Genomic DNA, 72,089 nt, shown 5'->3' with positions numbered 1-72,089 from the left:
CTTTCTTCCCTATTTTTTATGCTGCTTCTCCCATTGTGTCTCTGTCCAGTTCATTTATCTTTTTTCCTCCTAGTTTATGTCCCAGTAAATTTCATGGTTTTCTTTCTTGGTTCCTTTTTCCTCATTAAAAAAAAAAAAAAAAAAAAAGGTGCCCTTTATTTAAATCCAAACAACCAGAATGCAATTTAAAACATATGCCTTAATTCTGTTTTATGGTATTTGCATCTCTGTCTGTGATTGTTGTCTATACCAATAGATGGAGCACATCTCCTATTTTAAACAGCACCCTACATGGTAGGGTGGGGTGTTTCCCTCTCCTCTGTCATTTTTGCTGCAGCAAAATTGTAGCTGAAAGCCAGTATAATACAAAGCAAAACTCTTAATCTTGGCTAGACTGGAGCGAATACTTTTCTGACTCATGTCAGCAGTGCTGGGCTTAACAGCAGCTGGTCTAGATAGGCGGTAGCTGAAAAATAATGAGGGCTTGTGCATGTGTGTGTGTGACTGTTGTGTTTTTTCTTCGGAAGAGTTAGCATGTTAGTGCCAAGGGTACCCTTTCTTTCCCTTCTCTCCCTTCTTTTCCTCCCGATTCTTCTTTTCAGACATGCAGACTTCACCTCTCTGCTGTTTGTCCTGAGCATCAAGGTTCCCAGTACATAGCAACACACACTTGTCTAAAGACCTAAAGGTAAAATTATTGCTTGTTAGAGCTGGAAGGAAACTTAAACATCACTTAATACTGAAAGCAATAGAGCCCAGGTTAACAAAGGATTCATGTTGGGATTTGAGGCAGCCTTTGTCTTTGAGCAGACTGTTGTCATTGTCCTTGTTATTGTTGTTGAGCTGGCATCCCTTAATGGTGGCCTCATGGCAGGGAGAATTTCCTGACCTGCCTGTTTTGACTAAAGTTACCAAACAATGCTGTCAGACAGCTGATTGGATCTTTTTCATCAAACCAACCAGCTGTTTTAACTTTGTGGTACTTTGGGAGAAGATGCAAGTGGCAGCTTTTGAATGAATTCATTCTGCACATTGCCTGCTGCAGTCTTACGTGCATTTGAGTACTTTTTTATATATTTGCAGTTTCTCAAAGGCTTGGCAGAATCAGTTGGGGTCCTTGAGAAAACCCACAAATTCCTGGGTCCTGTTCCTGTTCTGTAACATTAGCATCTTTTAGTCTAGGTCTTGGGGATTTGCATTTTTAACCAGTTTCCCAGGTGAGTCTCGACCTGACCTTTGAGAACATAAGACTTGAGATGTTGATGATCATGGCTTCTTTAATTTATGTCAGCTGTTTTGACTGGGCTTTCTTCACTTCCCACCCTCATTCTGGGTAAAGCACAGCTTAGGGGCCATGTTCCTTGCAGAACTTGGGGCTGGGAACCAATAAAGCCAAATTATTATATATTTTTCTGAGCCTGGCGTTTTCTTTTGTAAGAATAGGTAAAACAAACAAATGAACAAAAGCTCATTTGAACTAATTTCTCTTTGGGGGAAGCTAACCACTTGCTTCTACAATGATCAAATGAATGTCATCCGTCCTGAAACTTTGTTAGAACTGTGGGCTGGCAGATAAGAGGTAGAGTAAGATACCACAAACAACCTCTCATTGCATGTATTTGAAGATCCTCATATTTATGATCAGAGACTTTGTATCAAAAAGCCAAAATACTGGCTTGAATAGAAGGTTAATGTAGAAATGTAAAGATTTGCCTGATTCCAAGATGTTTTCCAAGTTTCTTGAGTTCCCCCAGCTGCATCTTAAGGGTTTGTGGCAGAGGCTTCTGCATGCCACCTGATATCAGTTCTCCCGTTTTCCTCAGTAACAGAGCCCTCATTGTATTCAGGGTGTTCGAATACTGCCCCAGAACCAACGAAAGGCCACATTTCCCAGCCTCCTTTGCCGATAGCTGTGGCCATATAACTAAGTTTGGGACAGTGCAGTGTAAACAGAAATGGGGCCTAGGATTTCTGCTTAAAGGTCGCTGACTTATTAGGGAGGCATCGCCTTTTCTGTTTTTCCCCTTGTTCCTTCCTGCTGCCTTGAATGTGAAGTGTGAAAGCTCGAGCTTGAGTGGTCACCTTGGACTAGGAGGTAACCTTGAAAATGCCAACCAGTGCTGAGGATGGCAAACCTGAAGGACAGAGCCCTGGTATCTGATGGCTTTGTGGTGCCACCACGCCAGCCCTGGACAGACCACCTTCAGACTTCTCCTATAAATAAATGAATAAATAAATAAACAAACAAACAAATAAATAAATCTGGTATGTGTTGCCACTAATACTATTTTGAGTTTTACCCTTTATATGCATGCAGTTGAAACTAGTCCTGACTGATATACATCATAACCTCCTTCTACTACAGGGGTTCTTGAACTTCAGCCTGTACCAGAATCACCTGGAAGACTTTTTTTTTTTTAATATGTTTTATTGATTATGCTGTCAGAGTTCTCTCAATTTTTTTTCCTTTTCTTCCCCTCTGTCCAGTGACCGCTCTCCCTCCAGTTATCCCCCGCTTAGTCCATGCCCATTGTTGTGCATATAGTTCTTCTCAACCTCTTCGTGTCTACTCCACTCCCTCCTACTATGCTTCTTAATTCCTGTACCATCTCCCTCCCTTTTCCCCCTTCCCCTCCCTGCTGACCTCCCCCCAATATGTTCCCCATACCTATAGTTCTTTTTCCACTCTCATTGCCTATTTAGTTTGCCTTCATTTCAATTCCCTAGCTTCTGTTGTTGGTTCTTGTGTTGCAGTTTTCATTCTAATGTTCATAGTTTTGATCCTCTTTCTCCTAATTAACACAGACTACTGGGCCTCATCCTCAGAGTTTCTGAGTCAGTAACTCTGGAGTGGGGTCCGAGAATTGCCGTTTCTAACAACCTGCCATATGATACTACTGTAATGCTACTGGCCCCAGGACTACACTTGGAGAACCACCTTTTTATCAAGATCATCTTACATTTTAAGGTAGGCCCCTGCTCTAATCGTTGAGGATTGGCTGATTTCACATCCCTTAGTTGATAAACTGAAAGAGCTTTCTCCCCACCCCAATAAAAGGAATACACATGCCATGGTCTGTTGGCTCAGAGCCAAGTCACTTTTAGATTACTTGCTGCAGGAACACTGTTATATCTGGGTTATCCATGACTGCTTCATTCCCACCCCCTCTCCACCTCTTAACTAAGTTCGGGATGGAGGACAAAGCATTCCATTCTCCTCATTATTTCATATTAGCTTCAGGTGTACAACCCAGTGATTAGACAATCATCTACTTTGCAAAGTGATCCCCCCAAGAGAGACCCTTTTCTTTTTATCTTCTGGGAAGCAAAACCTATGTAGGTGGAAAGGAGAAATATGTTTATTCTCATGTGCTAAAATACTGGCTGGAAATTGGGACTTTGGTGGTGGTTTCTACCTCAGGTGACTGCTGACTTGCCTTTTGGTATCGGTGCTTGCTAGGTGCTCGCGGCTCCTGTTTTATAAGTTTTTGCTGGGTGGATTTCCAGCCACTGCCTTATTGCCCAGCTCCTCTGTCCCTCTCCAAGTCCTGCAGAAATCCTATGTCTATTAATGTTCCCCAGTCTTTTCCCCTCATTCCATTAGAGAAAAACAAGTACCAAATGATTTCATTCATGTGAGTAGAGGAATGAACGCAATAAACTAACAAACAAAATAGAAACAGACTCATAGATACAGAGAACAGATTGACAGTTGTCAGAGGGGCTGGTGGTTTGGAGGACTGGGTAGAAGAGGTGAAGGGATTAAGCAAAAAACCCAAAAACTCATAGACACAGACAACAGGATGGTGACTACCAGAGGGAAAGGAGGAGGGACAGGTAGAAGAGGGTAAAGGGGGATAAGTGGTGATGGAAGGAGACTTGACTTGGGGTGGTGAACACACAGTACAGTACACAGATGATGTTTTATACTATTGTACACCTGAAACATATGTAATTTTATTAACCACTGTCACCCCAATAAATTCAATAAAAGATTATAAAAAGTGGGTGGTAGTGGCAAACAGTGTTGAAAAGTCACCCAGAGTTGTATCCAGAGGGAGGACAGCTTAAAAGAGCAACAGAGCAATTCAGCCCTTAAGCAGAGACCTTATTTATATGCACCATTTCAACTGCGAAGAGATTTTATGACTAAATGTTAGAGCCTTAAGATGAAGTCTGTAATATAAACATTCTAGCAGCATCCACTGTAACAGCACAAGGCGGGCCTGGTGCATATCCCCACTTATTATTTTGGTGTTCCTTGGCACGAAAGACATTTCAATGATCAGTGTAATACTTGCATTCATATGATTCTCATCTCTGAACTTTTAGATGCGAGACAGAACTATGTGTAAAATTGAATTATAAACCTCAATGAACTTTTAGATGTGGGACAGAACTACGTGTAGGGGACTTCCGGCCAAGATGGAGGCTTAGACGGACACGCTAGGTCTCCCTCTACAACTAGAGAGGAATACAACTACTTCAAAACAAAGGATAACTAGAAATTCCAGAAAATAAAACTACACGGAAGCCCAACATATGAAGTTATAAACCAGCGGTGCCATTTGGGCAGGTAAGAGTTAAAGAGGGCAGCGCTGTTTGCGGTTGCACCTGGGACAGCGGCGGGGCGGCGAGGAATCCCGGCCGGTCAAGCCCCTGGCGGTGCGCGACCCCGGCGCTGGGGAGAGCGGCCGCCGCATCGCCTTGAACAGTGAGGCCCAGGGGGGCGGGAGGACGGATCCCGGTCTCCTAGCTGAATAACTGTGTGAATCCATCTTGGACCCCCGCCCCCAAAGAAAGCACCACAGGGCTGCGAAATAGGTCGCGGACAGGCGCTGGTCGCTGAATTGTGACGCGTACGCAGGCACTGCCCCCGACAGCCGGCCCAAGAAAACAAAACGCATCTGTCAAAATGAGGCAGACAACTATAGAAATCCCGGTGACACAACTCACCAGGCAACAGATGGAGAACCTGACAGATGAACAGATAAGAAACCTGTCAGAGGCTCAGTTCTGGGCCATTGTTATCAGGTGGCTTACAGAATTCACAAAAGAGCAGGAAAAAGATAAGAAAGAAGCGAAAAACATTCATAACGAAAGGAACAAAACCACATACGAGACAGATGGTGAGGAAAAAAAATCCAGAGTTCATTTCAACAAACTGGAATATGGAGAAGGAACAAGCAGTCAACCAATGCAGAGAGAGGAAATGGGAAGCAACAATGAGAGGATCAGAAACCTCTGGGACAGCTATTAAAGGCCGAACATAAGAATCATTGGTTTGCCAGAGAGCGAGGAAGATGAACTAGAACTTGAAAAATTGAGTGAAAATATAATAAAGGAGAACTTCCCAGACTTGGGGAAGGGAATAGACTTGCAGGTCCAGGAAGCAAGGAGAGTTCCCAAGAGACTGGACCCAGGGAGAACCACTCCAAGACACATTATAATCAAAATGTCAAAAATTAAAGATAAAGAGAGAATCTTAAAAGCAGCAAGAGAGAAGAAAAGAATTATGTACAAAGGGGTCCCAATTAGACTATCAGCTGACTTCTCAAGAGAGACCCTACAGGCAAGAAGGGACTGGCAAGAAATATTCAAAGTAATGAAAATCCAAAACCTACAACCACGAATACTCTATCCAGCGAAATTGTCATTCAGAATAGAAGGACAGAGAAAGTGTTTCCAGGACAAAATAAAACTGAAAGAGTTCATTAGATCCAAACCACTGTTATATGAGATGTTAAAGGGACTGGTTTAAAAAACAGAAGCTAGGGAGATGAAACAAAGGCAAACTAAACAGGCAACGAGAGTGGAAAAGGAACTGTGGGTACGGGAAGCATATTGGGGGGAGGTCAACAGGGAGGGGGAGTGGGGAGAGGGAGGGAGATGATATAGAAATTGGGGATCATGGTAGGAGGGAATGGAATAGACGGAGAGAGGTTGGGAGGAACTGTATGCACAACTAATGGACATAATCTAAAAGGGGGGGACAACTGGAGGGAGGGGGGCCACCGGGTGGAGGGGAGCAGAGGGAAGGGAAATTGGCACAAATGTAATATTTTAATCAATAAAACACATTAAATCTGAAAAAAAAAATAAATAATGAAAAAAAAAAAAAAAAGAACTACGTGTAAAATTGAATTATAAACCTCCATGTGTATTTTAACCCACTGAGTAAATTCAGAGTGGGTTCCAGAATGGACTTACATTGTTTCTTTCCCTCTGACAAAAGAGTTGTGGGTTTAGGACAGACGGACAAAGGTTTCAGACTGCTTTGCTCTGGCTATTCCTTCCAGCAACAAGTAAATGACTGGGAACTATCATGTTATCTTTCTCCTTCTGGGGTTACCAGCTGAACTACTTTAACATGAGGCCTCAGGAGGTAGAGAAAGTAAAATCTCTATCAAATATCTGCTGTCTATAAGTCCTGCCTCTGAGCCTTCATATATGTTGTTTCCTCTATTTAGAGTACTTCTTCTGTCATTCTCTCTACCTCAAACTTCGCCCTTACCCTTTCAAGTTAATTTTTATTTATTCTTCAGAACTTAGCTCAACTCTTCCTAAAGGAATCCCTAGCTTAGATCAGGTCCTGTTATACCATCCACTGGCATCTGCGACTTCTCTTCCATAGCATTTATCACAGATGTAATCAAACAATTCTTTAATAGTTAATTTTCATATGATGTCTCTTCTAGTATACTGTGAAGTCCATGGGGGCAGAGACATGTCTGATTTATATAGATCCATATCCCCAATTCCCAGCACAGTGCCTGGCATCTAGCAGGTACTCAACAAATATTTGTTGACTAAAGTAAAGAATGAATGAAAGCAAAAGTAGAAGTAGAGAAATGGTAATAATCATAATTTCTACATTTATTAAGCACTTACTATACATAATGTTAGGAATTGTGTTCAATGTTTTGCATATTTTATGCCATTTAATCCTTAACTACAACCCCAAGATAAGTACTGTCCTTATCCCCATTTAACAGATAAGAAAACTGAAGTTTTAGAGAGTTTACATGTTATCATAGCTGGTAACATTTTTGAGTCACATAACAGCTTCTCTCATATTCCTTTTCACTCCTTTCTGCCTCTTCTATCCATTTTATATCTTCATTCACCCTGTCTCCGTGGAGAAGATTCCTGATGTCAATGATGGAGAGAAGTCACTTTGTTCTGGACATTCTTTGAGGACATTGCTTTCTAGGGAGAAGCTACTTCTAGAGCATGTATTTGAGAGGGTGGTCAAGGGCAGGTCAAGTTGCCTGACTTAGGGCTTCAATAGATGTCTGTGGCAGTCTTGGCATACTTGAATGATACTCTGAGGCAGATTAAAAGGCACTGTTCTGCTCATTCTCATACATGTGATAATCTTGTACTTGAGACACAGGATGATTCTTTTTTACCCAAGGGGCGAAAAGTTATTTTTCAATGTGTCCATTTAAAAAATGATATAGTTTTAAATACCGACTCATAATGCTATTGATGATCAAATATGTGAGCAGAAAGCTGCCAATATTTAATTTTTTTCCAAATCTGACTCATGGTCCTCCCCCCACCAATGCCATCTAGTGCTATAATCATGACTAGCACGGTTTAGCAGTTTTAAAATACATGTTACATACCAAGTAGGCTGCAGTAGCTTTCTCAGTGGCATTTGGAAGCACATTCAAAATATGCAGTTTGACTTTTCATCTCCTTCACACCTCGGCATTTCCCTTTTGGAGAGCTCAGGAGGAGGCATAGTGGGAAGAAAAATCAGCCCAAACAAAGCTATTAATTTTACCCCTGTAGAAAACAATGTGCAAAAAAGCAATCCATTGTTCTTAATTCAGGTTCTGCCTGCCCTGCCTGTCTGCCTGCCTCTTTGTGTCTATCATTTTGTTTTTGTTTAATAGTGATTTTCTACTTGGGAGGGGTTCTTTTATTGACCTCTCCTTGTGCCTGTCTTGAGTCACCTTTGGTTCCATTTGGTGCTCCAGCTTATATTAGTATTGTTCTTGACGGCTCTCATTTTTCTTTCCCCACGTTCATTCACTTTCTCTGCATCCTTTCCTAGTTCTCCACTCTCTCTGAGCTTCCCAGATCCTGGACATATCTTTGTATTTTCAGCTCTAATGTGTTATATCTAAACCTTGGCCCTTTTGGTTAACTAATTTTATTTCCTTAATTAATCCCTATTGGTTTTATTGTGAAAATCTCTAATTGAATTTCTAGTTCCATATTTCCTTTTGAGGTTTACTTTCAACAGAGCGTTTGCCTGGTTTCTTTTCCTCTTTCATGACTGAGTTTAATTGGCAAGGCTTTTCATCCCTGGTTTTGGTCTTCAGATGTATGTGGACTAAAAAGTTGGAAGCAGTGAGTGGGGGCAAGTGGAAGGAGCACGGACTGAGAGTTAGAAGTTATGTACTCAGGTCTAAATTCTACCACTTAACCATCAGAACCTCATCTGTGAAATGGAAATAATACTACCTGCTAAGGCATCAAAGGAAATAAAATAATGTAAACAGACTGCAAATGTCTCCTACTCAAGGGACTTAAGTCTTCATGGAATTATTTCCATAAAATGGTACCTCTTTACCAATTAACACAAGGCCAAAAGAAAATGACGGGAAATGTTAACTTGAGCATTAGAAGGGGAGGAGGGTATAAGGGGACTAAATGGTAATGGGAAAAAATACAATAAAGATACAAATAAATAAATAAATCCTATCAAATGCTCCAAGAGGTTGTAATTACCTTCTTGGTAAAAATATTGTGGTAATGTTGGCACAGAGAATGCCTACTAGATCTATGTTTTCCATCTATAGCATGCACCTCAAGAAGGCTGTGGAGGAAGGGGCAGCATCTGAAAACTTATTTGCAATGTTAAAATTTAGTTAAAATGAAATGAAAAGAGTTCCTAGGCTCTAAGATCCAGAAATTATTATCCAAGTTTCCCACACAAAGATGAAATGGTAATCATTCACTTAAGTAGGTTATGCAAACTTTGTATAAACATGTTCAGTAATGGGTACTTGCTCTTTTGAGAGGCAACCCATTTCATTGCCAGATGTCTTCTTGTGTGCAAAATTACATGTAACCTTCTTTCACTACTTCTGATGACTCCCTGAACAAGTTAATTCTTCTTGCCAGTGACAGCTGTTTGATGTTTCTCAGCAGCATCTGAATTATCCTTGACCACAGACTAATATTCCTGTCCCTTTAATGGTTTCTCATGTAACATGGTTTTTCATGCTCTTCAATGTTCCAGGCTGCTCCATTTGTCAAAGGCCTCTGCAAAACTGGGCAGCCAGAGCTGGATGCAGGCCTCCAAACTTCTTCCCTCCATAGGCATCTGGACAGTGTGATGCCTTCTTTGTCATTATTTTTAACCTTTATAGTTTTTATTCTGTTCTCTACATGTAAAATGTTTTGCATATATAACAGCCCTGTGAGGTAAGACAATTATTATTCCCATTTTACAGATAAGAATACTGAGGCACACAGAGGTTTATTCATTTGTTCAAGATCATCCAGCAAGCAAGTAGATCTTGGAAGTCTGATTCCAAAGGCAATACTGCCTCATCTCCCTTGGAAGTGCATAATTTGAAACTATTACTTATAGTAATTGAGTGTTCTTCCCTAAAAGGGAAGATCTGAGCAAGACCTCTTCCTAAAGTTCCTCTTCCCCATGTTTCCCAATCTTGGTAGTCTAAGGTGGTCTAAGGGGAGAAAAACAAAAGTTCCCATGTTTAAGGCCACATAGCCACTTTGACCATGCTCTGCTATGGCCTGATTCAAATGTTAGTGACATGTTTCCGTAAGATATTATATATGAGAGCAGTTTGTAAATGCTGAATATATTGTACATCCTTATAGCCTTTCAATCTGTCCATGAATTTTACATGCCTAAAACTGTCATTTAAGACACTTGCTTCTCTAATTATTGACATTTCCTTTACAAATTATTTTAAAACTTGCTTCATTTATGGTTATCAGCAGTTGCAACACACATAGTAATAATGAATTAGGAAGTCTAAGATTGTTTTAACAAGTGGACCAAATGTGGAGGCTATGTTAGAATAGAGACACTGGTGCTTTATAATTCTCTGAAGCAGAAATTCAGTTAAACTCAACAGTCTGTGATGCTCAAAGAAGCAAGGAGGAGAAATTTACATTAGTTATGTTGGGCCACTTCTGTATATACTTAAATAAAAACTGCAACAGTGAAGCCCTAATGATACATAGATATTCTCTAAATTTACATTGTGTTTTAATGGGACAACTTATATTAACACCTTATGCACATCTTTCTTCTAACATCTCAGTCTTATTTGTTAGTCAAGTTTCTTTTATCCATTTTTCTTCCCTACGTACTATGCATAATTTTTCAGTTATGAATTTTTTTTTCAGTTATTCATACCAGCTCTCATCATACAATATACTTACTAAATTATCATGGCCCACTTAGAGGCATCACATGGGGAGTCTAAACAAATTAAGTCCATTCAATCTCTTTGTGTAAATGACATTTTCAAAGACAAGTTGAAAAAATCAACCCATTTAGTACATTGTGTTTTAATGGGACAGCTAATATGAACACCTTATGTCCATCTTTCTTCTGAATCTCAGTTCTATTTGTTAGCCAACATCCTTTTATCCATTTTTGTTCCCTACATGCTATGAATATTTTTTTCAGTTATTCATACCATCTCTCTTCACACAATATATTTACTAAATTATCATGGCCCACTTAGAAGCATCACATTGGGAGACTAAACAAATTAAGTCCATTCACTCTCTTTGTGTAAATGACATTTTCAAAGACAAGTTGAAAAAAATCAATCCACTTAGTATAAGACACAATAAAAATGTCATGAAAACTGGGTATAAAGTCAAACCAAGCAAGTTTGTACATTATTATCTTCCCCAAAGGGAAAGGCAAATAGAAAATAGAAGAACCTTAATTTTTGAAACCAGTCTGAGAAACGGTAATTACATTAGCAATATCCAACAGTGTTATCAACACTGAGCAATTTCTCTCATCTCAACACAGCAGCCAACTCAGAAAATCACACCTTCCAGCTCACAGGATTTGTGACACTTAGTAATACATGTGTAATTGGGTAAAAATAGTCATTACCTCAAGCTTTATTTTCATTTGCTTCTGTATGTCTTCAAAGGAAAAAATACTCATGGAGCTCTTCCTGTTTCTTCAAGAGGGCTATGGTTGGGTCTCCTTTGAAAGAGTGTGTAGTGTGACTTTTTTCAATCCCAGGCTCCAAAGTGCTGCCATATTCCTGAAAGGGAAGAGGATGCCTGGAAGCTCTCCCCCCCCTTACAAAGCAGCCGGAGGTGCTAGAAGATCCCGGTCACCTCTTGACCAGGCCTTTTTGCCTCTCCTGTGTACGCCTTTTCTCCTGGATGCTGTTTCCAGCCCATATTCCTGAACTCGAAATCTCATAATGTTCCTCCTCTGCTCAAACACACACAAATGAAGTATGATAGTACACTGGAGATTATGACTGAGAGTAAGAGGTCAAAATGTGGACTGATCAAGAAGCTACATTTATACCTTTATTTCTTCTTCCTGCTCAGCCTTTAATGGATGCATCTTTGGCTTATGGAGCAGAAATAGAATCATGTTTCAGGACATCACTTTAGCCAACAGCACCCATCAACAGAGCCCATCATGAGCTGCAGTTGACCAGAGTTCTAATTTGGCTGTTATCACTGAACTCGTTAAGAAAGGTTGACTGAGTAGTGACCTTGCCTGTTTCACAATATATCGAAATCTTTCCCATTAAACTTCTCCCATAAGTTTCAAGACCTTTCGTTTTAATGTCTTGATGCTATAGATGAGGTATAAATAACCACAGAGGAAGTGATGTGTTAGAAACATAACAATCCAACAAGCCAGAACTCTGCTCTTGATGAAATTATTGAAATCAGAAGAATTGATTAACACAGCACTTATATAATTTATTAAACTGATACAGAATTTAGAACGAAGATGAAAATGATACGTAATTCAGTAAGAGGAGTAATGCACAAACCAAAATGCATAAGAGAAGCTCATCATATTGTCAAACTTGTCTGGTTTCATGTATTCTTTTGGACATCTGGTGGACCTGGGGCTTGATCATGCTTTATGATAATTCAAATCATAACACTTCCTATGCATTTAGCATATTCCCACTACTGTATATTATATTGCATCATATGGCTCTATTATCCCAGCCAAATTGTTCCACAACTTGTTCTGAAAACACCTCACTTCCTGGCTCATGCCTAGAATTCCTGTACCCCTCATGTCACCCTATTCCGAGTCACGCCCTTTCTTCAACTGCCATTTTAGACCAACCAGCCCCATTTGAGTCACCAGATGACCACAGCTACGTGAGTGACACCAAGTGAGTGAGGCAGAAGAACTACCCAGCTGATTCCAACCCAAATTACTGATCCACAAAATCATGAGCAAATAAAATAATTACTACTTTAAACAAAATAATGTATTGGGATGGCTTGCTATGTAGCAAAAACTAATGAATACAGAGAAAAATGTATGAATGATGGACAGGAAGAGTAGGGCAGAAAGTAGAAAAAGGAAATTTTGTATGATGATTGGCAGTACTAAGGGCACACTTAAAAGTTATACTCATTAAGTTTAAGTGCATTTAGCCAGTATGGTTTGGGTTTCCTGTAGCCACATTCAGTTGAGTGGGTGCAGGCACAGTTTAGGGGGAAAATGGTTAGGTTAGGGTTTTTTTTCTCAAGCAAGTATAACAAAGCAAGAGGGTCAGGTCAGGTGGAAATGCATATAAGAAAATGATTATCATCATTTAACATGGGATTGACCCCGAGAAAATAGAGCAGATCATAGAGTTGAAATGCAGTGAAAATGTTCTTGGACTAGTTGATTGGATTTCCCAGAGGAGTTAAAAGGTTTTTGGCATCAAGATACTAGCAAAAGAGGAGGTTGTGGTCAGAGAGTCTGGTACATGAATTAGAGATTATGGAAAGAGAATGTTTATCTCAGATGACCAGGTCTATGATATGACTATATCAATGAGAGGCTGAATAGATTGGAAGACAATATCATGGGAGGAGAAGAAGTAAAAGAGTAAGAGGCCAGGTTGTGGAAGGATCTGCCATGTGGATATTGAAATCACCAGGAGTTAGGGCAGGGCTAGTATTGGAGAAGATTGCCATCAGCCAGGAGCTAAGATAATAAAGAAATGTGGGCCAGGGGTCCCTAGCCAACTGTGACAAGGAGAGGTAGAGGGGAGAATAATATGATGGCATTGAATTTTATTTTATTTTATTAAATAATTTGTTTGTTTATTTATTTTTAGAGAGAGGGGAAAGGAGAAAGAGAGGGAGAGAAACATCACTGTGTGGTTGCCTCTCACTCCCACCCCCAACTGGGGACCTGACTGGGAATCGAACCAGTGACATTTGGTTCTCAGGCCGACACACAATCCACTGAGCCACAGCAACCAGGGTGCATTAAATTGTAAAGTGGAGGATCTAAGAGATGAGGGACAAGAGGAAGAATGGCCTGGAAGTGTCAACAAGGAAGGAGGACACCTGCCTGACCTTCAGGCCCAGTGGTACTGTGTGTGGCAGGAAGTGACCGCAATTTGAGAGTACTGCAGGGGAAGTAGTGCCCTTAGGGGGATTGCAGAGAGCAGTTAGAACAAGAAGGTACAGGATGTGGTCAGGCAAAAGGTGGAGGACACAGCAGATGGTGCTGATAATCATCCCCAAATTCCAAACAGCACAGGAGAAGGAATTCAAAAGTTGGAGAAGGGCCACAGAGGGGACAGAAAAGGAGTGTACGCCGAAGACTACAAGGCTCAGAGTATAAAGGATGAGGCGTGTTGCAGAAAACTGGGGCAGGGGAGTGGCTCTTGTGGTGACAAACATCGATTGGCAGCCGTCTGTCTCGAGAGACGATGGTGTAGCTTCTTAAGAGTCTATCTGCACCGCCGAGAATGGCTGTGCAGTCCGACTCGGGAGTGACACGGTATCTGTCTCCTCCCGTGTTGAATCGACATCTTGCGATGACGCTGGAGTGTCCTCTCCAGTGGAGCTGAAGCTACAGAGCCTGGGCAGGGTGATATGGAGGGTCTGCTGTTGCCCATGCTGCAGACCCCCCCTCTCTTCGCAGCTGAAGGGTCCAAGGGAAAGACGGAGTCAATACAGCTTGGCTTCAGGTGCGCCGCAGGAGTTGCCGGTGTTGACTACAACGTCAAACCGCCTTAGGGACTCCGGCTCCGGGTTTTCTGTCGGGGTTTACTCCCTTAGCCTTTCCCCTGAAGAGGTATGCCGCAAGGCAGCGGAGGTTTTTTTTTTTTGGAGTCAGAGTTTTCCTTCTCTGGGTGACAAACATAAGCAGAGACAAAAGGCAATTTGAGATTAGACCTTGTGGATTCAAGGCAGACAGTGATGGTGAGGCTGTCAGTTTTGGAGGTTGGGGAACTTCCAGGGGACCCCTCTGATGGGGGGCTCAAGGGTTGGAAAATTTTAGTTTTAAGTAATAGTTAATAAGCTTAGTAGTTAATGCATGTAAAAAGCTATTATTTCCGGAACTGAAGATATGACCTACCCTGACTCCTGGAGACCACAAGTTGTGCCCCAGGGGCACGGCAAGCAATCAAGATGGTATCTGAGCCATTGTACTCCAGGGTGAGAAGTCCACAGCCCAGGACATAGATAAAGAATCACCAGTCAACAGATGAAAGAATGCTGTAGCTTTTTATCTGATTAACCTTTTCCCTGAACAAAAACCCCCTTACCTACACTTTTCTTCTCCTTATTAAAAGGGTCAGTATGAAATGGAATATAAGATGGTCTTTTAGGGTACGTAACCCACCGTCTTCTCAGATCGCTGGCTATCTGAATAAAGCGCCCATAAAGATTCAATCCCCATCTGCTTATTGGGTTTGGTGGTGACAGGCAGCACGAATGCTGGCTTTTCCGGTTTTACCTCCTCACATCTTCCTAAGGAGATATGGAGGTCTGTGGAGTATGGTCAGGTTTTGTTAGTTGAAGAGTCAAATGAGTTATATGCCATATCATATAACCTCGCCATTTGTTCTTTGATTGTCTCGACATGCATTCCCCAGGAATGACTGTCTGGTTAAAATACAACTGGCATCTTTTACATTTCAGGGGTCGCTGATAAACCTCCTTCTTCCAAATGTCAGACAAGAACACTAAAGGTTTCTAAAGAGAGGCAAAAAGTACCAGAGCTGAGTCTGATGTTCTTTCTCTGAGAGGAAGGGTGCAAGACTGCATCTCTTTGATGTTGCTCTGAAACACTTGGGCCAGCACCCCCAGGGGCTTTGATGTTCTTCTAGCACTTCTGACATTCCGACATCTGGACTCACGCTCCTCTAAAGCAGCCAATGGCAACAATAGTCAGACTCTGGTATAAAAAGAAAAGGGACAGCAAGACCTTCTACGGAACTTTTGGAAGCCACTCGCCTGATTAGAGGGAATGCTCTCTCTGCCTCTTCAAACAAGATCATTCATTTTCACTTTAATATTCATCCCAGGTGTCTGTCACGGGGCACCCCCATCATCCCAGGATATCTCTAAGAAGGGATTCACCAGCCCACTCCCGAAGTCCAGATCCAAAGCTACTGTTTCCTCAAATGCCTTTTACTTAAACATAAAAACTCCATGCTCGGCCTTCAGCTGTCCTCCAAACTTCACCCTTTATCATTGCACCTTGCACTGCACTCCTTTTCTTCATGCCAGATGAACTGTCTATCTTTCTCTTTTCCTCAGTTCCTGCAGGCCCTGATCTGCAAGTATGACTCATGTTGGTTTCCCCTCCACATCTGTCAAGCCAGCTCTTTCCTCCTCTCTCAAGTTTCAGCTGAAAGGTAACAGTCTCTCAGAAAGTAATATAGATCATGGCTTTTTGATCAGTTGGGTACTCTTTTCCTTCCCTTTTTTCACCTCTTTTTCTCTATACCCATCCATATACTTGAAGAATGGGAAGAGAAAAAGAAGCCAAGCCATTATTTGTATTAAAGTTGCTTTGTTCATTGTGGACCTGTCAGAGTTTATGTGTGAAATTCTCCTGGACAGAGCATCCATTTCTGCCAACCTTAATGTGTGTATGAGTTAGACCATAATGATTATGATTATGATTATGTTCTCCATTTTCCTGCCACTTTCAGGTCTCCCCTTCTCTCCCTACCATATTAGAAAAGTTGGGCATTTTCTTTTTCTTCCAAACTTCTTTCCCTGAAGGCCACCCTGCTTTGCTACCATGAACAAGTCAGGTAGGTAAAGTGGGTTTTCCTGACTTGCTCAGGGGAAAGCCCTCCCTCTTCCAAAAACCCCCTTCTTGTAACATCTTTATTTTCAGTAAGATGTAGATTGACAGATAACAGGGAAATGCTAGTGTGGGTGTCCCTGTAAATATCAGAGGCTCCCTGGAATCCAGTTACTTTAAAGCATTAGGAGCCCTCACCCAAGGTCCTTGGGTCTGTTGTTAACTGTGTCAACAGGATTTCTGCCCAGTCTTGGCATCACCGGGTTCCCCCATGCAAGCAACTCTTCTGCACTGAAGGGTTGCTGCATCTTGGATCATCCCTAACCAAGGAAGCTTGTCAAAGGACTCTCCAGAGTGGGGACAGATCCCAAACACCTCAGGCCTCCAGTCTTGCTTTTCAACTTTTCCAGTAGGTTCTTTTCCTCTTGGGAGCCTCCTGGTAAAGTAGTGGTGGTTCTTGCTGATCAGAGGAAATTCTGTTTGTGAAGAAAATTTCTTCCAGAACAGTAACAGGAACTAGGGCTCCTTGGACAAGTGGCTGATTCTACGACTGAGGCAAAGAAAATACATCATGAGCTTAGAGCATCTTGTAGTGCCAGAAAGTCAGAAAATGCTAAACACACATACACTCACATAGTGATGGGAATATGTCAAAAGGACACAAGAAGCAACAGAAAGAGTTCCCAAGAGCCAAATGTAGAGGATTTTTTTCTTTCTTCTTCCTGGTATATTGATGTTATAGTTCTAAAAGCCATATTGGGATAGGAGATAGCCTTAAGGCTGGAAGCCCTATACAATGGGAGAAAAAAATATAGGGCAGGGAAAAAGCAGCTTTACAGTTGTATGTGAAACAGTTTATTCTTGTACTATTATTTATTAATTGCTGTATTATTTTCCATACAAACAACCATAAACATGCTTTTGCCACACCCTATATCTTATCAAATCAAACATGTCAATTTTTTTTTTACTTTAAATTATCTTTTATATTTTAATTACAGTTGACATAGAATATTATATTAGTTTCAGGTATATAACCCAGTGGTTAGACATTTATGTAACTAAGTGATCACTTCAATAAATCTAGTGTGCATCTGACACCATACATAGTTATTAGAATATTATTGACTCTGTTCTCTATGCTGTACCTTACATCGCCATGACTATTCTATAACTGCCAGTCTGTATTTCTTAAGCCCTTCACCTTTTTTCACCCATTCCCCTCAACTGCCCTCCCATCTGGCAACCATCAAAATATTCTCCGAGTCTGTTTCAGTTCTGCTTGTTTATTTATTTTTATTTTTATTTTTTTAGGTTCCACATATAAGTGAAATCATACAGCATATGTCTTCCTCTCTCTGACTTACTTCACTCAGCACAATACACTCTGGAACTGTCCTTTTTGCAGATGGCAAGATTTCATTTTTTCATGGCTGAGTCATATTCCATTGTATGTATACACCACTTCTTTTATCCACCCATCTGTTGATGGGCACTTAGGTTGCATCCGTATTTTGGCTCTTGTAAATAATGCTGCAGTGAACGTATGGATGTATATGTCTTTTTGATATAATGTTTTGTGTTTCTTTGGATAACTACCCAGAAATGGAATTGCTCAGTCCTTCTTTGTCTCTTTTTATATAGCCTTTTTTAAAAAAGTCTGTTTTGTCTGGTATAAGTATTGCTACTCCACCTAGCTTTTCGTTTATTTGCTTTCATTTTCATGAAATATCTTTTCCACCCCTTTAACTTCCAGTCTGTGTGTGTCTTTCCATCTAAAGTGAGTCTCTTGTAGACAGCATATGTAAGGGTCTTGTTTTCTTATCCATTCAGCCTCCATATGTCTTTTGATTGGAACATTTAATCCACTTGCATTTAAAGTGATTGTTGATAAATATGTCTTTACTGCCATTTTATTATTCATATTTTTGATCTTTTTTTCTTCTTAAAGAAGACCTTTTAACATTTCTTGTAATACTGGTTTGCTGGTGATGGACTCCTTTAGCTTTTTCTTGTCTGGGAAGCTCTTTATCTGTTCTTTGATTCTAAGTGATAGCTTTGCTGAGTGGAGTAATCTTGGCTGTAGGTTCTTGATTTTCATCACTTTGAATATTTCTTGCCAATTCTTTCTGGCCTGCAAAGCTTCTGTTGAGAAATCAGCTGACAGTCTTATGGGAGCTCCCTTGTAGATAACTAATTGTGCTTCTCTTGCTGCTTTTAAATTCTCTCTTTGTATTTAATCAAACATGTCAATTTTAAGGTGCACCATTATTTCATGTACTATGAAGAAAAAATGCTACAAATAAATTAGACCACAATCATTTCTCAGCCATTATGTTTGCTTGGATTTTCAATTGATAATTATTAAAATTTATCTTTTACATTTATTTAGACATAGATATTTTTGCCATTAGATAACTCTGTGCAAGCACATAAAAAGGAAGAACTGTGCTTCCTTTTCTAAGATATCTGAACTCCCATGTTTATTGAAGCATTATTTATTCATAGTAGCCAAGACAGCTAAGTGTTTATTGACATCTGCATGGATAAAGACATGTGGTATATACATACAATGGAGAAAAAGAGGGAAATCCTGCCATTTGCAACAATGTGGATGGACCCTGAAGACATTATACTAAGTGAAGTAAGTCAGGCTGAGACAGTCAAATACTGTATGATTTCACTTATATGTGAAATGTAAAAAGGCCAAACTCATAGAAACAGCATAATGGTAGTTGCCAGAGTAGAGAAGATTCAGGAGAAATTAATGGGTGCTTTGTACTGCTTGTCACACATTTCCGAGGGAAAATTTTTTTTTCCTTTTTCTGGAAAATGCAGTACAAGTTGTCAGTGACAATCATCTATTAAGAAATTTCCTTTTGTGATAGAGTGAGGTTTTTTCCCCAGAGGTAAATTATTCAGCACAATTAATTTGTATCTGTGTTTGAGTCTGAGATAAAGTTATCAATTTTATCATTTCCCCCTAGTCTGTCCTGATATTATCATTGCCTGAGATTCTGGTACCCATAGCAACAGTCACTATTTCAGAGATCACTCCCCCAAGCAACACAGCACCAGCAATGACTGACAATCATCCAGGTGTGTGTGTCTAGGGGGTATTTTCCAGGGCTGGAGGACCCACGTCACAACTCACTTGCAATCATTGAAAGGTTATCAAGAAGCTGGGGAGGCTGTGAGTATTCAGGAAGGTAGCACACCCACAAGAAGTTTGCTTAGCCCTTTTGAGTGATTGGTGGCAGGGGAGGGTGGGAAAATGAGGAAACTTATAGGGAAGGACACAGTCAAGACATTGGAAGGTGCAACGGGGCCAACTTCGTTAGTCTGAATTATTCTCACTTCTTTCCACCACTGCCCCACATACTGAAATGGCTGTTTGTGGACCCCCAAACTGAACCTAAAGGAGGGGATTTAGAGCATTTACTTTTGTCTTGCAGAAGAACATGGAGAGAAGCAATTCAGCTGCCTGTTTATATCTTAATTTCCCTGGCAGGACTTCTTAAAGAAAAGCTGCAAAATGTGCCATTGTTACTATTTTAGTTTATCAACGCTGTGTCTATGGGGAAGCCAGCCCAAGGCTCATTTCCTGTTTTCACTACAAGTAGTGGCTTGGAAAAGGCCCTGGAGTGTAATCACAATTCTCTTTGAGTCTTGCAGGTGAGGAAATCCTTTTTCCCAGGTAAAATAAGAGGATGTACGTCTAACTAGATTTTTCTGCATTATCCTGGGGAATGCCTCTGAATCACAGGAAAGGAGAAGATGGGATAAAGAGGGAGCCCAGTGGCCAAGTCAGAACCAGATTGGGTAGCTTTAGATCCTAGTTAAGAGACCACAAAAGGCAATGATTCCATATATAGATTACGATACCTTGTGCATGGGAAAAATACAGGGTTTCTCTGTCCGCATGAGCTGCATTTGCAGGCAGAATATGTGTGTTTTGCAGTCACACCCTTTACCTATTATGCCTGAAGAAAAGTCACTGATAGTGAAGCCATCTGGGTGGATGGTGGACTCTGGGGATTGCCAGTCCTGAGGTGTCAACTCAGGTAATAACCTTGCTGCGTGTGTGGGAGAGAGAGCCTGAACAGAGGGATTCAGATGTGCAGGTGTGGACTGCCCTCCTGTGAGGTGGCCTGCTACCTCCTTCTATGTTCTGTTGCTAATTCTGAAAACTTCTTTCATATGAGAAGCATTTGGCTGAGGTTTAGAGGCCATCCCCACCCTGGGCTGGAAGGCACACCTGTAATTAGGGGAGAGACTACAGTGATCAGGGTTGTCTTTAAGAGTGTTGGGGATTTCCCTCCCTTCTGGGGCTGGCTATCTGGCTAGATTCCCAGTCTACCCACCCTACCTTGCTTAATCCATTGATATACCCATGGGCTAACAGGAAAAAAATATGGAATGTGGCATTAGAAGATCTACGTTCCTGTCTACATTCCATAACTTCTTATCTGTGTGGCCTCCATTTTTTCTCACTGGTAAAGACATGGCCATAACACCTGCCCTTATTACTTCCTGAGATTCTTATAAAAATAAAATACAAATGGTAATGAAAAAAATGCAATAAAAATTATTAAATAAAAACATGATAATGTAAATACTAGGACTTGGACTCACAAAGTGCCATTGTTACTATTTTAGTTTATCAACCCTGTGTCTATGGGGAAGCCAGACCAAGGCTCATTTCCTATTGTCACTGTTGCCCAGGGTGAGCTTGTAAAAGAGGTGCTCTGCCATGCTGGCTTCCAGGGCTTCCAGCTTGCTACTCTGAATCAACATGCATTAACATATGTGTAACTGAATGAACTAAAACTTTTCTAGTAAAGCTGAAGACCCCCCCCTTTATTTAATCTTTGCCCAATCCCATTCCCTTCATTTCTTCCCCAGAGGCAACTATTATAAATTCTAAACCATTAAAAAATGTTTTTCCTATGCACATGCCCCCACATTCACCAGGTCCCCAGACCATCCACCATACCCTACCCCCATATACCACATTACTTATCAGGGAGAGATTAATTTTGTTTTTTCCAGGGTCCTATGAAATACCTTTTTCCTCCATGGTCCCACAGAACACCCCCTCCCTCCATCCAGGGTCCAGGGAATAGCTCCTCCCTCTGTCCAGGGTCCAGGGGATACCCCCTCCCTCCACCCAGGGTCCCAGGGAATACCCCCCTCTCCCTCCAGGGTCCAGGGAACACCCCCTCCCTCTACCTAGGGTCCCAGAAATACTCCCTCCCTCCTTCCAGGGTTCAAAAGTATACCCCCTTCTTCCACCCAGGGTCCCAGGGAATACCACTTCCTTCTATCCAGGGTCTAGGACTTTACTCCCACCCTCCATCAAGGGTCCCAGGGAACACCCCTTCCCTCCATCCAGGGTCCAGGGGTATACCCCTCCCTCCATCCAGGTCCAGGGAACAGCCCCTCCCTCTACCTAGAGTCCCAGAAATACTCCCTCCCTCCCTCCAGGGTTCAAAAGTATACCCCCTTCTTCCACACAGGGTCCCAGGGAATACCACTTCCTTCCATCCAGGGTCTAGGATTTTACTCCCACCCTCCATCAAGGGTCCCAGGGAACACCCCTTCCCTCCATCCAGGGTCCAGGGGTATACCCCTCCCTCCATCTGGGTCCAGGGAACACTGCCTTCCTCTATCCAGGGTCCCAGGTGCCACCCCCACCTCCATCCAGGGTCCAGGGAAATACCCCTCCCTCTATCCAGGGTCCCAGGGGACATCACTTCCCTCCCTCCAGGGTCCAGGGGTATACTCGCACCCTCCATCCAGTGTCCCAGGGAACACCCCTTCCCTCCATCCAGGGTCCCAGGGAATACACCCTCCCTCCATCCAGGATCCAAGGAACAACCCTTCCCTTCATCCAGGGTCAAGGGAGTACTCCCTCTCTCCATCCAGGGTATCAGTGATACTGCCTCCCTCCATCCAGGGTCCCAGAGGATACCCCCTCACTCCACCATGGGTCCCAGGGAATACCCCCTCCCTCCTTCAGAGTCCATGGGTATACCCACTCCCTCCCTCCAGGGTCCAGAGGTATACCCCCTCCCTCAATCCTGGACCAGGGAACACCCCCTCCCTCCACCCAGGGTCCCAGGGTACACCCCTTCCCTCCATCCAGGGTCCAAGGAACACTCCTTCCCTCCATCCAGGGTCCGAGGGAATACCCCCCTCCCTCCATTTGGGTCTAGGGAACACACCTTTCCTCCATCCAGGGTCCAGGGAACACCCCTGCCCTCCATTGAGTGTCCCGGGGGTATACCCCCTTCCTCCACCCAGGGTCCCAGGGAACACACCCTCCCTCCCTCCAGGTCCAAGGATACCCCCTCCCTCCATATTTGGATATCACGAGCTGCATGTGATTGGGGCATAGGTGGGTGGAGAGACTCCTATATATTTGTTTAAATCTTAAAAAGGACAGGGTTTTGCACACACCAATCAGAGACCTTTATTTATTTAGGAATCAATAATTTTATTGCAAGATGGTAAAGCCGAAAGGGCAATACTGCTATATGCATTCCCGACGGGGTGACGGGGAAGTCACACCGTGGCTATGGGGAAGGCAGTCGAAGCTCAGTGCTTTTTGTAGTCCAGGGTGAGCTGCTTCAGGAGCCTTTCTGCCAGGGCTACTTCTGGGTCTTCTAAGTTTTGCAAGTAGGCGACATAGGCCTTCACCTCTTGGATGGCTTTCAGCTGCCCTCTCAGGGAGTTGTGCTCTGGGAAGCTGTACAGGTGGGTGTCGCTATTTTCCAAGGCGATCTGTTGTAAATCATTCAGGCTTTCGCTGACATTCGTGGCCACGCTCAGCGCCCACTCCAAGGCCCTCGCGGAGTCGTACCACTCGTATGGGCCTGACTTGCTGAGGTTATACATTTTGGTGAGGCCCCCTCGCTGGGTGTGCAGCCGCATCAGGGCATTCGCGTTTTCTATCAGCTCTGCGGCCTGCTGGTCGAAGAACTTGGTGACTTCTGGGAAGGTCGTGTTGCCAACATCAAAATAATTGGCTACCATCATGTACACATCCGCGGCGTGGAGCTCCAGGTTGATCTGGTGGTTGAATCTGACCTGGCATTTCAGGCGGTGGTGCCGGCACAGCTGCGACATCGGTGTCATTCTCATTGCTGGTGGCTCAGGCGCGGGAGACGAGGTCATCGTGGCTGGAGGCCTAGGTTTGGGGTCCCTCAGGGCCAAGGGCTCACGGAAGTAGTAGCTGTAGGCAGTGCCCCGGCTGATGACACGTTGGCGCAGGGGCCGGAGGGGCGGGAGTCGTTTGATTACCCCCAGGGTGAGCGACTTGCTTGAGTGAAGATCGATCGGCAACTCGAGTTAGGCAGCAGCCGTCGAGATGCGATGCTCTTCGATGAGAGAGAAAGTGGCGCCGGTGAATAAAGGGCATTGAGGAGCGGACTGGACATCCGGTGCAGGAGGGCGTTTGTGACGTAGGGTTTTAGATTCCACGTGACCCTGGGTGCTGCAGGAACCCTCAAGCAGCTCTGCACTGAGTGTCGTGAGACCACTGGGGGGGCGGGCACCTCTGCTGGGATATAATACATACTATATATTCTATAAAATATAGCTTTTGCAAGTGAACATTTCCGTGGTTTCTAGTATATTCTTGGAGTTGTGCAATTCCACAATCTAATTTCAGAGCAGTTTCATCACTTGAAAATGTAGATCCCTCCTACCCATGAGAAGTCAATCCCCAATCTGGCTCCCCCCCCCCCCCCCCAGATAGAGCAACCATTGATCTACTTTTTGTCTCTATAGATTTGCCTATTCTGGATATTTTGAACAGGTGGAATCATACCGTTTGTGGCCTTTTGTGTCTGGCTTCTCTTACTTAACATAATGTTTTTAATATTCATCCTTTTGTTGCTGAATAATATTTCATTACATGGGTATACCACTTTTTATTTATTCTTTCATCAGTTTATGGACACTTGGGATGTTTTGTGGCTTTACGAATAATACTGCTATAAACACTTGTGCTATAGGTCTTTGTATAGACATAGGTTTTCAGTTCTCTTGGGTATATACCTAGGAATGGAATTTCTGGGGCATATGATAACTCTGTCTAATATTGTGAGGAATTGTCATAATGTTTTCCAAAGTTGCTGCACTATTTTCCATTCCCACCAGCAATGTGTGAGGGTTCCAACACTGTTACTGTTTTTTAAAAAAATGTTTTTAGTCATCTTAAGTAGATGTAAGGTGGCATCATGTTGTGGTTTTGATTTGCATTTCCCTAATGACTAATGATGTATGTGCTTACTGGCCATTTGCATGCCTTCTAGGAGAAATGTCTATTCAAATCCTTTGCCTATTTTTAAGTAGAATTGTCTGTCTTTTTATTGTTGAGTTGTAAGAGTTGTGTATATATTCTGGATACAAGTGCTCTTTCAGGTATATGATTTGCAAATATTTTCTTCAAGTCTGTGGTTGTCTTTTCACTTTCTTAATGGTGTCCTTGAAGCACAAAAGTTCTTAATTATGATATAAAGTTGAGCTTATCTATTTTTTTATTTCATCACTTGAGGTTTGGATATCATTTCCAAGAAACTGCTGCTTACGTCAAGGTCAAAGATTTATACCTCTGTTTTCTACTAAAAATTGTATAGTTTTAGCTCGTACATTTGGGTACATTTCAGTCTCTGATTTATTTTTAGTTAATTTTTGTATCTGATGAGAGGTAGGGATACAACTTCATTCTTTTGCATGTGGATCTACAGCTATCTCAGCACCATTTATTGAGAAGGTCATTCTTTCCCCATTGGATGGTCTTGGCACATTTGTTGAAAATCAACTGACCATAGATATATTGGTTTATTTCTGGACTCCCAATTCTATTTTGTAAATTTGCATATCTAAACTTATGCTAATACAATGCTATCTTGATTACTGTAGCTTTGTAGTAAGTTTTGAAATAGGGAAGTATGAGTCATCCTACTATATTCTTTTTCAAGATTGTTTTGGCTATTCTGGGTCTCTTGTATTTCCATGTGAACTTTAGGATAAGCTTGCAAAGTTCTTCTAAAAAAGCTAGCTGGGATATTAATAGGCATTGCATTGAAAATGTAGATATTTTGGGGAGTATTGATACATTAACAATAGTAAGTCCTTTGATCCATTAACATGGGATGTCTGGGAACTCTTAAAATATAGGTTTTCATTTAGACTTGAGTCAAAAATATGAATTTCTAAACAAGCTCTCAGGTGATGCCAGACTACACTCTGAGTAACAATGCTCTAAATGGAAAGCGTTTTTCATCCTCGGTTGTATTAGTTCATTCAGGCTGCTATAGCAAAGTACCACAGACTGGGTGGCTTAAAATAACAGACATTTATTTCTCACAGTTCTGGAGGCTGGAAGCCTAAATCAGGATCCCAGCATGGTTGGGTCCTGGGAATAATGCTCTTCTGCATTGCAGATGGACATCTCACTGTGTCCTTACATGGCCAAAGGGACAAGATACTTCTCAAGAATCTCTTTTATGAGGACAGTAATGCCATTCACGAAGGCTCTACTCTCATGACTTAATCACTCCCCCAAAAGCCTCACTTCCAAATACCATTACATTGCGGGGGGTGGGGGGGGGGTTAGGGTTTCAGCATATAAACTGGGTTCAGGGGAAGAGTGCACACATTCTATCTGTAGCATTTATTGAGGTTTGGAGGTAAAGAGAACATGTATACATTGGTCTCCACAAGCAGAAATTCCTGTTCCTACCTCATAGCCAGTGTTTCCAATTGTTAAAATACATGTGGGTTTCTATGGGAAAGAAGAGAGGCTTTCCTCCTCCCATCAGGAAAAATTGTGAAAGACTTTAAATTTAGCAAAGAAAAAGTTTACTGGGTGTCGTTTTTAGAGCAGTCTTCACTGATTTTGAGCTATTTTATAACTCTGTAATTTGTGGAAAACTAATAATTCAAATGATTCTTGTCCACAGGAATGCAAATGAATTGTGTCTGGTGGAATGCAAGTTATTCTGGACACATTTTGTATCCATTTGTGCATTCAGCTCCACGTTTCTTGATGCCTGGCTCTGTGAATGTTTCTTTGAACCATTTGTGACATCTTACTAATTTCCTCATTAATTATTGAACGAAATAAAAATCTTTGACATGTATGTATTTTATATTTACACAATAGTCATGATTTTACTTTATTTATCTTTAATTATCCTGTAACACAGGGGTCCTCAACCCCAAGCAACACTCACCTGAGCTCCTCCTCCTGCCCTCCCAACCCTGCTTCCACAAAACCTATCCTTGGTGCCAAAAAGGTTGGGGACTGCTGCTCTAACATTCCTCATTCTCATCCCAGCCCCATTAGAAACACATTCAGACCCCACAGGAGTTGACTTAGTGCATCACACACTTTTATGGGCTGCTCACCAGAGGTAGGATTGCAGAAAACTATTTAGGGTCTAAAGGCATAGCATCCCTGACTGGATGTGGACTGGGAGGATGGTATCTCTGAGGAGAAGGAGGCAGGGGGTACCGCAAGAAAGCAGAGAACCAATGCAAACCAGCAAAGGAAGGGGGCATTTAGAGAGCAGGCCACAGGAGGGACCTCAGCAGCAGAGCACTAGCCACTGTGGTGCTGAGGCTAGCCCAGTGCACGGTAGAGAGGACAGAGAACTAGGCATGGCCAGGGAAGACTCATAGAAAACCAGAAGCAGCTGAGGATGAGGGGAGTGGCGAGAGCTTCCAGGCAGGGAAAGATGTCAACAGTGATTTGAAGAGTGGGGGCCTGACTCACAGGACAATCTGACAGGCTGAGATGCTCCATCTGGATAAAATTAACCCTAGAAGGAGGTGGGAACACAAGCTTTTAGAACCAGGAGAAAGGACCCCTTCATCAGCACTTTTGTGCTCCCAGAGTCAGACCGCTGCCAGGGCTGTTGGGACCCCAAGATACTGAGGGTGTGGAGTATTCAGGACTGGGCCACAGGCTCTACCTTCCAGAGAAGGCTCCTTCCAACTGGTGATCAGAGGTAAGGAAACTGTAATGCATTCTGGTTGGCTCCACCAACAGGCATCTTTTTAGCACAATGGCCATAGAAAAGCCTTGTGCTGGTTCCCATTTGGCTAGGTGCTAATGAGATACGTCAAACACGCACATGCATTATATTCTGAAGAGGAGAATGCCCCTTCCAGTCACCACTTTCTCCATGTTCTGATTTGAGGGTGAAAGGAGCATTGCTACCTTGAGGACCAAAGGGAAGGCCTCTGAACTTGAATATGTCCATTGTACACATTGATGTGTATAAATTGATGACTGGTAGTAGTTCAGTTACATATACATCTTCTTTAAACTTGCAGACTTTCAGTATTATTAAGTGTGCTGGATAGCCCCCATGTGCCTCTCTAGTACCGTTCTCTGTCCTTCTTCATCTTATTCTGAGCCCGGGAGGCTGACCTCTATCTACTGTATCCTCTGTGTGCTCTGCTTCGGGTTGGGTTCAGCCAATGGGAGGTCCTGGCAGGACATGTGAGGGCAGGGGAGAGTGGAGCTGGGATCTTCGTTGTCTTGCTTTCCTTTCTTCAGGGCAGAAAATTAAAGAGGCGAGTCTATTTCCTTTTTACAGATTTTTGCTCCCCGAATATGGTAGGACCATTTTCAGATGAGCTTTCTGAAAACACTGCTCACTTTAGAGCAGCGGTTCTCAACCTGTGGGTCACGACCCCTTTGGGGGTTGAACGACCCTTTCACAGGGGTCGCCTAAGACCAACGGTAAACACATATATAGTTACATATTGTTTTTGTGATTAATCACTATGCTTTAATTATGTTCAATTTGTAACAATGAAAATACATCCTGCATATCAAATATTTACTTTACGATTCATGACAGTAGCAAAATTACAGTTATGAAGTAGCAACGAAAATAATTTTATGGTTGGAGGTCACCACAACATGAGGAACTGTATTAAAGGGTCGCGGCATTAGGGAGGTTGAGAACCACTGCTCTAGAGGAATTGACTCCTTAAAACAGCTGTTCTTTGGCTCAAGTTCAATGCATAGCCTAAGAAATTCATGAGGACCCAGAAACTAGTATGCGGCTGTACATTCCTTCAGGCCAGAGAAGAAAGAGAGCTGATAGAAGAAATAAAGTCCTTCATCTAGGACAGCGTCAGGCAACAGAATAATGGCCGAAGGGGAGCTGCCACCCAAGATTGAAGCTCCAGTTGTCTAGCTTGGGGATTTCTCGGGCCCCTGACTCCCTTGGTTCCTCAGGTGATTGACTTCTTGGTTACCTCTCATCGAATTAGAAAGCCTGTGAGAAAGAGGAGCACGAAAGAAGAAGCAAGGGGAGTAATTTTCTAATTGTTAGGCGCCATGTTAAAATATCTGGTTAGGGAACATGTTGACTTAATAAGGATTGAGGATTATCTGTCTATTTCACGTCAGCCTTTGTCCTTCCTCGCTCCCCTTCTAACGTCCAGGATTACAGCTTTTGCAGGGTGTTCTGCACAGCACTGCCTAAGTGAGTCCAATCAATGTAGATAAGGGATTGTGGATGCTCACTATTGGATTAGACACCTCTAAATTATTTGCTCCTAGGCAGGAAAGCGTGACCCTCAATTGCAGATAGCCAAAAGAGTATTTTAAAAATTTATTTGTGGGTTACCTTTTCTAAATGGAGGATAAATCATTTTTATTATGTGACATTCAATTCCTTCCCCAGAGAACACTAGGTAGAATAGGGTGCAGTAAGCTGTGCTACAGTAGCAAATAAAACCTAAAAATCTCAATGGCTGAAGACAAGACGTATTTCTTGCTCACTTCACAGCCTGAAGCAGGGGGGGTGACTCTCTTCCATGGCTCTTCAACTATGGTTAGCTTACAGGTGCAGACTCAATTCCATCCTGTAGTCCTATCATCTCAGAAGGTTTCCCTCCCAGCTGCACAGAAGGGAAAGAAGAAGCACAGAGACCTCTCACTTATTCTTTACTGCCTTGGACAAGAAGTTATAGCACTTCAGCCCAAAGTAATTTCAATGGAAGCTGGGAAGTGTAGGCAAAAACATGTGATATTCAGTGAGAAATATAATCTCTGCCATGCACATTTTATCCACTTCTCCTAGTATTTTTTTTCCTATCCTTACCTGAGGACATTTTTTCATTGCTTTTAGATTAAGAGGAAGGTGGGGAGAGAGAGATAGAGAGAGAGACATCGATGTGAGAGAGAAACATTGATTGGCTGCCTCCCACAGGCATTCTGGCTGAGAATCAAACCTGCAACCCAGATATGTGCCCTGATCAGGAATCGAACCCACAACCCTTTGGTGCATGGGACAACGCTCCACTCAACCAAGCCACACCAGTCAGGGCATTCTCCTAGTTATTTTTTTAAAAAATCATGTAGAACTCACATTTTTGACCACTGTTATTTGCTTACTTACTTATGGCAGTATACTTATAGCAAAAATTCTTTTGAGAAAACTGTACAGTTGTGTGGGTAAGCATACTAAGTAATGCCACATCTGTGGCCCCAACTCCACATAATTGCTTCTGGTACTGCACCATGGTCATATTTTTCTCCTATCTCAGGTCCTAGCCTGACATTCAGACTCAGACCCAACACCATCTCCTACCTAAAACCTCTCCTGTATGAAGTGAACATAGCTTCCTCCGAAGATCTATAGGGATTGGTGTCCACAAAATTAGCATGGCAATCAAGCACAGACCACCTAATGACGGCTTGTCTTTAATTGCCCTGAACTATTAATCATTTCCTTTTCTGTTTCGTCCCTTTGGTGCTATGTTGTCCCTGACTCATAAGGTCTTGAGAGGCAAAAACCCTTTCTTTACCTGCAGGGCACCCAACAAGATAGAATAGCACAAAATAGGTACTCAGAAACTTTGGTCAGATTTCATCTGATTTAATTGTGGCTACAGTCAGCAAACATGTATTAAGCATCTAAGTACCATGTTCTAGGATCTGTGCTAAGAATTGTGGGTAAAGACATGATTCAAACATAGTGGATATCCTCAAGACGCTTTCACAATTTTAGGGACAGACTGAACACAAACCAAAAGAGCTACCAAATCAGGGTATGGTAACTAGTCTCCAAAGACGGTCCCAACAATTCTTCCCCTCCCTGTTTGAGCACACTGCTCCTTATTTATAGAGTTGGCACTTATTTTTAAAACTTTTTAAAAAAGATTTTATTTATTTATTTAGAGAGAGGGGAAGAGAGGGAGAAAGAGAGGGAGAGAAACATCTATTGGTTGCCTCTCGCACACCCCTAACTGGGGGCCTTGTCTGCAACCCAGGCATGTGCCCTGACTGGGAATCAAACCAGCAACCTTTTGGCTTGCAGGATAGCACTCAATCCACTGAGCCACACCAGCCAGGACAGCACCGGCACTTATTTTTCCTGACCAGTGACCACCTTGACAAATAGAATGTAGTAGAAGTGGCATTGTGAGACTTCGAAGAAGAAGGGAAGAAAATTTTCTTCCTTCCACTCAGAAGCTTTGCTCTTGAAATTTCCCCTCTGAATCCAGCCACCAGGCTGTGAGAAGAGCAAACCACATGGATGAGGTAAAAAGAGGCTGAGTTCCCAGACGATAGCCCACACCAGCTGCCAGCCACGTGGGTGAGCCATTTGAGATATTCCAGATGACTGCAGCCCCAGCTGACATCACAAGGAGCAGAATAATCCCTGAGCTAAGCCAGCTCACCCATAGAATTATGACCAATAATAAAACGGCGGTTGTTTTAAAGCATTATGTTTTGCAGGAGGAGGGGTTGATTTGCAGCAGAAGATCAGTGAAACACAGGGTCAGAAAGTTTTGCCAGTATAACAGGTCCACAAAGGAAGAACAAGAATGAAGGAAATGAGGAGTAGAAATTCCCCAGGCAGAATTTGAAGGGAAGGACTTTCCAGTTAGTGACCCCACATGAGCAAAAGCACGGTGGTGTGAACCTATGTGGCCCAAACAGAGAAGTACAGGCAGTTTGTGATGGATGCTGTGTGAATGCAAGGGGGAGTGCTAGGTATTTCCAGAGGACTGTGAAAGTCCAGGAGCCCAGCTCTGGGATTTATTCTATACCCAATGGGGCACTTGGGACTTTTGAAAACAGGGGAGTGTCAGAATCAGAGTTTTGTCTCTGACAGATGACTCTGGCCTGAGTGAGAGTCAGGCTAGTGGAGCATGAGACTGCAGAGAAGGAGAACATCTGAGAGAAATCTGTAATGACCCAGGGTGAGATGATGAGGCACAGAGTGGGGCAGTGGCAAGGGAAATAGAGAGGTAGGATGGGGTGCAAATGTGACCAAGGTGGAATGTCAGTAGGCTTTGAAGATGGGTATGGGTCATGAGGGAAAGAGAGGAATCTAGGACTCCCAAATTTCCGGCTCTGATTCACCGTTCTTGAGACTGGCAATGCAGGAGGCCAAGCAGGTGGGGGAAGAAAGTAAGGACCTGGGTTTGCATTGAACCCTGTGAATTCTGGGACATCCAAAAGAACACACCCTGTAGGACAGTGCTTACTGGGTTCAGAACTTAGGAGAAAGGGCCCAATTACCATAACAGTGAAAAAGAGTGTGTTCAGGACCTGTGCCAAAGTGAAGCTCCTTGGTGGGTATTTATTCAGTTATGAAGTAGTAATATTTTTGTGAAGAGCACATCCGAAAGATAGTGTGTTTAGCTGGCAGGACCCGGAGAGATGATGTCACCAATAAGAAGAGTGTTAGGATTTATTTTTCCATTAGCAATAATGAGTTGTGGAGAGCTATAGACGTGCTCACCCAGGCTCCTTTGCAGCTAATTTGACAGAATTTGTCTTGAGACCACAAATGTGGGTGTTGTTTGTGGCTGTGAAGGATATTCTCTGTGTGAACCTAACTGGCCCACCTGGGCTTGAGCTCCATCTTGGCTTTATTAGGCCCACTACCCAAACACCTGAGTAATCTCCCAGCATAAGGCTGTGGGATATGCCAATCATCCTAATTATAAGTGGTATCTAAAGGTTTGCCGCAAGGGGATGCTAGTTTGATTTTCCAGAAAAGACTGAAAGCTCACCACGGTTTTGTGATTCCAAAGAATCCAACTTGGTACTATATGGTGCTCAACTACATAACTATTTTGAAGACAAATGGAATACTCTTAAGCAGGTATCTATAGCACTATAATAAAGAGTATTATAGGCTATGTACATGAAGAGCTTGATTTGACCCCAGCAGGTAATTTGTGGCAGATCTCTGTGAATGTAATAAATGGAATTTTACTACTTTTAATGGTCCCTGAGAAGAGCAGAGTGGGCATGTTACTGAAACAGAGGAGTCCAAAAATCCCTGGAGTTTGAGGCTGGGGGATGGGGAGAAGGAAGCAGCTTTCAGAATGTCTCCACATGCCTGAGGCTGATGGCTGGTGTCTTTCATTATACAAAATTGCTTGGATGCTTCCAAGGCCTCAGGTGGATGGGAGGAGTCTTGAACCAGGAGACAGTATGGAAAGCACACAGAGCCTACGTGGGGTTCTGTGAATGGTCAGAACTGTTGGCAACACCCACTGCGTCAGAGGACGCAGTCAGGGATATATAGGCAGCTGTGAACACTTTGGCGGTGGCGCGCTCTGGGGCTGTCTCCCTCGCTGGCGGGTGTCCGCAGGGGTGCTCTGGAGAAGGAGAGGAGATCCATTCGGTTTACAGAAAGAAGGCAGTTTGCAAGGAGGCTGAGAATCCCGGCGATTTTGCATTGAGAGCTGAAGGGCACCACAGCACAGAAAGGACCTCCCCAATCAGATTGAATGATTGGCAGCCGCTGGTAAAGCTGAACTGTGTTTGGGAAGTAGGGAAATGGTGTTTCTGACCTTCCTAAAACTGGCTAGGTTTGGTAGGGGGGAGGCAAGGATATGTGTAACTGTTAAATAAACAATTTTCTTTTCACTCAACTATAATATTCAGAGTTGTAATTCTGGCGGCGGGCAATCGGACCCCTAACTAAAGGGCCTGTGGGTTTGTTTTCAATTGGAACAGCCCAGGGGTTCTGTAACAGGCATTTGATCCAAATCTTGATCAGCCTGTTCCTCTTTTTACTTTCCATTTATGTACAATCACCCTACCCTGGGACAATCCCTGATCATCTTGTTAACTTGCTCATTTAAAAAATTTTCTGGCCATGCCTATCATATACAGGAATATCTGTAAATTCACTGAATTTGATTACTTAATATTATTTTAGTTTTCCAGATGTCATGGCTTCCTTATGAATAAAAATGAAAGTGATTTTCAAATTGGAGCCTCTGGGTCATGGAAAGCTTGGACCCAACGCTGGAGTCTGCCTGTGTTTCTCTTTCCACTCCAAGACAGGCATATGTTATCGGTTCCAGTGGGCTACAGAGTGCTGCAGTAACCAATGCTCCCCTCCCCCCAAATATCAATGCCTTAACACAGGAAGAGCTCAATACTTGCTTGGGGTCAGCGAGGCAAGTGAAGTTCCTAACACTCAAATTTAAGGAGACGCCTACTCTTGGGGTCATGAAAGCCCAGGGTGCTGCTTATACACCCAGAAGAGGCCCTGTTCATGAATGCCACACAGGGATCCAGACTGATAGAGGTCACCAGAGCACTTGAACAGAAACATGGCAAATTGCACACTAGCTCTTCAAACTTCCACTGGGAAGCAGGGGCGGATTAAGGTCAGTTGAGGCCCCAGGCACAGAAAAAAATATTAGGCCCCTTAAAAAAAAGAGAGAGACAGGGAAAATAAAAATACATAAATACATGTTAACAATATTTTATGCAGCATAGTAATGAAACCAAACTTGGTGTCATTAGAAAAAAGTGTAGACTTCCAGCTAAGATGGAGGCCTAGACTGACACGTTCCATCTCCCTCCACAACTAAGAAGGAATACAACTACCGCAAAAACAGGAATAACCAGAAGTTCCAGAAAATAAAGCTACATGGAAGTACAATGTATGAAGTTATAAACAAGTGATGCTTGTCTGGACAGGTAAGAGGGGCGAAGCTGGGGAGGAGAGGTCAAGCTGCACTGGCGGTGACAGCTGTGGCGGGGGTGGTGGGATGGCGGTAAGCACAGGAACCCATATTTAAAAAGAGGCTAGAAACACCTGGGGAGCACCCCAAGCTGCAGACTACACCCGTCAGCTCACGATTCCAACACCGGGGAAGGCAGACACCCATTGCCTCGGACTGTGAAGGCCGGAAGGGGTGGGGACAGAGGAAGAAGCTCCTGGTCTCTCAGCGGAGAGTAAATGGCAGGAATCCATCTTGGACCCCCGCCCCCACTCAAAACACCACAGCGTGGTGAGAAGGGTCGCCTGGTTGTGATAAGTGCATGGGCCTCTGCCCCCTATAGCGTAGGAGGTATGACAGCCCCGCCTAGCAAGCAAAGGTAAACACAAAACTGTCAGGATGGCACAGATCATGATAGAGATCCCAATCACAGAGGTGACCAGACAGCAAATATTAATGGCTCAGCAGATAGGAAATCTTTCTGAGGCACAGTTCAGAGCTTTGGTTATAAGAATGCTTACACAACTAATAGCAGATCTTAAACAAGATGGGGAAGGAATGAAGGCTAGTCCTGCTGAAATGAACAAAAACACATATGAAACAAGTGGTGAGGGAAAGAAAACCAGGGATCAAATCAACAAATCGGAACATAGGGAAGGAACAAACAGTCAACCAGTGCAGAAAGAGGAAATGAAAAGTGAGGAAAATGAGGAGAGGCTCAAAAACCTATGGGACAGCTATAAGCGGGCCAACATCTGAATCATAGGGTTGCCAGAGGGTGAAGGAGAAGAACTAGAAATTGAAAAATTATGTGAAAAAATAATGAAGCAGAACTTCCCTAACTTGGGGAAGGAAATAGACTTACAGGTCCAGGAAGCACAGAGAGTTCCAAAAAAACTGGACCCAGGGAGACCCACACCAAGACACATTATAATCAAAATGTCAAAAAGTAAGGCTAAAGAGAGAATCTTAAAAGCAGCAAGAGAGAATTACATACAAAGGGGTCCCAATAAGACTATCGGCTGATTTCTCAAAAGAAACTCTGAAGGCAAGAAGGGACTGGCAAGAAATATTCAAAGTAATGAAAAGCGAAAACCTACAACCACGATTACTCTATCCAGCAAAGCTGTCATTCAGAATAGAAGGGCAGAGAAAGTGCTTCCAGAACAAAATAAAACTGAAGGAGTTCATCAGATCCAAACCACTGTTATATGAAATGTTGAAGGGACTTGTTTAGGAGAAGGAGGATCAAAACTATGAACATTAAAATGAAAACTGTATCACAACAACCAACAACAGATGCTAGGGAACCAAAACAAAGGCAAACTAAGTTGGCAACGAGAGTGGGAAGAGCATTATAGGTATGGGGAACATTTTGGTGGAAGGTCAGTGGGGAGGGGGTGGGGGAAAGGGAGGGAGATGGCACAGGAATTAAGAAGCATAGTAGGAAGGAATGGAGTAGACAGGAAGAGGTTGAGAAGAATTATATGCACAACAATGGGCATGGACTAAGGGGGGGAAACTGGAGGGAGGGGGGCGGTCACTGGGTGGAGGTGAACAAAGGGAAAAGAAATTGGGACAAAGGTAACAGCAAAATCAATAAAGCATATTAAAAAATAAAAATATATAAAAAATAAAAATAAATTTAAAAAAAGAAAAAAGAAAAAACTGTAAAGTTGGGGTTTTGCGCGGCCCTTCAGAAGTCAAGGCCCAAGGTGCGCACCTGGTGTGCCTGTCGTTAAATCCGCCTCTGCTGGGAAGTGACATGTCACTTCTGTTTATGTTGCACTGGCCAAAGAAAATGACATGCTCTGCCTTTAAAGGGGACAGAGAAGTGCCACCTCACCGTGTGCCTGGAAAGTGGAGAGCTGAAAGTATTTGGTGAGCACCCTGACTGACTTCCATAGTTCTTTTCCTGAGTTCTCTTGCACAAAAGCCCCTGGCACACTGGGCCCATACAACTGTGCCCAGAGCTCTCACAGCGTGCAGCCTGGAAGTACAGTGAATTCTGGGACAGGTAGCTGGTGGACCATGGCTGCCTCTGTAAGGGAGGCTTGTGAGGTGGGTGGGTTGCGCCCCTTAGCATCGTCTACTCAGCTGAGGACCACTTTCACACTGTGCATCAACAGCAACAACCCTGAAGCACAGCTCTGCTCTCCCTGGTGTGCGCGTGCTGCAGCTCTAGTTACCAAGGCTTGTCAAATCTCAGCTGAAGAAAGAGCTCTGCCCCTCTTTCTTCACCTCCTAATTTCTCTCCTGCTATCTCTTTTCCATTACTTATTATTTAACTCCAGGAAGCTTTGGGATGTATTCTGCAAAGGAGATGTTATCCTAAATAGAGTTTGCTCTGTGTTACTGCTTGGGGGAAGTGAAGGTTAGTCAATGCACATCATTTATTATTAGCTGTGGGCTCCAGAAATAGTTGGGTGAAAAGGACAAAATAGAAAATAGAGAAGAGCAAAGCAGTGGGCTCTTGTCTTTGATTTTTATTATTTTTTATTCCTCTTTAAGCGTCAACCAAAGCATAGTTATGAAGAAAAAGAAAGTGTATTTTTTTTTTAGGAAAGCATTTTCAAGGAACTTGGGGTGTTTTTCATATTTAATCAGTTCTTGTCAAATACCACTGACTCTCAGATGTGGCACACCTGTTTTATAGATGAGGCTGCAGGAGCACTGGCTGGTTAAGAGACTTGGTGAATGACTGTAGTTTGAGGATTGTAGTCTTTTGGGGTTTCCAAATTATCCTTTAGCTTTTCCTGGGGTGATAGACCCATGGGTTTAATTTTTTTGCAGCGAATTTGAACTTGTTTTTTGGTGTTATAGGTAATACCCTGTAACTCAAATTTCAGTCAGGTTCTATCTGGGTATTAATCAGTTATATGTCACAGATTTGGTTGAATATTTGTGTGGAGGTTTGGGATAGAAGAGGGAGTTAAAGATGGATGGTATCTCAGTTCTACCGAATATGGTATGATCTCAACTTTCCACAAAGCCTCGCTTGTTTATGAAATATCAAGTCCACGCAGACCCAGAGGGAGTGGCAGGTGAGTTTGGCAGCATTCTGGACCCACATCCAGATTGAATGGGAAGGGTTTAGGCTGACATAATTCAATATCATCAGTGAGATACCATTTCAGCTTTACAATGGCTAAAACACAAAATGGCAAGTATTGGCCAGGATATGGTGAGGAGATAAAATGGAACAACCACTTTAGAAAACAGTATGACAACTTCTTATGAAGTGAAATCTGGACCTATCCTATGACCCAGAAATTCTGCTTGTATGTTGAATGTGAAATAGAACATGTGTACATTAAACAAACTGTAAAAGAATGTTCATGGTAACTTAATTTATAATAGCCCAACAACGGAAATAACCCTCATGTCTATCAACAGGTGAATAGAGAAGTAAATTGTCATGTATTCAAAAAATTAAATGACACTCAACAATAAAAAGAATGAGCCACTGATACACTCAATGACATGTGTGAATCTCAAAGACACTTTCTTTTTTTTTTTTTTTGTTGAGATAAATGTTTTCTTTTCTTTTTTTTTTTTAATGTTTTTTATTGATTATATTGTTACAACAGTTCCAATTTTCTCCCCCTTGTTCCCCTCCCCCCAGCTCCCCCCTCCCCCAGCAATCCCCCCCAAGTCCATACCCCTGGTTCGTAAAAATTAACTATCCCCCCCCCTCTCAAATATTAGGACCCTTTGTAATCTTGTAAAGGACAATGGGCGAAGGTCTCAAGCTCCTCTAGCTGCTTCAAGCTGGACATGGTCGTCGTCCTACCTACCCTTGGGTCCAGAAAACCCTAATAAGAGTGGGGGTGTGGAGGGGAGGGTGGCCTTCCCACATGGGGAAGGATCGTGCAGACTCCAGGTCAGTTGGCTGCCTCCGGTCAACGGCGTGCTTGGTTCAGCAGGCTGGTGTCCTTGTTGTGTTCTGAGGGCAACAGATTTGGCGAAAAGGGTTAAAAGACATCATTCAATCCATAACTACTAGATGACAGAAGGCAGGGATTAATTTTTCAATGTTCCATATTAGGGAAAAAAAAAAGTTTCTTTGTAAGAAGGTGTGCTAGGCACATCTTGCCTGTCCAAAACCCTTTTGCCCATTATACTTAGTTTGGGCTGAGGTAAATAGTTTAGGTTTTTCCCCCTTTCAGACCTCTGGGTCTTTTCTGTCCAAGCCATTAGGATAGAAAAGAGAAACCAGTTTTAAAGTGAAGCCCACAGACCACCCCATTCTTCCCCAACCCAGCCATTTAGTTCAGCCAAACCGTTGAGTCTCAGGAGGCAGCGCTGCAGAGAGGATTCGTCGTCGGCAGCCGTCCGTCTCGAGAGACGATGGTGTAGCTTTTTAAGAGTCTATCTGCACCGCCGAGAATGGCTGTGCAGTCCGACTCGGGAGTGACACGGTAACTGTCTCCTCCCGTGTTGAATCGACTCTTGCGATGACGCTGGAGTGTCCTCTCCAGTGAAGCTGAAGCTACAGAGCTTGGGCAGGGTGATATGGAGGGTCTGCTGTTGCCCATGCAGCAGATCCCCCCTCTCTTCGCAGCTGAAGGGTCCAAGGGAAAGACGGAGTCAATACAGCTTGGCTTCAGGTGCGCCGCAGGAGTTGCCGGTGTTGACTACAACGTCAAACCGCCTTAGGGACTCCGGCTCCGGATTTTCTGTCGGGGTTTACTCCCTTAGCCTTTCCCCTGAAGAGGTATGCCGCAAGGCAGCGGAGGTTTTTTGGAGTCAGAGTTTTCCTTCTCTGATGTGCCCTGACTGGAAGATCGAACCAGCGACACTTAGCTCGCAGGCCGACGCTCAATCCACTGAGCCAAACCAGCCAGGGTCAGCAGAGAGGATTAAGTGAGGCTTATGCGTACAGATAATCACTCAGGTAATGCGATCATAGGCTTATGTCCTTTGAAAACAAAAAACACGTGTTAATTTATGTAACATAACCCGCAAACAAGTCTCTAAATCTGGAGAAGAAACTTTTAAGACGGTTAGTTGCCCTGTTTTATACTCTACTACTGATCATTGTGATTTTCCTTGGATAATAATTTTTCTCCCTAAGGTTACCCTCCTTGTCTTTAAAGGGACTACATTAAGTCCATTTTTAATTTATCCTGTTCGTTTGCATAAACATAACAAGAGCAGCAAATGATCACTTATGATCTTTAGTTCTGCTTTGCTGGAACTTACCCAAGGAATATTTGGGGTGACCTTCAGTCTGTTCTTCAGGGCACAGAAGCTGTGCCACATATCTGGCATTCATCCTTGCCTGTACACACCTGTTTTTTCCAAGTCTTTCTGGTCTTTCCTTGTGCCTTAAGGTCCCTTCTAGCCATCTTTCAGGAAAACAACCTTCGTTCCTTCCCTGGAAAGATTGCTGTGGACCGCACAACCAACCATGGTACCAGGCCTTTTATCTCACGGGCTTTTGTTACCTTTGAAAGTCATTCCCAGTTCCTCAGGGCTTTCTGGTAACAATCTGAGCCCAAGTATGTTTCCTTTAGGCTTGACATTCCAGTCAAAGACTTGGTCAAAAAAAAAAAAAAAGAACCTCTGTTGACAACTGGTCTTATTAGTTTTATGCAAAGGAACTTATGTCATTACTTACTTGTTTAGAATGCCAAATTCTGGAGGGATCAAATAGGGAGAAAAATATACAACGTGAAGGAAAATCTTTGTCCTAATATTCACTGAACTGGCATTTCCATTCTTCATATTTTCATTTTTCCCCCACTAAAAAATTTTGGTTTGTTTTTCCATTACAGTTGTCTCACTTTTTTAGCCCTCTTGTTTCCCTGCACCCTGTCCCTCCCCTCCCCCACATTTAGTCCCCACTCAGTTGCACCTGTCTGTGGGTCATTCATATATATATATATTTTTTAACTTGACCCATCCCCTTACACCTTTCTTTTCCTCCCCCCCGCCCCCCTTGTTACTGTTAGTCTACTTCTTGTTTACATACCTCTGGTTCAATTTTGCTCATTTGTTTGTGTTGTTCATTAGTTTCCTGTAATAGGTGACAGCATAAGGTATTTTTCTTTTGTTGCCTGGCTTATTTCACTAAGCATAATTTTCTCTAGTTCCATCCATGTTGTTGCAAATGGTAGAAGTTCCTTCTTTCTTTCTGCTACATAGAATTCCATTGTGTAAATGTACCACAGTTTTTTGATCCACTCATCTACAGATGGGCACTTAGGTTGTTTCCAGCACTTGGCTATTGTAAATAGTGCTGCTAGGAACATTGGAGTGCATAGGTTCTTTTGAATTGGTGTTTCGGGATTTTTTGGATATAATCCTAGCAATGGAATTGCTGGTTCAAAAGGCAGTTCCATTTTTAGTTTTTTAAGGAAATTCCAAACTGTTTTCCACAGTGGCTGCACCAATCTGCATTCCCACCAGCAATGCACCAGGGTTCCCGTTTCTCCGCATCCTCTCCAGCACAAGTTGTTTGTTGATTTGTTGATGATTGCCATTTTGACTGGTGTGAGGTGGTATCTCATTGTGGTTTTAATTTGCATCTCTCTGATGGCTAGTGATGTTGAGCATACTTTCATATGTCTATGGGCCCTCTGTATGTCTTCTTTGGAGAAGTGTTTGTTCAGGTCCTTTGCCCATTTTTTAATTGGGTTGTCTGTCTTCTTGGTGTTGAGTCGTATGAGTTCTTTATATATTTTGGAGATCAATCCCTTGTCTGAGATGTCATTGGCGAATATATTTTCCCATATGGTTGGTTTCCTTTGCATCTTGCTGATGTTTTCTTTAGCTGAGCAGAAACTTTTTAGTTTGATGTAGTCCCATTTGTTTATTCTTTCCTTTATTTCCCTTGCCTTAGGAGATATATCAGTGAAAATGTTGCTACGTGGGATATCTGAAATTTTCCTGCCTATTTTTTCCTCTAGGACTTTTATGGTGTCACGGCTTACATTTAAGTCAAAGACACTTTCTTGAGTGAAAGGAAGCTAAGGCACACACAAAATACTATATATTCCCACTTATATAAAGTCCAAGAGTTGGCCAAACTAAGCTATTGCAATAAAAGTCAGAAAGTGGTTGCCTCTGGCAGGGGGATTGACTGCAAAGGCATGCAAGGGAACTTTTATGATGATGGAAATACTCATAATTTGATTGGGATGGTAGTTACAATAGTGTTAAAGCTCATCAAGCTATATATTTCAAATTGTGCTTTTATGGTATGGAAATGATAGTTTTATTTTAAAAATACAAAATAAATTCAAGGTATCAGACTTACAGGATCCCTGATCTAACTTACCCTTTCCCCAAATGTTCTTACTTTTTTTCCCCCTCAGGAAGTATTGAAAAAAATCTGTCCTCTCCTGTGGTACCTTGCTTCAGAGGATATCAATTCTAAGGGTCTCAAATTTACTTTCTTCAAGGGAGAATGTAAGAGCTACACCGGGGTCTGAGTTACCACATGGGGTTGACCAGCCTTTGCTTATCTCTTGTTAATAGCACATGGTCACAATAGTGGCAGGGTACAATTATGGAAAAGCTCCTTCTTTGTCTACTTAGAATCCATAGAAATACATGATGCCCTGAGAGATTAAAGCCAAACCCCTGGCCATGCAGGTGCTGAAAATGGAACGCATCACCTGCTATTCAGCTTCAATGTGTCAGCATGATTCTGGCAGGTGAAAGAAGCTGCATCAGATATGGGCAGAGCTGTGGTGACTGCAGAAGTCGGTGTGCAGAAAGGACAGAATGGATGGAAAGGTGACACATAAATATATGTTCCCTTTTAATGTCACAAAAGGATTGTATTTCAAGCTTGAAGTGGTGCTGGGTTGGTATCTCGGCTGCACTTACTGAAATGTGAAACTTGCATGAGACAAGAAGGAAAAAAAATCCCACCATTGTGTGATATTTTGCCTTGAAATATTGCTAACCAGTATGGGATTATGCCTTTTGCTTTTTTCCTTTTTTTTTGGTCCCTCATACTTTCTAATCAACAACCACTGTTTTGACACATTCTCCAGTTATGCCATGTTAAGAATTTACACTTTTATATTTTTATAACTATGAAGAAAATACATTTTTAAAAGGTGGATGTCCTGGGTGCTAAACAGAAGTCTATGTAAAATGAAGCGATTTTGAAAAGTGAACCTGTTTTGGGTACTCCAACCTTCTACCCTTGACTATTGGAGCCAGTCTTTTAAAATTGGTGGGTTTCTGTTTTTTAAATTATATTTTATTGTTTATGCTACTACCGTTGTCCTGATTTTTCTCCTTTTGCCCCCCTCCACCCAGCAGCCCCCACTCCCACAGGAAATCTCCCCACCATTGTTTCTTTTTAAAGTTCGCTTAAAGTTTGGTTTGGTCTTGCTTTTTTTGTTTTGTTTTCCAAAGATTTATTGAAGGAGAAACAAATTGGTCAAATAGTTATTGGAAGGAAGTTTTAATGGTATTCAAAAATACTTTTTAAAAAGTATTCTAGCAGAAACCTTCTTTGTAAACTAGATTATGTTGTGAACTTTTTTCTAAATCTCTTAAGAGTATTGGTTCTTAAGAACTACAATTCATTCCTATTCCAAATCGATCCTGTGCTGCTGAAAACCTGCAGACACTGAAAGCTGTTTCTTTAAGACAGGGGTCCTCAACCTCTGGGCCTTGGACCGACCGGTACTGGTCGGGGCCTGTTAGTAACCGGGCTGTGGAAAAGTCTTCCATGAAACCAGCCCCTGGTGCCAAAAAGGTTGGGGACTGCTGATTTAAGGTACGGATTTCTTTTTAAAAAAGTTCTTGCTGGTAATATATTGCTGCACCGACTGTGTGTAATTTTCATTCCAAATCATTATGATGCTAAGAAGTTTCATTGATAACCTGTCCATCTCTGGTTTCAACTGTCTTAATCGGAGGTGTCCTTTTTGAGTGGGTGTCAACCAGAGGGAGTGACTCCAGATTGGTTTCCCTCCGGTTCAGGGAAGAAAAGTTGGGAAGAGGCAGAGCAATCCTGCTCTCCTCACTTTCCAGCAGCTTCCTGTAGGTGGCAATCTCAATGTCAAGAGTCTCTCTTAACATTCAGTAAGTCTTGGTATTCAGGAAGGAGATGAGCCATTTCTTCCTTCATGTTCTGAATCTCATCCTGCAGGCGGCTAGTAGTGTCTTGGTAGTTAGCAGTTTCGACAGCAAAGTTCTCTTCCATTTCATGCATCTGGTGCTCCAGAGACTCATCAGTTGCTTTTAAAGCATCCACTTCGCAGGTAAACGACTGCACCTGTCTCCGGTGCTCATTTGACTCCTACTTTGCCAGGTTCAGGGCATTATGGTTCTGGTTAGCGGCGCTGGAGGGGTTAGCAAACTCACACTTGTACCATTCCTCTGCCTCCTGGAGGTTCTTGGCAGCCATGCTTTCGTACTGCTAATGTATGTCACATAGGGCAGCGGTGAGGTCAGCTTTGGATGTGCTATTCCTGAATCTGGGCCCGCAGCTCGTGGATTTCCTCATCGTGGAGTTTCTTCAAAATGTCAATATTTTCTCGCAAGGATTCCACTTAATAATCAAGGTCAAAATGTACTGAAGAAGCACTGTCAACAGCTTGTCTGAAGGGCTTCCTCTATCTGAAGCAACTCCCCTTGCAACTTCTCCCAGAGCTGCACGATGTCCCCAGCCAGCTTGTCATGCTCCACCTCGATGCGGGCCTAGTCGTTGGTGAGCTGGTCCACCTGCAGGTACAGTTCCCACATCCCCTCCTCATAGAGGTCCCCCAGACATGACTTGTCCTGGCCCTTGAGCTGCTCCAACTCGGCCAGCAGGATCTTGTACTGTTCTGGGAAGCTCTCACCTTGTCTGTGACGTTGGTGAAGTGGTCCTTCAGCGCCCGCAGCTACACCTTCTGGCTTGTGTGGGTGTTCATGGCATCGGCCAGCAGAAGTCTGTGGAGTCCTGCAGCAGCTGCATGCCCGGGCCACTACTTCACTGGCGCATGGCCGAGGAGCATGTGGCATACGTGCCCACGCCCAAGGATGACGTTTAGGTGCTGGTGCTGGGGCGTAGTGCGCTGCCCGGGCTGTAGGTGCGGACTGATGTGGTAACGTAGCTCCAGCTGGAGCTTGGCCTGCTGGCGGTGCCTGGATTGCCAAACATCCTACAGTAGGGTGACGACAACACAGACCTGGTGTACATAGCTGAGGAGGGTGGAGGTGGGCTGTGCGATGTGGTGGGTGTGGGCAGTGGGAGCGCTGCTGCATCTCTGGCTTGGGGACACCGGAGGTAGAGTGGCAGAGAGCTGGCCACATCCCAGTATTCAGGCCCTGATGTAGTCCCCTCCCATTTTAATGCTGGGCTTGGCCATGTGACTAGTTTTGGCCAATGGGAAATTAGCAAGTGTAGTGCAAGCGGAGGCTGGGTAAGCACTTGCGCATTGGGGCTTGTGCCTTTGGAATGCTCACTTATGAGAACCCAGCAACCAAGCTGTGGAGGAGTTCAGGTGGCCATGTAGACAGCCCTACATGGAAGACAACAAAGGCCCCAGGCTAACAGCTAGCCTCACCTTGCTAGCTGTGTGAATAAGGTCATGTTGGAAATGGATTCCCTAGTCCCTAGTGGATTCTCCCCCGCTGATTCCACATGGGGCAGAAATGAGCTGTCTCCATCAGGCTCTGCCCAAATTGCAGATCTGTGAGCCAATGAATGATTGTTGTTAGTTTAACTGAATAAGTTTGGTGTGGTTTCTTACATCAATGAAATAGTACATAAGCAATATTTTTTTATTTTATTTTATCTAGCTGTGCATCACAACCTATATATTTAAGTTGGCATATGGATTTTAACTCCACCTCATAGTTCAAGAATTCTGTGTTCAGGAAGACCCTGAGATTTCATCCTGGTTTAGCAGAAAAGTATTCACATCCCTCATTTAATCTGTTCTCTATATAGCAGCCAGAGTGATCTTTTAAAAATCAATGTGATTGTGTCACTACATTGCTTAAATCCTCTGCTGTACTTACAGTGAAAACCAGGCTGCTTATTCTAGTTTGCAAAACCCACTATATGCTGGCCTTTGCTTAATTCTTTTCATTCTCATGTCACGAAACTCTTCCAAGCAGCCACCTGCAGAGTCCAGCCTCATACATTGGCTTTCGGTTCCCTGAACCTGCCCAGCCGATTCCTCTTAGGCATGAGACCTGGGTTCTGGGAATCCAGGCCTGGTTTTAGCAAGCCTCCACAGGAACTGCTGGTGTCAGGGACTGCCTCACCCCCAGTGAATCTGCTGCCCCTGGCGCCAGTGACTGCCTGTGTCCTTCAAAGGTGTCCTCATCTGCAGACAGGAATTGAGCAACTTCTCTGTTCTCAAAATCAACTCCCACTCCCCCATCTGAGCCATCTGCAGAAAGTCCCTTCAACTCCCCCTGCCCCTAGCTGACCTAGACTCAGGCGACTATCAGGAGATGGCAACTGTCCAACCACCCGCCAACCTGCTGGCTGTACAAGGGGGCAGCTTAGCCTGTCCTGTACTGCTTACGTATTCCAAGTCTCAGAACTCCTTAAAACTCACCCCGCCCTGACCCCAGCCCGCTGTGTCGCATACTCAATAAGCCATCTTGTTCAGCATTTGGCTGCTGGCCTTCTCTACCTCCGCCGACCCCCCGAAACCTAACAATTCCCACCTTTGTGTCTTTTTACCTATGTCATATGTTCTCTTGGCCTGGAATAATCATCACAGGACTGGCTTCTTATCATTCAGATCTCAGCTGTAATATCACCTCTTCAGGGAGACTTCCCTGACTATGGTGATCAACCAGCTGTTGCTATAATAATATTTCATAATAAACTGCCTCAAAATTCAGTGGCTTAACACAACAAACATTAATCTCACATGTGCATGCCTGTGGGGTGGCTGGAGGCAGTCCTGCTCTGCATCTCAGTCTAGGGTCCATATTGCCTCCCAGATGAGCAAGAAAAAACCCTCAAGCTCCTGCAGCGCAGACTCAGAACTCACATGCTGCCCCTCTCCCTACTGCTGAAGTCAATTCACACAGCCAGTGTCAGTGGGGAGGGAAAGTACTCTTTCCATGAGGGGGGTATTTGCAGAACAATAATCTACCACACTAGGCAATCTAAAGCAGTCATACCATCAGCCCTTAGCTTCATCTCACCCAATTTTCATTCGCTGCAAATAATTTATCGCTCTGATATTTTTGTGTTTATTTATTATCTCTGTCCCCTTGTTAAAGTATGTCTTCTATGAGAGCAAAGATGTTAATTTGTCTTCTTCATGCCATGTTCCCAGCACATGAAACAGTTTCGGGCTGAGAACAAATGTTAGCTGTAGATATTGGTACAGGGGGAAGGAACTGGAAAGCCACTTTGTTCCCCAAATACAACTACACAGAAACTCGATCTTTTAAACCAATGGTTCCTCTTCTTGTAATGTCTTCATCTTTTCTAGTGTCATCTTCTGATAATGTAAGAGAGACCATGATGTCCTGCCTTTGATGCTTTCTTTTTTCTATTACCCATCCATCTTTGAGAATTTTTGTGTGTGTGTCAGATGCTAGCTTTAGAAACTGTACTTTAAGTCAATGGGGTCTGAGGGGCAGTACCTTAGAACCACAATCTTCAAATTCTTCCCATTTCTAGGGGGAAATCCTCACCAGAACTTTGACCCTGTCTAAATTGGGCTTCCCAGAAGCAGATCTCGGGACAGGGATTGGAGTGCATGTAGTTTCTTTGGGTGAATGGACATGAGGAGTGGAAAAGTGATACAGGGAAAGAAATACAGTCCCTCAATAGGTTTATTATTAGGCCAGCCACCACCAGCAGGAACTGCAACTTAATCCCACCAGTATTAACAATTCACTTCAGAAGCATCCTGGCCAAGGGTGGAGGGAGCTGGGCATCTAGGCCCTTACACTTGCCAGTCATTAAAGGCTGCCCAGGGAGTGGGGGCAAAGAGGCAGGATAGGTGGGAAATGTCATTCCTGGGCACTCTCACCCAGTTTGTAGGGCAATTGTGGGTTTTGGCAGCCTTGGGGCAGGCTTCTGACACAGATGTATTAGCCGTTGAAAGTCAGGCTGTGGGAAGGTCAAGTTTAAGGACACCAGAGTGGGTAGCATGGAAGAACCCACTTCGCTTTTTAAAAAAAAAAAGTTTTATTGTGGTATAATTGACATATACTATATTGCAAATATTTAAAGTGTACTATTTGATGAGTTTTGACATACATCTACACCCATGAAACTATCAGCACAATTAAGATAAGGAACATAGCTATCTCCTCCAAAAGTTTTCTTCTGCCTTTTGGTCATCTCTCGCTCTGGCTCCTCCCCATCCCCAAACAGCTATAGATCAACTTTCTGTCACAATAATTTGCATTTTACAGAAGTGTATATAAATGAAATCATGTAGCATATGCTTTTATTTTGTCTGTTTCTTTCATTCAGCTTGATTATTTGGACATTCATCCATGTTGTGGCATGTATCAATAGCTCATTCCTTTTTATCGCTCAGTTGTATTCGATTGTATGGCCATGTCACAGTTTGTTTATCCATTCTCTATTTGAGGGATATTTGAATTGTTTCTACTTTCAGTTGTTATGAATAGAGCTATGAATAATTTTGTACAAGTGTGCGTGTGGACCTAAGTTTTCACATCTTTTGATGTTGCATTGATAACTTGAAATTGGCCATGATAGGAGTATTTACACCATGAAAACTGGCAGGCACTACAAATCCAAGGTTTTTCCTCCAGAGATCCAGCTGTTAAACATTTACCAGCACACTATTAGATATAGCCTAGGAATGGAATTACTGAATCACAGACTATGCACTCTTTAAAAAAGTTTAAATCTATTTTTTTAAAATATAAGTATAGGTGGTATACAATCTTATATTGGTTATATTAGCTTCAGGTGTACAATATAGTGACTTGACATTGTTATACCTTACAGTGTGATCACCCCACAAAGTCTAGTAATCATCTGTCAGTCACCGTGTAAACTTTTCACCCATCACCCCATCCCCCTCTCCTCTGGTAACCATCTCTTTGGTCTGTTTCTGTGAGTCTGTTTTGTTTTATTTTGTTTGTTTTATTTTTAGATTCCAAAAGACTATGTACTTTTAAAAAGCCATTGATAGATATTGTCAAGAAAGCTTTCCAAAAAGGTAGTAACTCTAGTTTATTAAAATATGTATACCCTTTATGTCATTTCACTATATGTCATTTTAAAATGCTCAATTCCCTCTAAGTAAAAACTGCACAAAGTCTAAGGTGCTGGTCTTTCCACAAGGTGATATTTCCATTTATTCTTATTGTAATAAAGAGCAGTAATTTCTGAGTATTTCTGAAATACTTAAAAGACATGTCTAGACTGGTGCATGTACATATAAGGCTTCTATAACAGGAAAAAGAAAACATTTTTAAATAATCAGGCCAGAAAGATGACGTAATCAACCAAGGGGATGCGGGGGGGCATGAGACATTAAATTCTTGTTTTCTAAGTCATTGTTTATGAAGACATGTGTTCATATAGGTATAACCCAGTGAACATGCACCGTTTCTGCTTTACTCATTTAATATTATTTCACATCCCATTTCCACAAATGGATGTAATCACTATTTTCACTTGAACTGCTTCATAATATTCTATTATTATCATCCCCCTATTATTGAGCATTTGGGTTGTTTCCAGTTTTTCAGCATTATAAATAGAATGTCTTCCTGCAAATTCCCTCTTTTGCCTTGTAAATCATTGTTTCCTTGGTTTAGCTTCCCTAAAGTCCTGTTCTTCCCTGTTCATCACTTGTTTATTTTGTTCCACATTGACACTTCTTTTCTTCTCTCTCCTGTCCCAACCCTATACTTGACAGGATTATGTACTCTCATGGCACTCTATATTTCCCACATTACAACCTACCATACTTTTTATTTTTTTTTAAACAGGCTTAATTCACTTTATTTTCCTTGTACAAAATTATGTGGTGGCCACAGCTGGAGCCTGGGTCCTCTGCACAGAAACTCTGGTGTGGGTCTTTACAAGATGATCAGTGAATTCTTGATAGGGAGACTTGGTGAACACAGTCTCTTTCCAGAGGTCTGGGGTGAGATAGCTGTAAGCCTTAGAGATGGCATCAAAGGTGGCCTTGGCAAAGTTTCCCAGGGTGGCAGTGCAGCCCCTGGCTGAGGTATAGCAGTCATCGATACCAGCCATCACCAACAGCTTCTTGGGCACAGGGGCTGAGACAATACCAGTGCCTATGGAAGCAGGGATGAGGCACACCAGCACAGAGCCACAGTGCCCAGTCACCTTGCAAGGGACGGCGTGGGGCTTGCCAATCTTGTTCCCCCAGTAGCCTCGCCGCACAGGGACAATAGAGAGCTTGGCCAGGATGATGGCCCCACGGATGGCAGTGGCTACTTCCTTTGAGCACTTAACACCCAGACCAACATGTCCATTGTAGTCCTCAATGGCGACAAATGCCTTGAACTGGGTCCTCTGACCTGCACGTGTCTGCTTTTGCACGGGCATAATCTTCAAAACCTCATCCTTAAGGGATGCCCCCAAGAAAAAGTCAATGATCTCAGATTCCTTGATGGGCAGAGAAAAAAGATAGATCTCCTCCAGGGACTTGATTTTCATGTCCTTGACCAGGTGGCCCAGCTTGGTGACGGCGATCCATTCCTTGTCCTCTGCCTTGCCTCCGGGAGCTCCACAGGCTCCACCTCGCCCCGGATGCCGCTGCTAAATCCTCCTCGGAAGCCGCTGTGGCCTCCCATTCTGGGGCCCCCGGGGCCTCCAGGCCCTCCCCCAGCAACAGCGTCATCCGCCATTTGGTGTTTCCTGGAGGAAAAAAAGAAAGCCATACTTTCTTTAAAGTGTTTTTTCCCCCCAGCTAGCTTGTAGGTTCCATGAGGGAGGGGTCATATTGTTTTTTTCCTGTTTGTTGATTTCTTATTGCTTATACTGGAGGTGCTCAACACCTATCTATGTATCTATATCTCTTATCTTATCTCTCTATTATCCATCCATCCATCTCAGTTTCTTTCCCTTCTTCTTTCTTCAAGTCTCATTTGACATTAACTCCCTGAGAAATTAATATAAGAGCAACCCTTTGTGTCCTACCCAAAACCTGGTAACCTTGCTCTAGTTAGATAATTGCTCACCCTGAACTAAACCCGTTTGGCACCAGGCCCTGTCTGCTATAATCATGAGTCACCGGACAAGGCTAGTCAGTACTTCCCTCAGAGATGACTTAATTATAGGTAATAACAATTTAAAAGAAATTAGGTAAACCTGCAAAATTATCTCTCTGACTCTTCCAAAGTCTAAGTAGCCTTGTATTTAAAATGAGTGTTTCTTAGGGCAAGTTCCTGGGAAACAGTCTGTAAGATGGAGATTAGTGGACCGGGAGTTAGTTCATTGAGGAGAATTTAGGGAGGCACCTCTGTGAGCTACTGAAGGCAGCAGGCCTGGGTAGAGGGAGTTGAACTGTGATGCAGACTCCTCAGCCAATGCCATGGGGAGCTCTAGACTGGGGTGGTGCTTCAGAGTTGTCCTAAATTGGGGTGCAGGAACTGGGACCTTGTACCTACCCCTCAGTGGCCAGTGGTGGAATGCACGCTGCACCCGCAAAGGGGGTGTAGCTTGGGATGAGAAAGTGACTTTTAAGTGGAGGGTAATTCCCAGAGACGGACTGACTGAGCCATGAGCCAGCACCAGCCAACACTGCCAGCATTTGGGAGGGCGTGCCCCTCAGCCCTGAAGGGGGAAACTGGGCCACACCTTAGCCCCCAGCACAGGGGCTATGAGTCATCTCCAAGTGGAGTGCTAGGAGAACAGATTGGCAGCTGTTGCAAGAGGACAGAGCCTACCCACCCTCTGCATTCAACTGAATTCCTGTTGTTACCCTCAAGCTCTCAAGTTCAGAGGAGGTAATGGCTGAACCGGCCCAACTCTGTGTGGTCTCAGGATGTTTTTAAGAGAAACAAAACAATGGCCAGCCTCCTTTCCCTTGAGGTGTTTTTCCTCACAATTATTCCCCCACAGCTGTTTTCTCATTTGGAAGCCCCAGGAGGCAGAGGCAGAAAGGTGTCAGGCTATAACCAGGAAGTCTGGCCTCAGAAGTCTGTAGAGCAAGGATTGCCTCAGGCTGCTCCCCTCCCCAAGGACACCCTGAGGTTGGGCATGGGTCTGTGTTATTCAATGACGACTTTCCTTCTACAGATTGGCACCCATGAAACAGTTTCAAAGGAAACAGTGGACATGAATCAAATTACACAAACTTATCTACAAGGCTGAATTAGCTCATGTCTGCAAAGTACTTTGAGCAATTTGGATAGACTTCCTAAGCTGTTTACCTACAGGTTTACCTCATTTTTAAGGCAATTTCTTAGAGGTAGGTTGGGTTAAATGCAGCTTCCATTAGAAAATAGTCTTAGAGATTCAAGATGGTAGCAGAGGAGGTCCTTAAAGCAGAGTTAAATTAGCTTATTTCATTTTTGTGTATAGAATAATACACACACACACACATATTCCTTAGTATTTGAAAGATTTTAAAATATTAAGCAAAAAAATAAAAAAAAACCCAAACACAGATAACAATATGCTGATTACCAGAGGGTAAGGGGGTGGGGGCAGATAGAAGAGGGTAAAAGGGGATAGATAGTGATGAAAGGAGACTTGATTTAGGGTGAATACACAATACTATATACAGATAATGTATTATAGAACTGGGCACTTGAAACCTATATCATTTTATTAATCAGTGTCACCCCAATAAATTCAATTAAAAAGAAAATCTCATGAGCTCTACCCACATCTAATATGGATTCATATATTTTTCATACATTTTTATTTACTGTCTTTTAAGAAGGGATTATGATTATTGTGCTAAAAATTATATTTTGGTACAGAACATATTTAAATGAATAGTTCTAGGCTAAAAGATTCAGAAATATTTTCAACATAAGGTGACCAGATGTCTCAATTATATGTTTATGTAAGTTGTAGCAACTTTTATATTAGAATCCCAACTCTCTGGATACTATTAGTACCAACGTCCTCCAGAACCTCTGGCAAAAAAGGCTTCCAGGGGCACTAAGATGGAGCCAGTCTCACGTATGTATGGAATATTCTCATATCACCACAGTCAAAAAAATTCTTTTAAAGCTGTTTACAAGGAAATCTGACTCCTGCTACTCTGGCAGCTGCTGCTGCAGCTTCAGTAGGGCTGGAGAATGGTTCTCTCTCCTTTCCACTACTGTGTAATTGATAAGACTTTCACAATATGTGACCATTGGTGATTGGATTGGTTTGGGGCGATGGAGGGCATGGCTTGGTAAGTACAATCTAGTTCTTTTTGCTCTCAATGCACAATGAGAACCACTGTATAAGAGGTACTAACAGGTTCTGATGCTGGGGGTGGGTGTTCACTGCTTTCAGGTCCACAAGATCAACCTAGACACCCATTACAATGAGGCTGTTTTCTGTAGCCGCTCATGGTCCTGTTTGTGTATAATTCAGGTTTCTTACTTGTGAACAACAAAACCCCTCTGGTTACACTTGAAAAGAGAGTAGAAAGTTCACATGCTCTCCAGTAGGGCTGGAATCTTTCAGAGAAACGGCCCCAGTGGAGACAATGCTGCAATCATTCCATGGTACAGATAACTCTGCTCACATCATTAATACTGGGCACTGAACACAACTGCTAGGACCTCTGCCATCAATGTTTCTGGAAACAGGGTGTCCCTGCTGCTGCCCATGCCACAATGAGTCAGGTGGGCAGTGCCTAGTTGTTTGAGTCAACAACTTTTTTATTATTTATTTAAAAAATGTTTTAATGTGTATTTATTGTTTAATTGGATAATCCAACACTTGGTGAAAGGGTCACCAACTTCTGATTCAAAGGCTGGCATAGGTGTGTCTCACTGGTGAAGGTTAGGGTTCCATATCTGTATCCTTGTGTCCTCTGGCTGCCATGGCTTACATACTTATCTCCCCTTCTATATTGAATTTCGTATTCCTAGGAAGGAAAGGGAAAGGACAGGGAAGAAACAAGAGAGAGGAGAGAGGGAGACTATAAAGCAAGGAGGCCAAATCTTACAAATTAGAGCCAAAGCCATTTTTACTACTTTATCGTCCCATCAGAAAGGCAATTTTAAACCTTTAAGTATTTTTCACAAACCATTAAACTTTCAGCTATTACATGTTTTTTTCCAAGAAATGTGTAAAACAGTTACTCTTACTCTTAGTAGAGGATTTAAATTTCTAAGCATGACACCAAACCTAGAAACCATAACCAAAAACATTGATAACCTTTATTACTTCAGAAAAAAACCTCCAGAAACAGTGCTAAAATATTTGACAAATGGGAAAACATTCACAACTCCTATGGCAGAAGACTAATGTTCTTAATATAATAAGCTCTTTTTCAAACCAATAATAAAAAGTTTAATACCACCATATAAACATGGGCAGAGGATATGTACAAGTAATTCACAAGAGAAGAAGGCAAATGATCAACAGCCATATGAAAAGATAATCTAATTATTAATGAAAATTGCAAATAAAAAAATAAGGCATAATCACCCTTTCAGGTAAGAAAGATGCTGCAAACAGACCTAAGCCCATTTGGCAGTCTGGCAAAAGTCAAGGTCGTTTAATGAAAATGGTTAAGCTGGGTGTTGCTATATATACCTGCCCTCCCAACCTTGGTAGTGGCTGTTTTGTTACTATGTAATGGAATATAAACCCAAATTCTCTCAAGCATACAAACAGTGACTAGCAAGAAAGTGCAAAAGAGGATGAAAGGCTTATTTTGTAGTCGATGTTCCTCTATCCCCACTGATGTGGCTGGCTGGTTTTGTAGATGAGTTCGGATCTGGTAGGATCAACAGGACTTTAGAGCTAGAATTACCTTGGGTAAATACAGACACATTGTCAATATAACAACTGAAAATAAGTGGGGTGATGGACGGAGACTTGACTTGGGGTGGTGAACACACAATACAGTATACAGATGATGTGTTATAGAATTGTGTACATGAAACCTATATAATTTTGTTAACCAGGGTCACCCAATAAATTCGATAAAAAGGAAAAAATAAAAGAAATTAAGTGGGGAGGAATAGTCACTGCAGAATGGTACCTTTCCGAAAGGTAGTTTGCCAATGTGTATAACAATATCAAGTGAACATAGTCTACAAATTAGCAATCATACTAGTCCTTATTCTAAGAAAGTAATTGAGATCTGTCCATAGATAATGGAATGCATCATTTTTAATAGTTTTGGGTTGCAAACAGTTAAAATTTTGTTACCAATATAGTAATACAAAACAGATCAGTGGTTGGTTGGCAGTAGGGGTGGAAGAGATGGGAGGGCAGGATTACAAATGTTCAGGATGAATGCTTTGGGGTGTTGGACACATTAACTACCTTTGGTTGTGATGAGTAGCTCACGAGTATATAGATATATTAAAGCTTTTCAAATTATACACTTTAAATAGATGCAAGTTTATATGTCAGTTATACCTTAATAAAGGTGTTTAAAATAATTCTGTCAGTAGATAATGGATAAATAATAATAAGAAGAAATTTTATTGAGCATATAATATGTACCTGATTTTGTGCCAGGTGTTCACAAATATAATCTCTTTTGATTCTCACCCCAACCCTTTGAATTCAGAACTGTTATCATCCTCATTTCTCACAGATGAGAAAGCTGAGGTTTAAAGAACTTGAATGACTTGTTCAAAGTCACACAGCTAGAAAGTGGCTAAGAGTAGGAGTCAACAAAGTGCAGCCCGTGGACCAAATGTAGCCTGCCACCTGTTTTTGTAAATAAAGTTTTATTGGAACACAGCCATGCCCACTTACTTACATATTGTATATGTCTGTTATCACACTACAATGACAGAGTTGACTAGTTTGCAACAGAGGTTATGGCCCATGTGATGGTTAATTTTATGTGTCAACTTGGCTAGGCAACAGTAGCCAGATATTTGGTCAAAATTTATTCTGGATGTTTCTGTGAAGGTACTTTTTAGATGAGATTAACATTTAAATCAATAGACTTTGAGTAAACAGATTGCCCTTCATAGTATGGGTAGGCCTCATCTTATCGGTTAATTGAAAAAGACTGACGTCCCTGGAAGAAGAGGGAATTCTGCTAGGCAAACTGACTTCACACTTGAACTGCAACTCTTCCCTGGGTCTCCAGCCTGCTGGTCCACCTTGCAGATTCTGGACTTGCCAGCCTTCACACTCATGTGAACAAATATCTTAAAGTACATCTTTCTCTCTCCATATGTAAAAATATTTATATAGCTATACATATTTATATAGATATATCTCTATAGATAGATACATAGAAATAGATGGTTAGAGGTAGAGATTAATATCAATACTTATAGGTATCTGTAAATATATAGTTATAGATATCTATACATAAGTTTAGATTGATATAGGTAAAGAAATATCCATAGAGAGATACCTATATTTATCCACATATCCTGTCAGTTCTGTTTCTCTGGAGAACTCTAACTAAAATATTTATTAATTGGCATTTTATAGAAAATGTTTGCTGGCCCTTGGATAAGAGCCAGGGTCAGAATCCAGAGAATTTGAATTTAGAGGTTACACCCTCAGCCACTACCCTACACTGCTTCATGGACTGTTCAACCAACGGAATACTCTACGGCCATTAAAAATTATGATACCACTTCTGGCCAAGATGGAGGCATAGATAAACATGCTGTGTCTTCCTCACAACTAAGAAGGAATTTACACCCACTTCAAAACTAAAAAAACCCCAGAAGATCCAGAAAATCAAATTACATAAAAGTTCAACAAACAAAGTAATAAAGAAGAAATAGCCAGAAAGGTAGGAGGGGTGGAGTGGAATGGAGAGAATGAGGTGTGGCACTGCAGCAGCAACTGTGGGGGCAGTGTTTGGTGGTGGCAGTGGCACAGGGACTGTAGCCGTGGTGGAAAGTGAAGTCATACATTTTAAACCTGGGAACTGATCCAAGTCCCAGCCCAGACCACACAGCATGCAGTTCCACCACCGGGGAAAATAGAGCCACATTACTTATGACTGTGAAAGCCAGTGGGGGTTGGGGCAGAGGAAGAAACTGCCGGTCTCTCAGCAGAGTCCATTTGTTTAGTACGGGAGCAGGGAGAAGTGCCTGGAAAAGGGGCGAGTGTGGGGCAAGTGGCACTGTTTCCTCTCAGACCCCTCCCCCACATACAGCACCACAATGTGGCAAAACTGGTCACCAGCACTAATGAATACCTAAGGATCTGTGCCTTACAACGTAACAGGTGCTACAGCTCTACCTAAATCACAGGGGCAAACACAGAAAGCTGTCAAGATGAGGAGACACAGAAGTACGGCCCAAAAGAGGGGGCAGATCAAGGTTCCAATGGGAGAACTGAGCAACCAGGAGATAGCCAACTTAACTAATGCACACTTTAAAGTACGGTTGATAAAGATGCTCACAGACTTGACAGAAAAGATTAAGCATGACAGGGAAGAAATGAAGTTTATACTAAGTGAAATGAAGGAAAATTCACACCAAACCAGTGGTGAAGGAAAGGAAACTAGGGTTCAAATCAACGAATTGGAACATAAGGAAGAAATAAACAGTCGACCAGTACAGAAGGAGGAAACAGGGACTGAAAATAATGAGGAGAGGCTTAGAAACCTCTGGGATAGCTTTAAACATGCCAACATCTGAATCATAGGGGTATCAGAAGCAGAAGAGGAAGAGCAAGAAATTGAAAAATTATATGGAAATACAATGAAGGAAAACTTCCCTAATTTGGTGAAGGAAATAGACATACAGATCCAGGAAGCACAGAGAGTCCCAAACAAACTAGACCCAGGGAGGACCACACCAAGACACATCATAATTAAAATGCTAAAGGTCAAGGATAAAGAGAGAATCTTAAAAGCAGCAAGAGAAAAGAAGAGAGTTACCTACAAAGGTGTCCCTATAAGACTGTCAGCTGATTTCTCAAAAGAAACTTTGCAGGCAAGAAGGGACTGGCAGGAAATACTGGAAGAGATGAGATGTAAGGACCTACGACCTAGATTACTCTATCCAGCAAAACTATCATTTAGAACAGAAGGGCAGATAAAGTGCTCTCCAGACAAGGTAAAGCTAGAGGAGTTCATCATCACCAAGCCATTATTATATGAAATGTTAAAGGGACTTGTTTGAGAAAAAGAAGATCAAAACAATGAACATTAAAATGACAACAAAATCACAACTATCAACAACAGAATCAAAGTAAAATAAAAACAAAAACAAGCTAAGCAGACAATCAGAGTGGGAACAGAATAATAGGTATTGGGAGCACATGGAGGGGTGTCATCTGGGAGGAGGAAGGTGTGAGAAGGAGGGAAATGGTGCAGGGATTAAGAAGCATAGTAGGAGGGTGAAGAACAGACAGGGGGATATTAAGAATAGAACAGGAAAGGGTGAAGTCAAAGAATTTAGATGCACAACAACCCATGGACATGAACTAAGTGGGGTGGGACTGCTGCAAGGAGGGTGGTGCTGGGCAGAGAGGAGCAAAGGGAAAAGAAATTGGGACAACTGAAACAGAATAATCAATAAAGCATACAGAAAATTATGATACTAAACTATACTTATTGCTTTGGAAAAATATTCAGAAGGTATTACTAAACAAAGAAAACCAGTTACACCAGAGTTCATGGTATTATCACATTTCTGTTAAAAAGGTACACGTGTGGAATGATATGGAAATGTATACAGTGGATATGTTAACAGCACTTTTCACCAGGCACTGAATTATGGGTGATTTTTACTTTTCCTCTGTACCTCCTTGTATTGTCTGAATATTTCATGATGAGCATATGATCGGAAGGAGAAAACAACAAAACAAATTTTATTCTGAAAATGGAAAGAGAAAAAGACAAGAAATAAAAAAGAAATAGAATGTCTAATAATTTATTTTTTTATACTGCCTCAAAATTACCCTGTGTCAAAATGTCCAGGTCAAGGTATCTATGTCAGAATGTCCTTAATGACAAAACAGGGGTAGCTGTATGATGGCCACAGCCCTCTCCATCTGATCTTGCTAGTTCATTTTCCATGCAGCCGGCAGGCTGAGTGGTCTTTCAAGAGCACTCATCTGGTTGTACTCCTGTGCTTAAATCCTTTCAATAGATTTCCATTTAAGCCCATATTGTTGTCAGCATGGCACACAGGGTCTTGGTCCTAGGTCCTTGCTGCACCTGTCTTCCCCATTCTGTTCCAACCAACTGATCTCTTTGCAGTTTCTGAAAATATCGTGGTTCTTGTCTTAGTCTGACAGAAGTTAGTGTCATTATTGCCGCTGAGAGCAATAGCTAGATGTTATCTTTTGTGTGTGCCCAGAACAGTGCTTACCACAGGTAGGCAAAATAAATGTTTGCTAAATGAAAGATGAGTTTATGTATAGAATGCAGAACCTCTAATATGACTGTAAATGAGTTTTCAACTTTGGTCTTGGTATACAAGATGGCCAGAGAGGTGACATTTAAGGGGTGACATTTAGGTGTTACTCTAATTACACTGTTCTTTAGTTACATATTGTGTGTTGGCTTGGGACCCTAATCATAACATATAGCATTGCTTGAATAAAAAATGTGTATTTTAAGTTCTTTCTGTCTGTGTCAAAGACGAGCTAGATGTTTGTCAATCCATTTCCTTTGCCCAGCACCCAGGAAAACACCATCTCTTAGTCTTCCTTGCAGTTAAGTTAGGAAATTGTGAATGAATTCTGGTCACTGAGACTGTGAACAGAAATGTTCTTTGACTTCCACAAACGTGCCTTCTACGTCTTCTCATTTTCTGGTGCATGTGGCTCAACTCAAAGGTCTCTGAAATGGTGGAGTTGGAAGATGGAAGGAGGCTGGTTCCAGATCTGTAATGTGGACTAGAAATAAAGCTTTGTTGAGTTTAGCAACCAAGACTGTGGGGTCTATTGACTACTGCAGCTCAACCTAGCTTCTCCTGACTGCATAGTCTTCCAAAGAAACTTATAAAACTGTACTTGTTTTTTGAGTGGGGCAGGACGTACACGGTCACTTTAACTTAACATTTCAGGATGCAGATGTCAAAGCACATCTCCTTATTCAGCTTCTTCATTTGTATTTTCCAAATGATTTGAAAGAGAAACATGGAATAAGATAATGACTATTCGTAGAAAGCATAAAATAACACAGAGCACAAATAACTCACAATCAGCATAACAATTCTTGCTATTAATATGAATCTTTCATTTCTTGTCTATTTTTTAATAGTTTAGAATCTGCTATGTTTAATAGAAAGCTCCAGCTATACTGCCTTTTTGATGAAAGGGGGCTGTACAAATTTATCCCCGTCGTCGGCAGCCGTTCGTCTCGAGAGACGATGGTGTAGCTTCTTAAGAGTCTATCTGCACCTCCGAGAATGGCTGTGCAGTCCGACTCGGGAGTGACACGGTATCTGTCTCCTCCCGTGTTGAATCGACATCTTGCGATGACGCTGGAGTGTCCTCTCCCGTGAAGCTGAAGCTACAGAGCCTGGGCAGGGTGATACGGAGGGTCTGCTGTTGCCCATGCAGCAGACCCCCCCTCTCTTCGCAGCTGAAGGGTCCAAGGGAAAGACGGAGTCGATACAGCTTGGGTTCAGGTGCGCCGCAGGAGTTGCCGGTGTTGACTACAACATCAAACCGCCTTAGGGACTCCGGCTCCGGATTTTCTGTCGGGGTTTACTCCCTTAGCCTTTCCCCTGAAGAGGTATGCCGCAAGGCAGCGGAGGTTTTTTGGAGTCAGAGTTTTCCTTCTCTGATGTACCCTGACTGGAAGATCGAACCAGCGACACTTAGCTCGCAGGCCGACGCTCCATCCACTGAGCTAAACCAGCCAGGGCAAACAAATTTATCAAACACCTGAATATGTTATGTGTTTCATTTGTTGATTCATTTATGAAAGAATGAAATCAACCCAAAAGTTAATTAGGACCCACTATGTATGTTTTGTTGTACAGCATTGCTCTGTTCAGTTGGTATTCAGATGGGTGGTTGGCAGATTCAATCTGCTTGTAGTACTGCTCATCTGTTAAATAATCTTTGTTAAATGTGACCAGAAAGATGGAATTTTTTATTGGCAATTATAATCCTTGGGTGGCATGTTACTCTGTGAGACATCTGGCTGCCAATCCCATACAGGATCTTTCATGACCATCATATACTGCTGGGAACATTAATATACTCTGAAGAGCAAATTAAATGAAAAAGTCTTTTCCAAACAAAACACATAAAATGATGTTAGCATAGTGCCTGCAAATGTAATTTTTTGACCTAGTGTAGGGATCTTCTCTGTGAAATTTTGCCTGATTCCCCCACTTGCTTAGTACACCCTCTCTGTGCTCCCACTTTACCTTGTGTGAGCCAAGATGGCACACACCAACCCCCTGGTAACCTCATATCCTAAGTGCTTTGCCTGAAGTAGAAACCCAGTAAATGCTTATTTTTTAATTAATATTGATACAGTTGTTTCGGACTGTTGTGCTTTTAGAGTTAGAGAAGGCCCTTAAGATAAACAATTAAACAGTTACTTTACATTTACAATTTGTAACTGACTTTTATTCACTTATTTTAATATATCTCTTTTAAGATTTTATATACTGATTTTTAGAGAGAGGGAAAGTGGGGGGGGGGGAAGGAGAGAAACACCAATGCATAAGATATACAGAGAGATGCTTGACCGCTTGTCTCCTGCATGCCCCCAAACCGGGGACCTGGCCCGCAACCCAGGCACATGCCCTGACTGGGAATCGAATTGACAACCAGTTTGCATGCTGGTGCTCAATCCACTGAGCTATAACTGACTTTTAAATCTAGCACATATATAAATCTGTCAGGTTTTGTATCATCACTACATCAGGGTATGTTATGCAGTTTTGGGATACCAAAAAATTATGAGAAACATAATTTAACATTACTTACAGGTGCAAATGTTGACCAGTGTTTGAGCAAAAAGAATGCCAGAATAGGCTGTAGCATGCTAACTCTTTTGTGACTTGGTGTGGGACATCCTGTCATACATAAAAAAGACTGAGCTTAAACAGGATGCCCAGCCAAACAAGGCAGTGAGAGGTAAGCCAGAGTGTCAGAGGAAAAGAAGCCTTGTTATGAAGCCATTTCACAAACTTGTTTCAGCTTTTACCCAGCCTATGTTTCTACTAAAGGGGACCAGACCGGAAGGGAAATCTTTTATAAAATCTTCAGAGGAAGATGAATCCAGTGCATGCAGTATTTAGCTAGGGTGCTGGTTCTTGAATGCTTCCTTGTGTATCATTGCAAATTCTTCAAGCTAGAATTTGTTAGAATTTAAACTTTTTATTTTTTTGTTCTCTCCTCAGTAGACCTGGAGAACAGCTGGCCGGCATAGTCAATGTGAGAGGTCAAATCACTCCCGCTTTTTTTCCTTCTGTATGAAATTTCAGTTCTCTTCCTTATTTCTTTCAGGGTCTTCTTTCCCAAGCAGTCATGTTTCTCATTCTGCCAGAATGTCTCCAAGCTGTCTCTTTCATCCTGGTGCTCTGAACATAAAAAGAACACAACTAATGCCCAGGACAGAAAAGCTGGTATATGAGATCCGTAAACATCTCCTTCCTTGTGTACTCGGTCCCCTCCCTAGTTCAGTCACTCACCCTAGCACATTTTATGTGTCAGGAGTTTTAGGTGCTTTGGGATATCATAATGAGCAAAACTGGCCCAGATCCCTACCCTCACCAACTTTACACTCTGGTTGGGCGGACAGACAATACACAAAATATATAAGTAAAGAATCATAATATTGCAGCTGATAATAAATGTGATGTAGAAAAATAAAATGGGGAAGGGGAAAGACAGTGTTTGGGGCTGCAATTCTAGTAGTTCCTGGGATAGGTCTGACTGAGAAGGTTGTTAAAATGATTAAAGACAATTCAGGCGATACAAACTTTATTCAACACTTTTTGAAGTGGGTAGTCTCCAATCCCCACAGTCCAAAAAAGTTCAAGATGGGGTGGAAGGCATGAAATTTTTATAGGCTAAAGAGTAAGGAACAAGGAAGTAAGTGCAGAGCCCAGAGTTGGCTTGGCCTTTGGGGATTGCCTCGCTGCATATACTGTCAAGTGGAACATTTGCAGAGACAGAAAAGCTCCCTCAATCTTGGTTTGCTGACGTGACACCCCAGGCAGGAGTGGCTCCATCTTGGGCCTGGAAATGATTTCAACGAGGTGGATTCCGAGTAAAGACCACAGGGAGGTGAGGAAGCCAGCTTGGAGTAGAGCCTACAAGGCACAGAAAACAGCAAGCATGAAGGCCTTGAGGTCAGACCCGGCTGGTGTTTTTGAGGAACAGGAAGGTGGAAGTTAGATGGATGGATCAGAATGAACAGGGGTAAGGGTAGGAGGGGCTGAGACAGAGAAGCATGGGTCAGATTGTAAAGAACCTTGTAAAATGCTGTAAGGACTTCAGCTTTTACTCTGGGATGGAGAGCCGCTGGTGCGTTTTAAGCCAAAGACTGAGCAGATCTGATTATGCCTTAACAGGATCACCCTGTGTTGAGCACAGGCTAAAGGAGGAAAGCGTGGCAGTTGGGAGACCAGCTGAAGACTCTTATCATGATTCAGCAGCATGATTATGATGTCTCTGAATGGCGAAAGCAGAGATGGTGGTAAAAGGCCAGATTCTAAATACATTTTGAAGGAAAAGCCAACAGAACTTGCTGACGGAATAGGTGAACAGAACTTGCTGACGGAATAGGTGTGAGTATGAAAGATAATAAGGAGGAGTCGTGTATGAGCTCAAGGGTATTTGCCTGAACAACCGGAAGGATGGAGTTGCCTTTGACAGCTGGGGTCGGGAACCTTTTAGCTAGTGGCAGGCAGCTGGGTAGATCAGTAGGTCAGTTTTACACATGATAAGTTAGAGCAGACCATCAGCCCTCCCAGCAGCGATGTTGAAGAGGCAGCTGGACCTACGAATATGGGGTTCATGGATGAAGTTCAGGCTGCAGATACAAATCCTGGAGTCATGATCATATTGAAGGTACGTAGAGTTCCGAGACTGAGTGAGATCATCGTGGGACATACACGTTAAAGAGAAGAGGGTCAAGTGAGGGAGCCTTGGGGCAGGGGATGGTGTGTTTGTCAAAATGTAAGCACATATACATCCATATCACACATAAGCATTTTGGTGGAAGCAACCATGAGTGAGTCAAGTTTGGGGAAGGACGGGCTTCGGCTCGGTGTCGGGGAGGAAAGGGTACTGATGTGTGGGATGTGAGCGCCTGGATAAAACCGTGAGGAGAAAGAATGCAGCAGTGAGTGGACAGAGCTGGGTGCCTGCTAGAACCAGATGAGGGGAGTGTGTGACTGGAGCAGGGAGCAGGGCGGAGACAGGTAGAATGTTTTGGGTTACTCTTTGCTTGTTTTGCAACTCTGTTCCCCCCCCCCCCCAAAAAAAAAAAAACTAACAGCAATCTTTTTGACTGGGCTGTCTGGAAACAGCCTTGGAGATGGAGTATTTGCTGTAGATGGAGTGCTTGCCCGCAGCTCGGTTCCTGGCCTTGCTCACCTGCAGAAGGTTGACCTGGGAGTGCGTGCTCATGGGAGGTACATTTAGTGAAGTGGGGAAGACAGGTGGGGCAGACAAGCTGAACTGCGATGTGATTGCAGCTAAGGCTTCAGCAGGTGCCACAGGGAGCTCTGGAACTCTAGTGCTTCAGAACTGTCCCAAATTCAGGCAAGGAGATGAGGTTTTTGTGTCATTACCTCAGCCAGTCATGGGCCCAGGTTCAGCCCCCATGAGAGGTGGTGTTACCTTGGGCAAGATAGTCCCCTGTAGCTGAGGGTCATAGCTGTGAGCCATGAGCAAGTGACAGTCTCACAAGCTGGCATGTGGTTGTTCTCGTCCTGGAGACGAGAGGGGATGCACAGGAGCACCACGCATCCGCTCTGAGTATCTATGGGCTGAAAATGCACTAAGAGATCAAATGTCACATTTATTTTAGTTTTAATGTTAATTTTATTCCCTAGGAGGCCTTTGGGAATGTGCTGGGGTGGCTTTGTCATCACAATGACTGGAAGAACCGCAAAGGGAGGGCAAGTTGTACACAATGAATCATCCCAACCCAAGGGCCAGGAGTGTCTTTATTGAGGGGCAGTGTGGTTGAAGGGAGTTGGGAGCAACCTGCTCATCAGTAGGATGGCCAGGTAATTTATCCTACTAAGCAGGGCACTTTTTGAGAGTGAAAAGATTTTATTAATAGTTATTTCGAGTCCGTGAGAGAAGTCAGTGAACTAGGACTTCTAGGATTCCCAGTCCACAGGCTTGCAGTTACCCAAACAGGTTAAGGGGAAGTTAGATGCAGGAGCACAGGGTGTGAAGAATGTATGCAAAAGCTTACTTCCTATATGCCTGTTGTCATACTGACTATAAAAAGGGTTTGCTTGAAAGCTGGCATGAGCCAGACTCCTTAAGGACCAGCCTGGAATGAAGAATCTCGTGCATCTGGGCACCCAGGTTTTTCTCATCCTAGGTCTCCCCTGCCAACCCGAGGTCCCTGTGGCATGAGAAGAATCACCCATCTTAGCCACACATTTCTATGACTGTTAAACATTGTCAACATGCCTAGGATATTTAGTTTTCATATGGACGGGAATTGTAACCTCAGGTCACATGGTGGTCAAAATATTCCCTCCAGATTCGGTGTTTCCCAAATGTTTTCGCGTCCCGGCATACAGAGAAAAGTGATCTGTAATTGTAGGGCACCCTGGAGGAACTGCAGGGAGCTGACGGTGAATGGGCTCCAGCTGGCCACCCTCACGACTGCAAGCTTCCAGGACTGGGCACTCCTGGGCCCTATAGGAACTGTCACTGAGAAGCCCTGCCTTACCACGGAAGTCATTTTTTGTTTTTTCTTCTCCCCCAAGTGAAGTCTTGAAGGCCTAGAAAGTTTGGAATAAAATGAAAAGATGGTGAAGTAAACCAAATCGGTGGTTTTAATACTTTTCTGTTGAATTGAGGAATGACCTGTGTTTGTTTTAAGTGCTTAGAATGTTTGTGGTCACTTGGCATATTAGCGAATTGGAGAGAGTAGCCTTAGGTTCCACTTAAAAATATGTAATTTTACAAATGTGATTTCAAAATGCTATGAGCATGGACTCAGCTCGTGCAGTTGGAGGGATTGGAATGTTTCGAGACTTGCAACTTCATGCACAGTTTATGCCCGTGTTCTGGGGGGAGTAACTGCTGGTCTGGATGCTGGGGCAGGAAGATGTCAGGGGGGACACACTGCTGCCAAGACCACTCTTCCTGGGGAGGGCCCAGTCTCGCGGGGTCTCGGGAGTTGTACGGGGTTGGCTGGGGAGCCCTGGGATGAGAAGCACCTGGGTGCCCAGGTGCAAGAGGCTCCTCATTCCAGACTGGTCCTTAAGGAGTCTGGCTCATGCCAACTGTTAGGCAAATGCCAATCACCCTCCTTTGATGTCTTACCAGACTCGCAGTGTAATAGTGCCTGGCTGGAGGGCCCCAGGCAGGTGTGGGGGACAGGGATCCGGTCCACGGCTGTGCAAGGCTCTGAGGACAGAACAGGGGACTGAGCTGCGCATGCGCAGGCCAGGAAGCTGTCACAGCAGGAAAGGTCAAAAGCCCAGCGAAAGGTACCAGGGCTTCTGGCCAGAGACCCTGACAACCCAGTCTGACTTCTGCCAAAATCTAAAACCTCAGCAATCCAAAGGCACATCAAGCCCGTGAGTTTTTCTTTCCTGTTTACTTTTTTTCCACTCTAATCCTTTATCTCCTTCCTTCTACTAACTTTGGGCTTCATTTGTTCCTTGAGGTGCCAAGTTAGGTTTATTTGAAATCTTTGTTTCTTGATGTAGGCGTTTATTGCTGTGAACTTCCCCCTTAAAACTGCTTTTGTCACATCCCATAACTTTGATACGTTGTGTTCCCATTTTCATTTGTTTCAAGATATATTTTGATTTCTCTCTTGATTTTCTTTCGGCCATTGGTTATTTGGTAGCATGTCATTTAATCGACGTATTTGTGCATTTTCCAGTTTTCTTTTTGTAACTGATTTTTATTTTTAGTTCAGACCACTGTGGTCAGAAAAGATGCTTGACATGGTTTAAATCTTAAATTTATTAAGGCTTGTTTGCGGTCTAATATATGATCTGCCCTGGAGAATGTTCCACGAATGCTTGAGAGAATGCATACTCTGGTGCTTTTGGATGGAATGTTTGTAAACGTCTAGGTCCTTCAGGCCTAATGTTTTAAGTTCACTGTTTCCTTATTGACTTTTTTGTCGGGATGATCTATCCGTTGATGAAAGAGAGATATTAAAGGAGTGATCTCATGTAGGAGAAGCAGCTTATTGTTCAAACTCTGCCCAGCTCTAAGTTGTCTCTCAGATCTTTGTGATTGTCTGAGCAGTCTTCTTTATTCTCACTCACTCCCAGTAGTTGAGGGTGTGTGAACATCTGTCACTGTCTCAAAGGGGAGCATCTCAGTCAGCACCTGGATGTAGGCTGATTGGAAGCTGGATCCTCGCTTTTCATGGGGAGACTGGAGGTAGGCATGTCTGTTGACTGCCTCTGCACTATGCCCTGGCAGGACAGCCACTTAAGAATTGTTCCTCTGTTTGTCACAGCCCCGTGGAACTGTGAGTATAAGCCTCACTGGCCACCAGAGCCAGGTGATCAGGGGCATTCCCTGGGCAGTAACTGTACAGACCAGGGCACCAGACCTGTGCACAGATAAGCACCTTTCTTGTTCATAAACCAGCACTCTGGTCTGAGGCAGAGGGCGAGCACAAAGATGACCCCCACCATCTTCTGGGAGCACTGGGGAGTATTGCAGTTGGCCCCTAGATGTATGTTAAATTAGAAGTCTGCCTCTCAAGCAGGAGTCATTAAGATAAGCAAATAGGCCTCTTGCAAGGAAAGACTGGGTATTGCTAGTTCTGTGCTGTACCCTGAAAGTTTAGACTTGGTGAGTCTGCATGACCCTTTACGAAGTGTCTCGTAGGTCACTAATGCCTTGTGGGTCTCATGGACACAAGCCCTGTTGGCTTTTAAAGCTACATGTTTTCGGGACCTATGTCTGTGGTGGAAACTTAAAAGCTGGGGTGCCAGATGTGGGGTCCAAACACTTCACTCCTCAGGGAGAACTTGAGAGTCGTGAGTTCCCTCCCAGTTGTGTGTTGCCATGATGGGGGTGGGACTTATGGTGGCATTGTGTCTCGGCCTCTTTATGCATTTCAGTGCAGTTTTATTTTGTTGTTTGATATGTGTAGGAGTCACTCAGCTACTTTCTGGGCTTCTTTCAGAAGGCATTGTTCTGTATGTAGCTGTAGATCCATTGTGCCCGTGGGAGGAAGTGAGTTCAGGGGCCTTCTATGTTGCTGTCTTGAACTAGAACTTTCAGAAAGTGACTGTTCTTATACAAATCATCTACATTATACATATGAAAATAATAAGATTTCTAAGTGGAAGCCAGAGGATTAAGAATAATTAGGCTTTGTGATTGCAGGGGGGGGTGGGCAGTATAGTGGGACTAAATGGTAATGGAAAAAAATGTGGTTAAAAAAATAAAAATAAAGAATAATTAGGCTTTAAAATGTATGCCACACAGAGCCCTGACTGGTATGGCTCAGTTCGTTGGGAGTCGTCTCGCAAAGTGAAAGGTCACTGGTTCGATTCCTGGTCAGGGTACGTGCCTGGGTTGCAGGTTGTCCCTGGTCAGGGTCTATATGAGAGGCAACTGATCAATGTTTCTCCTCCTCTTTCTCCCTTCCTTCCCTTCCCTCTAAAAATAAATAAAGTCTTTTAAAAAATAAAAATAAAATGTATACCTAATTCTTCCTGCTATGATGTGCTGGGGACACGTCATCACTTGTGTCATATTCTTGCCCAAAACACATACCATGAATTTAATTATGACATCACATCAAACCCAAGCTGAGGCATGTTCTACAAAGTAGGTGATTTATCCTTTTAAAAAAATGTCAAGGTTTTTGAAGACAAAAAAAAAAAAAAAAAAAAAAAAAAAAAGGCAGAGAAACTGTTCGTGGCCAAAGGATATTAAGGAGACATGACTAAGTGTCATGTGATCATGAATTAGGTCCTAGACCAGACCAAGGAAACATATACTTAAAAAAAAAAATAATTGCACATTTGACACTTACATGTGGCTTGTGTAGATGACCCTTTTGTATAATGTTAAATTTCTTTATTTTGATAATGGTAATTTGGTCATGTAAGAGAATGTCCTAGTTCTTAGGAAGTATATAAGAAGTATTTAAGTGTAAAAGGGTACAGTGTCTAAAACTTATTGTCAAGATGGTTCAGGAAGAAAACAGCCGAGAACAGGAGCAGAATATAAACAATCGTTGTACCTGGGTAAAGGGTTCTTTGTACTATTCTTGCAACTTTTCTGTAAGTTTGGGTTATTTTAAAATAAGTTAAAATTTATCCTCAATATATATAGACACACACACACACACACACACATATATGTATGTACATATGTATAGGATTTAAGCCTCAAGTTACTGTACATTATCTTTTCTGTGCACGAAAGCCGTTCTCAAACATCTGCAAACTTCACCCACTCACACACAACGTGGTTTATTTATGGAGTGGCTGGCGCGTTGCCGCTCTCGCGTTGTCAAGTAAGTCCACGAGATCACAGCACTCTGAAGTCCAAGGAGCAACGGAAAATGTGTCTGTGGTTCCTACTCTAGTGGCTTTGCTACTGTGGGAAAAAAATTCGATTCATGTCCTTCCTACACTTAATTTGAGGGCAAAGGCTTTGCAAGTGTGCCAGTGCTCGCCTTTGTATTCATTCCACCGTTAGAGCATTACAAATTCAGGGGAAATCCCACTGCGGCTCCACAGAACACATCCATTAGTCTTGATGCTTTTTCCCAAACACACATTTTGCTTGCTGGTGCACAATCTGCACCAGCTTGATCCATTTTAATTTTTAACTGAAATAATTCCCTTCCCTGCGGCCTGTGCCAGGTGTGGAATGGAAAGCCAAATGGCCGCCTCGGAGTCCTTCCCACACAGTTGTCTTAGGCATGGTGAAGTGTTAGAAATTCCTCAGTTCCCTAGTTGAGTGCTATCAAAACAGCCAGTCTGGTGTTTCAAACGAAGGCGGGTTTGAGGAATGGCAGGATGGATGAATGGTGTGTTCATTTAAATAGGGTGAAAATTAATCTTGGTATATGTCGACTTCCAGGGCAGTCTTTCTATGTAATAGTCGATTAGGTTGGCATTATCACCTTATCCTCAAAAAATTCCCAAGAGAGTCATTGGAGATGCCACACTCACTTAACATTTTTTTAATTGTTGTTCTATTACATTTCTCCCAACTCCTCCCGCCCTTGCTCTCCCATGCCCCGCCCCCACCCTATTGTCCATGTTCATGGGTCATTCATACCTGTTTTTTTACTAGACCCTTCTCCTTCTTTCCCCACCTTCTCCCCCTCCCCACTCCCCCCTGGTCACTGTCAGTCTGTTCCTTGTTTCCATGCCTCTGGTGGTTTTGCTTGTTTGTTTTGTTCATTAGGTTCCTCTTATAGATGCGATCACCATCTGTTATTGCCAAAATCATTAGAATAGGCTGAAGCTAGTAAACTTCTGTAATGTCTTTGGATCCCTGGCATCTGAACCCTGTGGAGGAACTGCTCACCGTGAATCTTGGTGGGAGGTGAAGACAGCTTCTTGTTAAAGGAGCTGATACTGCTACTCCTTTTCATAGTCTCCTTTGCAGGTAGAGCAGAAGCAGAGTAGGACAGGGGTGATGGGATCGCCCTCTGGTGGTGTTCATGACTATGCATGGTAGGGGTATCCTCCCCAGAACCAGTTCTGGGGCAATTAAAAAAAATATCCTCACCCAAGGACACTTTTTTCATTCTAGACAGAGAAGGAAGGAGAGAAACATCGAGGCAAGAGAAGCATCCATTGGTTGCCTCCCATATGTGCCTGGACTGGGCATCACAGACAGCTGGACTAGGGGTCAAAACCATGACCGAGGTATGTGCCCTGATGGGGAATCAAATCGGCAACCTTTTGGTTATGGGCTAACACTCCAACCAACTGAGCCACACCAGCTCAGGCTCTGGCATCTTTTTAGGTGAGATTCCTTCTACTCAGACTTCCCCTTTGGTCTGTTACCATTAACAATAAAAGAAGTGATATAAAATTCTCGAGAAGCATAGTAAAATTTGCAAACTGGTTAACTGATATAGTGATTACTAAAACAGAACACAAATGCTATGACAGTTGCTGCACCAAAATGGTCTCCCAAACTACAAATGCTTGCCACCTTTGATCCAGAAATCTCAGTACTAGAAATGTGTCACACAGATATCTTTTTGCACAAGTAAGAAATGAGTGATGTGCAGTATTGTTTCATAGCAGAAGGCTGAAAACAACTCACACATCTCACCAAAGGGGAAGCTACTTAAAAAATATCCCTCAAACATATAGTGGAATACTATGCAGCTATAAAAAGTGGGAAAGCGACTTATACATTGAATTGGAAAGACCCATTTTAAGTTTTAAAAAGCTATGTTATTACCCTGACCAGTGTAGCTCAGTTGGTTGGGCATAGCCCTGCAAAGTGAAAGGTCACAGATTTGTTTCTTGACCAGGGAACATGCCCAGGTTGCGGGTTCAGTACCTGGTTGGGGTGCATACAAGAAGTAATTGAATGAGGTTTCTTTCCCTCTTTCTCCCTCCCTTCCCCTGTCTCTCAAAATAAATACATAAAAATCTTTAAAAAAAATTTACAAGCAAGGCATATAAATAGAATGCTATCTTTTGTGTAATAAAAGGGGGAAAAGGAACATATGTTTGTAATTACTTATATAATGAAGAGACATTGGAAGGATACATAAGAAATTTAATAATATTTGCTCATAGGGCAGTAATGATGATGTGGGAGTAGGCCAGTCAGGGCCTTTTCACTGTTTGCCTTTCTAGATTTTGCATTTTTCAACCATATGCATTAATGACCTACTTAAAAATTAAACAACTCCATTAAAATAAAATACTGTAGTCCAGGAAACACTTTTTTGTAACATAACTGCGTGCTTTATTGAGATACACAGTAAAGCAGTAATATAATACAATAGTAAGGCATATATTTGGTGAAGTCTGATATGTTGTGAAAATGCAGTAAAACTGAAGTTTAAAAAAATAATTAGTAAATGTTACAGTGTTGGTGTTAAAACACAATATATTATGATACTCAAGTAAGAACCCAGTACCTGAAAACAATGACAGAACATGCTGTGTGGTGTTTATGCTTCAGTTACATTGATTATGATTTACGGCTTAACACTCAGTGGTTATACAGAACACGAAATAATGTCCAAATTAGGCTTAAAATGTAGCAATAAAGCTCTCAATTTTTATTCATATATTTTTGTCAGACTCACTCCAGAACTAATTTCTAAAAGAGAAAACAAAAGAGTTTAAAACAAAATTATGCACTCTAGCTCTGATTTTAGAATGAAACTTAAAAACTTCTTAGTAGGAAGTAAAGTAACCCCTTGTTTTAAGTCGTGGTTAAAAAAAAAAAAATCCTTGGATAAGGAAAAAGTCCAGTGTCATGTAAAGGAAAAAAATGCAAGACTAAAACCAAACCTTAATGTAATTTGTTACCTTAGAGCTTTGGGTTTTCTTTTGGAAATTATAAAGGAGAACGGAAAAGGGGGAAAAATGTTCACACACAACGAACAAGTGGTGAAGC

At 42.7% G+C, this 72,089-nt stretch overlaps 2 pseudogenes; both read right to left on the bottom strand.

The window, feature by feature from the left end:
• Nucleotides 1–43,114: 43,114 nt before the first annotated feature.
• On the bottom strand, nucleotides 43,115–44,459 carry LOC149991679 (vimentin pseudogene; annotated as a pseudogene).
• A 4,751-nt stretch (nucleotides 44,460–49,210) lies between these two features.
• Nucleotides 49,211–50,140, bottom strand: LOC149991678 (small ribosomal subunit protein uS5 pseudogene; annotated as a pseudogene).
• Between the last annotated feature and the right edge of the window lie 21,949 nt (nucleotides 50,141–72,089).

The sequence above is a fragment of the Furipterus horrens genome, unplaced genomic scaffold (genome assembly GCF_987537825.1).
Source record: "Furipterus horrens unplaced genomic scaffold, mFurHor1.1.pri manual_scaffold_17, whole genome shotgun sequence".
Taxonomy (NCBI): Eukaryota; Metazoa; Chordata; class Mammalia; order Chiroptera; family Furipteridae; genus Furipterus; species Furipterus horrens.
The sequence above is the reverse complement of the archived record's forward strand: the minus strand, read 5'-3'. Positions and strand labels throughout refer to the sequence as shown.